This window comes from Tiliqua scincoides, chromosome 2 (genome assembly GCF_035046505.1).
Source record: "Tiliqua scincoides isolate rTilSci1 chromosome 2, rTilSci1.hap2, whole genome shotgun sequence".
Taxonomy (NCBI): Eukaryota; Metazoa; Chordata; class Lepidosauria; order Squamata; family Scincidae; genus Tiliqua; species Tiliqua scincoides.
Genome location: NC_089822.1, coordinates 128,724,042 through 128,796,130, shown reverse-complemented (window position 1 = coordinate 128,796,130; position 72,089 = coordinate 128,724,042).

Sequence of the window (72,089 nt, the reverse complement as noted above, 5' to 3'; positions counted from 1 at the left end):
CAGCTAGAACACAGGGGAGGGTTTTCTCAGTGGCTATGCCCAACCTGCGGAATGTCTTGCCCTTCTTTGATGCTTTTCCAACATGTGAAGAAAAACCCCCAATATTTGGCTTGTTGCAATGCTAAATTTTCTCTAGGTCTCTGGACTTGGAGGTATCTGCTGGTTTGCTGGAGGTGTCTTTGTTTTACAGCTGCTCTCTTTTTGCTGTTTTCTACATTTTTGTACTAGCTGTTTTCATTGTTTCACATTTGATACTATGAGTGATTCTGTATACATTCTGAAGAAAGGTGGCATGCAAATAGTGTAGTCAATAAACATGTTTTGAAAGAAAACAAGCCGCTGGACTAAAGGAATGATGCACTAGAATTCGGAATCATATAAAGATGAACTATCGTGGCACAAATAAATGCGGGAAAATTTATTGCTATGTTTGGGGAAAAATGGGAATGATTCAGAATTTATGGGAATGCTAAATAAGACATGGTAAGGAATAACTTGTTATGACTGTGCCCTATTCTAGGTTAGGGACTTAACTATACAATGTTCACCCCAAGATTCAGGGTCGTCGTCCCCACCCGATAGTTTATTTCTATTTCTGATTGAAATTATTTCTGATAGAAATACAAACTATTTCTGATAGTTCATTTCTCCACTAGATTCTATGCTTTCCCCCTTTCCCTACTGTTGAAAATTCCCTTTCAATAAACCAGCATTGGTTCACTTCATTTAACTCTGACTTTTGTCTCTTCTTTTAACCCCTTAAACAATCTTAAAGTAAGAGTGTCCAGAGAACCAACGATCAGCCAACGAAAAGACAATAGATACTAGTTAGCTTTAATACTCTGGGCCCCTGTCCCTCAAAATAAAAGCAAACCTAGCCAACATCATTCAGATTCTTTAAACTGTTGACCACTTTTTGGATTAAAAACATCTTTTTGGTTTTGCATTATAATATAATCTTACTGCTGGTTTACCAAGGAAGCCACAGTACTGCCTGCTGAGAATTTTGAGCTGGGAATTGCAGATGGGTAGAATGCACAAAGAATTCTGAGACATGAATAGTAGCCACATGCACAACAATCAGAGATCCCTTCATGTGAGAGAGTTGTGTAATGTGTGCATATTCCTGGACACATGACTCTGGAAAACACTCTCAGTAACTGCTTCTATGAACTCCTCAGTGCTCTGAAGAGCCTACAGTGGTGTCACTAGGGTTGTGTCATCCAGTGCAATAGGTCAGAGCATCACCCACAGACCATCTCCTGTACAAGAGCATACAGAATAAATTATAATATCATACATACAGTCCAAATTCAGTAGCATCACTAGGGTTGATGTCACCTTCATTAATTTTATGTATTTATTTTAATATAGAACCATACAGGTCACCCAAAAACTAAGTAACCAACATAAATTCAGGGGTGGGCAGGAGAGAGGAGGAAGGGAAGCTTTCCTGGGTTTCAAGCTGCTCCGCTCTCCTTGGACTTGTGCCACCTCAGGAGGTGGCGCGAGTTCGAAGAGACCCATTGGGGCCAGGGCACCTTAGCCAAGGGTAAGGGGATTAGTTTCCACTTGCCTCTTGTTGAGCTGCTTTGGGTCCCTATCCTGCACTGGATAAAGTGCAAGCCTCTTGGTTTGCCTGTTCTAGTGCAGGGTAGGATTGTGCCCTAAGAGTTCTTGTATCAGCTCTGGTCCATAGAAATGAGAGCTGGCTCATATTAACATCTTCTTGGTTTTCTGCTGTGTCATAACAACACCTTGTTGGCTCACAGAACAATCATTCTCATTGATCTTATTTGAGATAAAGAAATCCACTTTTTCTAACATAAGGCAGTTGTGTTTTCCTTTTCTATTAGCCATGGAACACGGTTTGTTTCATTGCATTCTGTGTGAATTTCCACATCGAAAGATATATAACATGATGGTATTATTCGGAAATACCAAGATTTTCACAATGTCGGCAGCTGTGGTGTCACACCCCCCTCAAGCATGTCACCCAGTGCGGTCTGCGCTCCCCTCACTCCCCCTAGCTACATCACTACCCACAAATGATGATGATGATGATGATGATGAAGAAGAAGAAGATTTATTTACAAGCAGAATTTCAACACAGTTTGCCAGGTGGTTTGCATTGCAAAATTACTTACCGTGTTTTTCGCTCCATAAGACGCACTTTTTCCCCTCAAAAAAGTTGGGGGAAATGTGTGTGCGTCTTATGGAGCGAATACTGAAAAAATAAAATAAAAAACCTCCGCCCCGCCCTTGGCCCCGCCCCCTGCCCGCTCACTCTGCTCTGCTTCCCCAGGCAGTCAGAGGCTGAGCTGGCGGGGGAAGGGGGCTCCTGCCTTCCCTCAGTGCTCGCGCTGACTGCGGCAGCGCTGGACGGAGCGCAAGGGCGATGAGCAGGGCTCCAAGACGCCGCAGCCCGCCAGAGCCTGAGCCTCGCAAGCCCGCGTGTCTACTCAGAAGTAAGTCTCAGAGTCACTGGGGCTCACTCCCAGGAAAGCGTGGGTGGGGTGGCAGTCTCGCTGCCCAATCCTGTGCATGCCTACTCTGAAGTAAGTCCCATTAGAGTCAGGGGGGCTTACTCCCAGGAAAGCCTCTCTCCCTCCCCCCCCAAGCCTGGAGCATCACAGCCTCTCCCCCCCCCCAAAGCCTGGAGCATCACAGCCTCTCTCTCCCCCCCCAAGCCTGGATCATCACAGCTTCTCTCTTCTGCCCCCCAAACCTGGAGCATCACAGCCTCTCCCCCCCCCAAAGCCTGGAGCATCACAGCCTCTCTCTCTCCCCCCCTCCAAGCCTGGAGCATCACAGCTTCTCTCTTCCCCCCCCCCCCCAAGCCTGGAGCATCACAACTTCTCTACAACACAAACACTTTCCCCCCCCTCTCTCACACACAGGCTGCCCCCTTCTGTTACACACACAGATTATTATTAATTATTATTATTATTATTATTATTATTAACAGTATTTATATACCGCTTTTCAACTAAAAGTTCACAAAGCAGTTTACAGAGAAAAATCAAATAACTAAATGGCTAGATGCTCTGCCCCCCCCACACTCACACAGCAGGGGAGGGGCGCTTTCACTCACCTCATCCAGCATCTGAATGTAAGCCCCTGCCCCCCTGCCATCACAAAGAAAAAACTGTCTCCTTGGTCAGAATGCCAGTGTTTGCTTTTTGCACAAGCCCCAGGTAAGGCTCGGTTCTCACCATTAAATCCAGAGGTTTGTTGTGTCTTGAGAATTCAAGTTGTGGTTGGACTTTCCACTTGTTCATTTGTATTGTATGGTATGGGAACTGGTGAGGAGGTAGATGTGGTGTCAGCAGTGGCCCCTTTAAGGGTAAGGCCTGGGCATCCAGCAGAGTGTGCTGCGCAGCTGCAGCCACTGGAAGGCAATAGGGCCCTCAGGGATATAAGGAGTACCAGAGGCAGAAAGGGTTTGTGGGTTTTGAAGGACTGCAGGTTGGAGGTAGGAGAGGAGACTGACTAGGTTTATTGAATTTGGAATCTGACTGTGGATTGTGACTGGACTTGGATAACCTGATGGATTTGACTGACCTACCTGGAACCTGACCTTGGACTGTAATTTGGCTTATTGGCTCTGGACTCTGATTTGGCAACTCTGATTGATGGGACTGATTTACTTGGCATCTGTGGACTGGAACTGGACTCACTTTTGCTTGCTGCACTGGTGAGTTGCACAAGGGGGACTGATCAGCCTTAAGCGGGCACGAGGCCCAGTGGATTGGAATTTGGCAGAACATCATTGTAGCAGAAAGATAATGTGATCCCCTATTTGAGTGCACCTGCTTTTGTGAGCTTTATAAATTCTGAGTTCTTGGGGTTTCCAGAAAACTAGAGTACTCAAACCTTTAAGTCTCTCCATTTGTTAATGACAGTGATAATGGTTCTTAATGCCACTGTTGACTGCTGTTCACTTTACATGGTTCAAATGTTGTTCTGTCATAGTTTATTAAATATTTTATTACACTATTTGGTTCAGAATATTTTTTTTCCTGTTTTCCTCCTCTAAAAACTAGGTGCGTCTTATGGTCAGGTGCGTCTTATGGTGCGAAAAATACGGTAGTCTAGTATCCCCTAATATTTACTTTCATCTTTCTGACACTAGGCAACATTCTTGGCTCCTCAGTCATTCTAGCTCCTCAGTCATTAAAAAAGAAAAAGAGGGAGTGACAGAACAGATAACACAGCCAGCCATAATCTTGCCAGGTGCAATTTTCCAGTGGCTTTTGCACTGCAGAGGACAGAAGAGAGAGCAGGGTGGGAGGTGGGGAAAAAAACTGAAGGCAACAGAGACAGTACAACTGCATCATTGTTCTGTAATTGCTATGTTCTGGTTACACTCATATTTGGGGAAGTGCATGTGTACTTAGGCTATACATTCCTGGAGAGGAAAACTCAGAAGTGAGACAAGGTGAGCGTGTGGGAGGGGGACTGGCTGCTTAGACAGGGAGGGAGAGAAGGATGTTATGAGGCTTGCCTGTGCATTTGAGATCCCTTTGTTTCAATTAAGGTTAGCAATCAGGTTAAATTTTGCTGGCCTGATTTCACTTTAATCTTTTGGGTCAGTTGCCGGCACTGGAGGATGGAGACGCAGGGAAAACAAAAAAGTCACTTGAGCCATCCATGATGTCAGCAGTTCACATGCATGCTGTCCTGACACATTCAGGTCCACTGGCTTCACTTCTGGGAAGGGTTGATGTCTGGTGCGCGCATACAATTGTACTGCTGCATGTTTCTTGGAGCTCCTCGGAAGAAGGGTGGGATACGAATGTAAAGAATACCACAGCAGAATCGGCTGCACATGAAGGCACACTGCGCTGCTGCATTGTACACCATAGCTTCATAAGAGGATTATGTTAGCAGGCATTTGGAGTGGGTAAAAGGTAAACAAAGATCCACTGGTAGATTTCCAGGTGATCTGCAGTAGATCAGCATAGATTTCTGACCCCCAGTTGTTTAAGAATAGCAACCACAAAAAGGCTTCAATCACACAGCTGCCTGATCAGTGGACAAGTTGTATCCATCTGAGCCTCAGTGTTTCTGAGCTGCAAAATGATACTTTGTCCTTAAAGAGTGCTAACATCCCATTCTGTCATTGAAAACTGCAAGGAGAAAAACAAAACAAAGCACCTAGCATTCACTCCCCTTGGCTGTAATTGCTTATATCTCAGTCTCATTTGTAAAACAGAATATTCATTCAACGCCTTTGATCCAGTGTTTGTGCATCTCTTCCTGGCCAGTTTTGGAGCTGTATGTCAGAAGTGTGGAGCCATTATGATGCAGACAGTGGCATATTGAACTTATGGCAGGTAGGGCATGAGCCCTAGGTGCCACTTGAAAGGGGTGCCACCAAAGAGCAGCTTCCTGGCCAACTCTTGGCTTCCACTGAGCTGCTGCAAATCTCCAAACACAGCACTGGACTCGGGGCCTGCAGTGGTTTGGTAGAAGCTGAAAATTGCTGGAGAAGGAACAGAGAGCAGCAGCCACATTGTGGAAACCCTCACTGCCCTCTGCCCTCATGACGCCAAGGCGTCACTGCCCCAGACAGCGTTGCCACTGACTACACCCTTGGATGCACAAGTTGCTTATGCTAGAGCCATACTGGTGTGCAGTGAGGAATTGACACTCCTCTCTGAATTACCTTTTTGCATTTAGCTCCACCCTCCAGCCATCCACTGTTTAGCACCTGGCTCTGGTCTGTGGACCACAGAAGTCTGGTTAAAAAAAAACCAATGGAGATTTTGCAAGTCCAGTTTGCCTATGTGGGTCACTGGAACCATTAAGTCAAATGCATTTTGCATGCTGTTGGCCTGAGCATTGGCCTTGAAGAGCCTGTAAGAGAATTACCCCTCCTTAGTGAAGCCTTAGTGTTGTAAGCCTTAGTGCTGATTACCCTTTGTACCATGAGAATATAAGAGCCCCTGCTGGCAGCAGCGGACCTGGTGCTGGGCGAAAGGGGCAAATGACCCGGGCGCTGAGTCCGCATGCCTCCAGGGCTGTGCGGGAAGCCTTACTTCCCAGAAGTACAGTTTAGGACCAGGGGGAAGCCTCAGAATGCTTCCCCGGACTGTCCTGGAGTAGCACGAGGCTCCATTTCACTGCTAAGGAGTAGCATGGTGTGTGTGTGTGTGGGGGGGGGCAGAATCATGCACATTTGCCCTGGAGCACCTTGAGGGCAGGTCTATTACTGCCTGCTGGATCAGGCCAAAGGGCCATCTTGTCCAGCTTTAACTCACAGTGGCCCACCAGATGCCTCAGGGAACACACAAGACAACAACAGACCTGCATCCAATTTCCACTCCCTTGTGTCTGGCATTCTAAGGTAGCCTAGTTCTACCTTGGCCTGGTAATTTTTTTGCGCCTGAAAGAAAGGGATACATACAATATCTATAGCATCTGGAAAATTACCAACTCTGCAAGTAAGAAACCTCAGAGAGAAATCAAAGCAAGTACAAGTGTAGCACTGAAAATGAACGGCAGCTTTTTCCCAAGTTAAACAGTGCGCAGGGAGGTATCACCAATATCAGCATCATTATGGGGGCAAAGTGCTAATGGCTCCCTATCCCCTGCTGCAGGAAAAGAAGGCCAGCACATGCATTCAGTGTAACAGGTGTGCTTTGTGTCTTTCATAAATCCAAGGTCATATCTGCCTTACATAAATACACTCTGCTAAAGGCATTGCCCATTTTTGCATTGGTTTTTGCAGCCTTGATTTGTGTGGTTCTTCTTCTGAACTGGCTACTGTGAGCACTGCTAGGAGCTGCGGTATTGATGTCTGTGCTTTTTCCTCCATTGATAACTAGATTTTTGCTACAATGACACAGTTCTTCAGATTCATTCCAGCAGGGAATTCTGCAGCCTCCAGCTGCAGTGGTAAAAAAGCATCCTTTGAAACATTCTGAGATTCCCATGCCCCCGTTTAATGAATAGTTTACCTCTCTGACAGCTGATCCCAGGAAGAAAAAGTGATAAAGGGTTTGGGGATGTGTGAGGCCTTTTGGATGGAACATCAAGGCTGAAAATGTTTGCTAACTAGTGGTAATCTCCTTCTGCCATCGCAACTAACCTCAGTGTTTTTAAAGAAGTGTTCATCACTTCTGTGGAATTTCCCCCTGGACTGGGAGTGGCTCCTGAGGTTGTATGTCTTTTGCTCTTGCTTTCTTTAAAGCATGAGCCTGAAGACACTGGGGGAGTTGTGAAAAAAGGGGTGCAGAGAATCTACATGATCTGTCCTTGCCATACTGGTGCTAGTGCTAATAAAATAGGAAAGAGTATTGCTAAGGATTTCCACCTTCAGAGTACAATCAGTGGAGTGCTGGAGGTGGCAAGAGCTCATCCTTCTTCATTCTTGCCTAGTCCCATCTTGCTCTGTACATGCTTTGCCTCCATCTTCTTCTTGGCTCTTAGGGGTTCTGTCATTTTGGCGTGATAGTATAATAGAGAGCAGGGGTTCTCAGGGATGCCTGTGTGTGAGTTGTAATGCCTTTCATGTTCCCAAGAACATGTCCCCAGGTGAGGATACACAACAACACATGCATCAGACAAAATGCCCTTCCTTCCTTCCTTCCTTCCTTCCTTCCTTCCTTCCTCTTCTTTGTAATAAGAAAAGGAATCATGGCATAGGAAAAATGGAACAAAATGGAGAATTACCATGTGTATAATTACTATGTGTATCTTTGGGGTTCACTGGTGCTGCCCAACAGGACAAGTAAAGGTTAGAACAAAGGACTTTGGAACTTTGTTAGAAGATGGCACTGAGGGCTTTCGGGGTTGCCCGTACTCTAGAATAGGATGAGAAACTCCACATGTTCCTACTTAGCAGGCATCGGGACAAATCAACACAAAAGAAATCCTTGGACCATTGATCATTCCTACCTTTTAAAAGTAAAACCTTCTCATAGTTAATCAGGTCACACTTTCAAGCCAGTCCCATAAATCATTAGTTGCATCAGGCATAGGTAACTAAACCCTATTTTTTCCAAGGTTACAATACATCTCAAGTTAGAGGGATGGCGGCACAGGGGCAAACCTTCTCAGTAGTGGCGCCACAATTATGGAACTCCCCACTGGGGGAATTAAGATCTACCCCCCTCCCTCATGGCATTTCGGCGAGGGCTTAAAATATTTTTGTTTCGTTTGGCTTTTGGTGATGGGTCATCTGCCTCCTGTAGCAGTTCTGTGTGTGTAAATAGTTTTGCCCTCCTCCAATTGGTTCTTGTTTCTTTTTGTGATTTTATTTATTGTTTTTACATTGTATATTTTTTTGGACATAAGTTGTAAGACACAACCTCGGATATCCGCTTCAGCAGAGGAAAGGTGGGGTAGAAATCTTTTAAATAAATAAATAAATAATACTAACCCATATGTGACTACCAGTAGCTGTACACTTTACATTGGCAGAGCTTTTTCTTGGTGCTCTGCCCCAGGACACATAAGGCTCTGCTCTCAGGTCTGGCTCCCAAGCTGAACCTGGAGTCCACCATTATTTTATTTCAAGAACTGGCAATTTTTACCCCTGTAAATTGTCTTCAGATTTAAGGAATAACACAGGACTATTCATTAACCCCACCCTTCAGAGATTGACACAGCAAGAATATATTGAGCAAAGTCTGGGACTCCTGCCAGACTCTCAGCCTGACCTAGCTGAACTGGGAGTGAGGACTGTGGGACGGCTGAACATCCTGACAAACCCAGTGATTCTCTGCAGCAGGCCTTGAAGACTGTAGGCATCTCCGTTTCCCCAGCTGACAGCAGGGCTCCAAGAAGGCAGGCGACTGGATTATGGATTTATTATAAACAGCCTTTGTCGGGGCTGTTCTCAAAGGCCATTCACCATCCCAGAGGAACAATTTGTTCATTTCCACTTTGTGCCCCGCTGTGCTCTGGTACGCCAACTCACTGAACAATTGTCTTGCAGAAACCCAGAGTCACCTCTTGTGTCCTGCTTCTTTAAGGGGTCAGTCTAGAAGGCCTCAGGGGGGCAGGGCCACATGAGCAAAGCATGGGGAACAGCTTGAATATGGTTTGAAAAGCTTGTATGGTTGGTGGGGCCTGTGTGATCTTCTCAAGGACCTGAACAGTTCTAGGCTCAAGTAATTAGACTAGTAATTAGAGACAATCTGCAAAAATGTTTGGTTTTTTTTATATTTGCCAATCTAAGTTTTATGCACTGAGCTTTGTCAACTTGCAGAGGGGGTAGCTGCTTTCAGTTGCTGCAGAAAAAACAATGACGAATCTCGTGGCACCTTAAAGACGAACCCATTTATTTCAGCATAATTGCTTTTCCAGTGAGTTCTTATCAATAAATGGTTGAGTTATTAGAAGAGATTTTCTGTCCTCTGCTGTGCTGGTCTATTCAATACCACCACATCCCCCCCCTGGACTCGGACTTGCAGTGGGCTCTGAACTCCGGGACTGAGCGATCGCCTGCCTTACTGAAGAGTTAAAAATTAATGATGTGAAACAAAAGAATCACCCATACAAACATTAAATGCGAAATTAATGAGATTGCAATAATTACGCAGTGATGTAAGCTGATTATTTGAACCTATAATTAGGTGTGTGATGTAATTCAAGCATGGAACATTCCATGAGAAGAATGGCAATGCTTGGCTCCTAGCAAACTCTTTGTTTACTAATTATGATTGATGAAATTAATAAAAACTCAATTAGTGACTTTTATCCCTTTCTTTTGCCTTCCAAACAATTCTGACAAGTTTTGGATGGGCTTTCTTGAAAGCTTGTGTGGCTGTTGTGCTATGCTTGTCTAGAGCTTTCCAGCTGTTGCTTCGATGGGAGTGTCGGCAACATTCACAGGAGAGAATACACAATTTTTTTCATCAGCTAGAAACAGGCTCTGTGGTGCACAACACATCTGCCATTTTGTGCGTCATTATATGGCCACTTTGTGCGGCGAATGGAAAAAGATAAGGTTCAATTGCTGAAGTTGAGGATCAGGGTGGCCATCCACAGTGCTCAGGAGACAAACTGGGAGCCATATATAGGGTGCCTTTGATCCCCCTGGTTGAAATCTGATTGTATAAATATAACAATGACTAAGGGCCCAATCCTATCCAATATTCCAGCGCTGATGCAGCTCTGCCAGAGGGGCATGCACTGCATCCTGTGGTGGAGGTGAAGTCGCGGCGGCCTCCTCAAGGTAAGGGAATGTTTGTTCTCTTAACTTGGGGATGCATTGCAGCTACATCAGTGCTGAAAAGCTGGATAGGACTGGGCCCTTAAATACATGTTGTGCCCTTTTTTTCATGAAGAAATTGGCTGCTTCTGTTGTTCATTATCAGTACCATCTGGAGCTGAAAAAATAAATCCAAGTCTTCTGCTCCCATTTAAATAGTTAGTGAAGTTGTGGCGGGTTCCTAATTAAAGCCACTTGACGTTTCTTCTAAATTCATTTGTGTCTGATTTGGTTGGCCTCCTTTTCTGTCCTACTGGGATGCCACACCACCCAAAGATTGGTTGATACTGTCAGCCAATCAGTATGCTCATGTCTTTGGTTCAGTCGCTTTGATTGTTCAGTTACTCAATATATTGCAAACAGCTTCTTCTCTTTATTTGGTAAATGGCTTGGAGAAATTCACTCTCAAAAAGCTTTCTGTCTGGATGGAGTGAAGCAGCAAAAGGCTAATTGACATTATGGATTAAGTTTAATGTGTGAAGTCAACCCAAGCAGACATCACCTCTTAATGAACCAGCTGTGTCATCATTTTCACCCAACTCCACATCACAACTTCCCACATCCTTGATGAGGTTCCAAACGTGATTTATGAATTACGATCTGCAGATGTGATGGAATCTAAACAGTCACATGAACCATTTATTGTGTCAACTTGAACTGAGTCTAGTGTGTGACTCACACTAGACGAGCTGAAAGTGTGAATGAAAAAGCTGAAAAAAATGAGCTGAAAGTGTGAATCGTTTGGATAAACAATAACTGCCACTCATGGCTACACATTCGTCTGTTGGCTAAACTAAACAGAATAGGGGTGGGGAAGGGTGAAACTAGACAGGAGGGAAAGGGGGTGAAGTGGAGCGGCTGCAGGAGGGGGTGGATCTGGTGGTAATGGCACGCGCCAGATCCTATTCTACCCCTCTGTCTGCAGCCTCCCTGCCGCCTTTCTATCCCTGGACAAAAGGCCATTGCAGAGTGGGAGGCTCAAAGGTTGCACATAATATATCAGACTAATGTACTCAGTGGCTGAAAATGTGCAGGTCAGAGCACAGATGTCTATCATGTCTGGTGATCTTCTTACCCCACTAGCCATTGGGTCCCAAGTAATCCAGTCAATAACTGAAGGAGGATTAAATGAACTTTAATAATACTTTTCCTCTGCCCTCAGACAGTGATGGACACATCTGTTTGCTGATTGCAGCAAAAATTATATCTGGAAATCCCCTTCAGGTCCTCTGATTGTTGTTGTAATATTTCATCACAGCCGGGCTGGTTACAGTCTGCAGTTCGGGATCTAGCCAAGATCCTGGGAATTGCAAATATACCTTTGCACAATTCTTGCTGTTCCAAGCTTACTGAAACTGAGCTGGTGTGATCGGCTCCAGGTCAAGAATGTTGAGCTGTTTCTTCAGAGTTCTAGGCAGTACTCCAAGGGCTCCAGTGACGCTTGCCACGATATTGACCTTCTTCTCCCAGAGATACCCAAGTTCTTCTCTCAGGTCTTGATACCTTGCGATCTTCTCGTGTTCTTTAGCTTCTACTTTCATCTGGGGCTGCAATATCAATGATGCAAACGTGGTTTCTCTTTTTGTCAACCAGAGTTTTATCTGGAGTATTGTGTTTTAGATGTTTGTCTGTATTCCAACCTCCTAAAGGAGCTTTGCTCAGTTGTTCTCAGTGATTTTGTCAAGTTTTATGATCTCAGGAATTTTGGTATGAAGGTAAATTGTATGGTTTGCAAAGATTCCAGTGAACCATAGCTGCCTGTGTATCTTTCCAGTTTCATGTCTGTATCTGATAGATTGAAATTAGCTCTAAATTGTGTTGTGTCAGTTAAGAGATTAAAACAATGGCTGGATTTTTTTAAAATAACCTATATCTATACTTTAGGGACTGTGATTCTCTACATCCCTGGAGAAGAATCTAGGTACATTCTTCGAATAATGCACTCTGTTGTTGGGTAAGACATCTTCTTGCTTGGAGAAGGTACTCCAGAAAATAGGGGAAGGTGGCCTACTTCTTCCTCCTGTACAGATGGCTCATAGGTAGGGGTTTGATTTTTTGTGATAACAAAATAAAAACACGTAACACAGCTTTCTGCGCTTCTCATTTTTGTTTTTAAAAAAATGAAATCTGCAAGAAAATAAACGGGGAAATTAGCAAAAAAAAATTTAAAAAAATAATGGACTGGACTGGGGTGGGAGGTGCTGGAGTAATGACTGTGGGCCCAATCCTATCCAACTTTCCAGCACCGGTGCAGCCATAATGCAGCCCTGAGGTAAGGGAACAAATGTTCCCCTACCTTGAGGAGGCCTCCGTGACTGCCTCCCCACCACAGGATGCAGTGCATGCCCCATTGGCACGAATGCACCGGCACTGGAAAATTGGATAGGATTGGGCCCTATGGCTGCATCTGCTGACACTATACCACCTGTATCACCTCCCCAGTACACTTTTAAAGTGATTAAAATTTATAATTATAATTTCTAAAAATGTGCCCTTGGAATAAAAACACATAACACTGCTTTCTGCACTTTTGTCCTTTGGAAAAAATGAAAACTGTGAAAAAAAAATATTAACGTTTAAGAACACCTCTACTCATAAGTAGTGGAACAGTAGTGTTTGAGCTTTATCCCCTTTTGGGCACAGAGGCATCGCCTGCCCCTCACACTGGGGCATTTATAAAGGCCACAAAACTACACTCCTGGCAGAGATATCGCAAGCCAGCATCTGACCTAAATGATGGATTTCCAGAGAGGCACGCACTTCTATTGCAGTTTTCCACATCACATGTAAACATGGGAGGCATGGAAGAGGCAGGAGGGGGTCACATCATATCCCCTCTTTTTAAAACCTCCCCACCCCTCTCTCCTCCTAATAGGTGGCTTATATCCAAGGAGACTCAAAGATGACCCCTGGGCTTATGTTGAGGTAAGTAATTTTTTTTTTTACTTACCTCCCGCTCACCTTAGGGTCACCCCCACCATAGGATGTAGAGTGAGCCTTTTTGGCACCACTGCATTGGCACTGGCGGAGGGGGATAGGATTGTAGCCAGAGTCACCTTGTCAGGTTTGGGGAAAGTCAGGAAGTGAGAGAAGGCTGTGCGAACACCGCCCCCCCTCCCAAATGCTTACCTTTTTTGCTGCATATTTGTGTACTGTTTGTGTACTGTTTCCTTGACCTGATGCTGCCTCTGCTCCAGCTTGTTTTTTTCTGAGAAATTTTATCCCAGCTAATCAAGGATCACATAATGAACATCGTACAGCTAATTCTGGCAGGCTGTGTACTGACATCACACAGCCTACTGAGAATGAGGGCAGTACTCATTCTGAATGAGCGAACACATTTGCTCCTCTTCACAATGCTCTCCCCATTAAAGAAAAATACATATTTTTCATGGCAGCTAAATGTTTTTGCAGCCACCGGACTCTTCCTTTGGTTCACCTTAGATGACCAAGATGTGCCTCCAGTGAGTCCTTTGCAGTTCACCAAGGATTCAGAATGGGGAGGGGTGGGTCAATCTCTTGCACCAAACACAAAGTGGGAAACTCCCCTCTTAGGAATCCTCTTTAATGCGAGATCTCAAAGGAGGGCAGAGTCTGACACTCTCTGCTGAGTATCTGGGGGGGGGGGATCATATCATCTCTCAGTGGATCTGTGATAGTGGCAAGGTGGATACTATTACTGACCACATGGAAGGAGCTGATACTCCACCCTTACAGATTAGAGGAGTCATGGGGGTTGTTTAGCTTCAGGGCTCCCCCAGTCCTACAGTTTGCAAGCCAAAGCCAGCCTCAGTATGCATTCTATTGTTGCCTCCGCACACCTCTTTTCTTTCCCCATGTTTTCTGTGTGTAGAAAGGCGGTTTGCGCATGGGAGGGCATTCAGACATGCAGCCCCTCTCTTCCCATGTTCAGCCTGAAACGGCCTGGTCCAGACCAGGTCATTTACCATCGAGTGGTGCTACTGATGAGGTGTGTCTGTTTTCCTTTGCAGCCTGCATCTTGGTGTCCTGCTATGCATGTTCTGATCACTAGATGGAGAGGTAACAGCTTCATAAGGATGGTGCCGCAAGTCTCAGACACCGTTCGGTCTTTTGTGTCTCTCTGCTTGCTGGCTAGCATTTCCTGCTTGCTTTCTCTCTATTGCCATTTTTCTCCACTGAAACCGAAATACTGTTCCCATTCACACACCTCTGACAAATGAAAATTCACATTTGAAATCCAAGGCTGTTCTGATTCCTTCCCCTTTTTTTAATAATGTCCATTCTCCCTGCTTTATTGTTATATGTTTGGCCTCATAAAGATCCCTCATCAGCTCTTCCCAATGCAGAAGGTTAGAGTGAGGCTGAAAACCAGGGGCGATGCCTGAGGAAGCATGCCAAATGCTGGCAGCAACTGTTACCCTGCACATGCCTGATCTCGTTTGATCTCGGAAGCTAAGCAGGGTCAGGCCTGGTTAGTACATGGATGGGAGACCGCCAGGGATACCGGGTGCTGTAGGCTTATACCATAGTCTTTCGAGACTGAAGGTTGCCAAACTATATTACCCAATGATATAGTAGCTTCTGTTTCCCCCCCCCCCTCCAGTGCTTAGTGCTTTTGAGCAGGGAGAAGATGTGGAGGGAAGGAGTGATGTCAGAGGTCCACCAAGTCAGGTCCATAGCCAGCACAGAGCCTACCCAGTTGGGTGAATCCCTTGAGCCTCTTGGTATCAGTAGCAGCAGAGGTGCAAATTGATCAGCAGAGGTCTCAGGGGTGCTCCCTGTGGCTGGCGGGCACAGGGGGTGGGTGGGAGCGAGGAGCTGCCATCTGCCACCATTGGTATGCTGATCGGGTAGTGCAGAATGGTGCCCAGGATCTTCAGCAGGCTGGTGTTTTGTTTTGTTTTTTTATCTAGGACATCCCAGAATTGTGATAGCTTTAGTGCTGAATGATTGCACCTCCCTCTCCCAGAGAGGGCTAGCTACCTTCACAACTTCCAGAACAAGTTGATGACAATTGGAAAGTTGACTGTAAAACACCCACATCCAGGTATAATGAATGTTGCTGCTGAATAGGGCCCTGCCCTAATGGGAGTATCCATGTCCCCCCCTTTTATACCTAACCAGGGCTTGAAAGATCTGGGATGCAGGAAGCAAACCCACCTTTGCTGAACAGATATCAACATTTGGGACACTGCCTTCAATGGGCCTTTCTCCCTAGTAAGTGTATTTAGGATTGTAGCCTAAGTCAAGCAAACGTAAAGCTCAAACAAAGGGAACAGTACACTTCAAATGTTCGGGGAGAGCACGTGTCTCTTGGGCAGGAGGGAATTTCAATCCCTAAGGTTCGAAACAGGTAGACGTTGAATACGTGTTTGCTTCTTTGCCTATTTTTTAAAATAAACCCGCAAAACAATTTTTTTCTTTCTTCAGACTCCATGTGTTTCAGCCACAGTGCATTCAGGGAGGGGTCCTCTACAGACTCTTCTGTCATAGCTCAGCTATCTGTTAAATTAATTTTCAAGCACGGATACTACTGAAATGTATTCAGGAATAAGGCACTCAAGAATGCAATGATCTTGGCGTGATTAGTTCTCGGGCAAATGGCAGGGAACACAGGAAGAGTCAGATCATGCAGGCAGAGGCATGTATCACAAGAGAGAACCAATTTTTTTTAAGTTGGAGGGATCTCCAGAAATAGCAACAAATGTCATGTCTCTTTTGACCCTCAGTCTGGGCAGAAGCTGGCCTAAGGGCTGTGCCCCTGCAGAAACCTCTCTAGAGCAAGCCCTTCCTTCCTCCATCTACCATCTATCTGCAGGGAGGGATGACACTAATTCTGAGACAGTAATGCCAATATCTGCCAGTAGAGTATTTGGGGGGGGGGGGAATGAGTCTCCCTTCTAAATCAAAGCAAGGGTGGTTTCAGGTACAGGATAAATAGGAGATTGGTATAAACAAGCCACCGCCCTGTGTTATTTCCAACAACACTTGGAAATAGTTGCCATATGAAACTATGGAAAACTTGGGCATGCAAAAATAATTTCTATCCATGAGAGGTGCCACATTACATAACCTAAGCACTTTAGTCTCACTACACTGCTGTGAAGGTACTGACAGACTATTTTAGAAAGAGGGAGTTTAAGGTAAAGGCCATCGGGCAATTTGATCTACCCCACCCTTCTCCTTCTGCAGAGAAGCTACTGCAGAAACCAGCCTCCTTCCTAGCTAGGGATGTCGCCTGGTCTATTTTAAAAGTGGTGTTTTAAGGGCTGTTATTATTCCTTTTATTATTTCTCATTCCTGTTATTTCTGTTAGGGCGTTGTATGTTGGAAACAAAGATTCCCCCAGCTCAATGGAAGCAGCTTGTTCACATCCCTTACCACCTCTTATAATGAAATGCAAAAGCTACCTCTTTCCATTCTGACAACTGTAGAATGAGAATGACTTAAGTGCCTGTTTGAAACAAGATTTTGGGAACAATCCTAAGTGCTTGTTGGGCCAGTGCAAATCCCTTGTGTTGTCCTGGGAGGGACATGCCATAAAGCACGTTTGTGCCTCCTCTAGAGTCAGCGGGGCTGGTGCAAGAATGTACGCCAGCCTGCAGAGGCTTCATCTAGCCTCCATTGTGCTGAAACCGGGTAAGTCTGTACTGACTTGAGCATGGGGGCCTGAGGGGCGTGAGTAGGGCGAGGAGGAGATGGGAAGGATGCGTTTTGGGGCAGGGGCAGGGTGGGCGGTGGGAGAGCAGGGGGTGGGGCCAGGATCCTGCACTTGTGCTGGCAGCGCGGCACAGGCTGCTCAGATCTGCACCACCTCTTGAGGTGACACAGATCCAAATAGCCCCATTGAGGCAGCTGCAGCTCTCCCCGCATAGGGGGAAGGGTTTCCCCTTCCCCAGGCTGAGCTGTTTGCAGCCCGAATCTTGCACTGGATACAGAGCAGGCCTGCCAGCCTCCCTGTTCCAGCGCAAATTAGGACTGCACTGTTTGTGTCTCTGTGCACTGGAGAAGAAATAATACCTGCTCTTGTACTGTGTTTGAAGCATTGTGAAACTCGAGCTGTCAGTAAATGAAAACTTCCTTCTGTAAATATACACATATTTATTTATTTATTTATTTATTTATTTATTTATTTATTTATTTGCTGGCCTTCCTCCAAAGAGCTCAGGATGGTTGACATAGCTCCATCCTTCCATTTTTGCCCTCACAACAACCCTGTGCGGTAGGTTAGACCAAGAGATAGGAAGACATTAGCAATATTGCTCAGGCTGCGTCTTTTGCCATTGTTGGGACATTCTATTCTTTCCCTTGCCATGACTCTCACTCATCCATTGCCTTGGCTAGCTTTCTCAACTGGGCTCCCAATAGGAGTCTAATGGGGAGTAGGAAATAAACATTGGGCCATCCTTTTCTTCAACTGGAGCTACCTAACAATTCCCAGCTGGCCCATCCTCCAACACAGCAGCAGGGGAAAAACATCTGGGAATTGCAAAATGGCTCTGGGGGAATAGGAAGACTGTCTACTGCTTCTGCCCCCCCCCATGGTCAACCAATCAGTCCATCCATGGCCCTGGTTGAATGTGTGGGGGCAGTAGTGGCAGCATTGGACCCTTGCTGCCTCAGGGGAATACCTGGGAACAGACCCTGATGTGGGCATGGCCCCTGCATGTGCCTTGTAAGGTTCCAGCTGTGGAGCCACTTCTGATCAAGGAGGTGGCTGTGGGCATTTTGCAGTATGCTGTGGGCAACACTGTGTGTGTGTGTGTGATGGCCTCCCAGATATTGCGCCAGCTCAAAATAGAGCTGAGACGCAGTTTCATGCTCTTTGTTTCACCCCAGGCTAACTCTCAGGCAGGATGGTGAGCTGCTTATGGGGCTACTGCCACCTTAAATAAGCAAGCTGAGGGTGATGGGTAGGATGCAGCAGTGGTAAAACCCAGAATGCCACCTGATGCTGTCTTGGGCCCACCATTGCCACCTGTGTACATTTTTTTTTAAAGCAACACAGCCATTTATTCGACTCCTTGTGCAATTTCCTCAAACATGGATGGAGCTCCTTCATTCACATAGTCCCTGTCAATCAAACCCAAAGTCCCACACTTCTGTGTTTCAAGAAACTGGGCAAAGAGCATGGTAAGGCGTCAGAAGATTTGCTTTCTGCTCACTTTTAGCAGGCAGGAAGTGGCTCGATGCAGCTCAAGTCTGCATCGAGCCACTTGGTGGTGTGAAGGGCACCCTGAATCCACCATCCTCTTGTTTGTCCCGCCCCCCCCCAAACTACCACTGATGTGACCCGAATAATCTTGCCTAATGGATGGGCCACCCTAATAGGATATCATATTGTACAGCACACTTGGACAAACAGGCAAGAAAGGATTTCCCTTCACTGGTAGTGTCACTCTGCGCATGCTCAGGGATGCTTCAATCCATCCCCCCCCCTTTTTGGAAAACCGATTTTGTTTTGGGCAAAGGAACTCTCTACCTTTGAGATGCCTGAACGTTGCTAAACAACAGGCAGCAACGATAATGTTGCCTGGAGGAGAAAATATTGTATGTGACATTAAGGAGGAAATAACAAGCCTTTGAAAAGTGTCTCAATCCTTGGTATGTTTACTCTGTCATAGGATACAAGAACAAAGGGCCACAGAGTGGAATCAATGGTGAGCAGTAAACATAGCAAATTGGCTAAAAGGGAGCACTGAGTCATTCAGTGGAACTCAAGGCAGTTATATACTCACTCTCTCTCTCTCTCTCTCTCTCTCTCTCTCTCTCTCTCTCTCTTTTCCAACAAAGGAGTTGAAAAATTTTATGACCAATAATAGAATCTGTAGTTATGCATATTAAGATAACGATATCCAAATTGCAGCTGCCTGGGTGGAAGCCAGCTGCCCGTAGGGCTGAGAAAATGATGTTTCTTTGTGAGGAGCGCTGAACAATTGGCTTGGGCCATATCTCTGTACATTATTGATATGTTGCTCTCTGTCTCTTTTCCTCTGGCATGAGTTACAGTGAGCAATAAAAAAAGAAAATCAGGACACGGCAGAGTTATCAATGCCCGTCAACCTGACTCACACACGAATCCTGCCTATTACGAGAGCAAGAGCAGCTTCCTTTCCTCTCATTAGAACTCGCCTCAAAGTCCAAGCAGTTGCCCAGAAGAAGTAAATCTTGTTTCCGCAGTTGTGGAGAAGTGTGGTCTAGTGGTTAGACTGGCACAGCAGGCCACAGATTGCTACTTCTACTCATTCTACTCATTGCTCTCAATCTACTCATTACTCATTCTACTACCAGATAGAGAAAGCAAACTTTGTGGGGGTGCTCTGAAGGTTGCTTCCCTTGCCATCAGGGCAAAGAGGGGAATCTGATGGGGAGGGAAATGTGCCTGAACTGCCAGAACTCCTGTACAGGGTTCAAATTGCTGAATATATGCATTTTCCTGTATGGGGAGTGCTGTGAAAGACACATGTTTGTACACTATGAGTATGTGTGGACTCTATGCATATGTATCTCACATCCATACTGACATGTGGCTTTCACTCTGTTTCTGACATAAAATATGATGAGCATTTATTGTTCAAGCCATAACAAACAAAACACAAAAATGTACAAGGGATACAAATTAAGAGAGCGAACAGACAGCATGAATACATTCACAAGTAGGGTTTAATGCAATGTCTCAAAGCCATAAAAAGCATGACGGATTCCCAGACAGTGTAGCACGTTATTTTTTCCAAATGTTGAATGGCTTTTATCCCCAGAAGCAAGCTACTGTATAAGCAAACAAATGTGCCCCATTTAACTAAAACTTTCTGCTAAACAGTGCTTTTGAAAAACCTGACAAGGCATCAGAAATACTAACAGCGTCTGATAATGGCAACTGAGAACATAATGAACAAAATCATCTGCTGACCTTACATCTCACCTTATATTTGATCTTAGAATCTTAATTAAATCCCTCCCTGTGTCAATATAGCTGTGTCAATGGAATGCATGCTGTATCCTGAAGCAGTGGTGATCCTGGGCTTTTTCCTCCCCCAGGGCCGCCACTTCGTTTGCTGCCCCCCCTGCCCCTCTGGGTGAGATGCCACTCTGGGCAGCTTCTGTTGTCTCCTCCAAGGAGACGAAAGATGCAGCCCAGAATCCCAGCTGGAGAGGCAGCAAGTTGCTGAGGGCTCCCTCCACTGCTTGCTGTTTCATGTCTGTGATGCAGCAGCGGAAGCGAAGGAAAGGCCAGTCTTGCTTTGTGCAAGGCCTTTTATCAGCCTTGAGCTACTACAAGACCTTCATTCATTCATATAAGTTTCATCTCTAATATAGTCATTTATGTAAATTTATTCAAATTTTAAATGTAAATTAATTGGTTTTTCTCCTGGTCCCCAACACAGTGTCATAGAGATGATGTGGCCCTCCTGCCAAAAAGTTTGGACACCCCTGGTCTAGTGGTTAGGTATGGGGACAGGCTTGATGCGTGGATTCTTAGAGTGCTCTTAGTCACTTTTAGTAAGTCAGGGTTACAAAACATGGACTTACAACATGAAGTGTCATACAAACAAGCTTGCCTAAGCAGCTCACACACTATTGTTCTGATGTAGGCTCTTGATAATGAGCAATTAGAATTGCTAACTTTTGATTTTTAGAAATCAATGATGTCAAAAGGAGGGTCAGTCAAAAAATGGGCAAGCTTCACCAGGACAGGCGGTACAGCCTATCTGATTTTGGCATGACTGATGGAGCCTAGTGCATCAGGTTGTGGGTTCAATGAAAAAAAATTTTTTTTAACCTTCTCCTCCAATGCACAATATCTGGTTTATTCAGGAAAATAATGCTGAACAAAAAATTCAGCTAAATGGGCAGAAAAATACCTGATGGTTGAGAACCCTCAAATTCTGGGAAAGGATTGAAGTTCTGTCCTCCCATTTTTGGCTTTAAAACATGTAACATATTTAGTGGTTAGAAGTTTTCAGCCAATTCACACACTGAATTGTGTGAAAAGTGTTCATCACTTCATAATCTGCAAGCATGGTCAGTTCAAGACCTTCCTGCACCTGACGTGGCGTGCCGTATTCTGTATTACTTGGTGATGTGCCAATCTCAGATCCTTCTACTCTCTGGACAGGAAAAGGAAGAGAGGGGTGGATAGGAGAGGAGAATGCTAGAGTGTCGCCACCCCTTTCCTCCACACACTTCCTCTTCTGCTCCATTCCCCTCTTCCTTTTCCAGTGCAGGGAGTGGGAGGAGGATCAGTGGAGATCAGTGCACAAACAGATGTGGGTGCTCCTTTCCAATCTGCTGCCCAAGATGATAGCCTCAGTTGGCCTCATGGGTAGGCTGGCCCCTATTTGCAAGTGTGACCACTTTAAACAATGCAGATCCAACTTTCATATCTCATCTCTTCTTATCTCGTATCTCATGATGGCCGAGGTCAAACAGTCAGTAGCCATCATGTAATCATCCTTGGTAGTGTGCAGGAGTGGGGGGGGGGGCATGGCATCAACAAGCCTGCAGTGTGGATTGTGAGGAGGTGCCAGCTGTGTTATCCTGGCCTGTATATATATCTGTGAGCAAAGCTGTATAGGAGGCCATGTGTTTAGGCTTCATGTACAGAGATCCTGGGCCACCCAATAATGACTTCATGCCAGGGAAAGTGTCAGATTGGGCTGACTGGCTGAGGGCCCTTGCCCATTAAAGGTGTACTTGCCCAGACCAACTTCTGAATCCTCAGTATTGGTGACAGTAAAAGCACCCAATGAACCACCAACGGGTGGTTGACGTTGGACCCCATGGGGGCAGTGCAGAGCTGTCATCCAGGTCCCCCAGCAACTAGGGGCCAGCACTGCTCCTTGCAATTCGTGTCAGATTGTAGGACCATCAACAGCCCTATGGGCAGTCACAGAGGGTCCTCCAGCAGTCAGAACTGGCCAGCCACCCAATTCATTCTGCATGTGTGAATGGGAAACTGTGGGGTTAGACATGTTTGGAGATTTCTATAGAGCTACCAAACCTCCAGGATTGACTTGGAGTCTGTAGGAATTGGCCTCCATCCCCCAGTGACAACTAAAAGCAATCCTGGAGATTTTTACAGGGCCTCCTTGGCTTAGAAATAATTACGTAATGTTGTGGGGGAGGAATATCCAGGAATAGCTTCAAATCAGAGTTGGCAACCCTAGACATCTTGGGACTGGAACTCCCGGGTTTCTCTACTCAGCTTTGCAAAGGGAGTGGTATCTATTGAGTAGTAAGAATTGCTTATCTGGCTCCAAAGGACACAACTGTTTACCTAAAACTCATCCCTTTCCCACTGAAGCTTTCATAGCTTGTATTTTCTGCTCTATCCATTAATCTCAATAGGATTCTCCCCCTGCCCCCCCCCTTTGACAAGCTGAACTGAAAAGGTCTCCACCTTTTTATAGCGCAATAAAACACATACAATGAATAGGATTACTGTAGATTGGCCAGACATAAAGCCTGAAGAAGGCCTGTTGCTTCCAGAATTGAGGTTGGCCTATCTGGCAGCAGCAGAGATTAAACAGGGAGAAAAATACACTTCACTTCTCCTAAGGTGCAGCATGTGCTAGAACCATAATGCAACTTGGCAACCCAAGATTGCAGACACTGGGTGTGGATTTCCACGTGCATATTCAATATGAACATTTGAGAATAATTACCTCTACATACATGTACGTGTGTGTGCACATGTGAATGTACGTACTCCCATGCACACCTATTTCTGCTGTGACTATCAGAACCTAATTACATTTGCACTGCCAACTGCATCCTCTGGAACAGCAGCCCAGGCAGCCCAGGAGAGGTAAGTAAAGAACATTTTTACTTACTTTCTTGTAAGCCGCCTGGGTTCCAATTGGTCTCCTCAGACCTATGCCAGCTGGTATTATGCTGAAGAGAGTAGGTCTGGGCCAGGGTGGGGTGGGGGATAAGATGCAATATGCATTGCTGCCCCCGAGACCTGCCCCCTCCTGCCCTCTCTTGCCCTGGCCCACTCCCTGCCCTGACCTGTCCTCAGCCCCCCCAATCTGCCTCTCCTGCTGCTAAACTTTGCACTTATTGGTGGTGCAGCACGTGGCCTCCAGGACTGTGCAATGGCAGCACAGGCCCACAGAACAGTGGAGCACTTGCTGCACCAGTAGCCAAGGCCTTATGGTGATTGATTGCAAGATCCGCCACCATAAGGCCCATAGAGACTTGGGCCCTGTCAGTGTTAATATTTTTGTGTTCCCCACTAGGAGAACATGGCACAAAAGTGTCTCTTCTGGGCAAAACCTTATGCTTAGATCATCTAAATAGCCCTTTCAGTGGCATTCCTGGGAGACAAAGGGGGCTAATTCCCCAGGGCGCCATGCCTCCAGGGGCAATGCCAGCTTCCTCCCTTTGCAACCCTTCCAGGACCATTCTGAGGCCTCTAGAAGACCTTTAAACCCCACTTCCAGATTTTGGTCAAAACTGGAAGTAGGGTTTAAAAGCCCTCCAAAGGCTTTCAGAGGCCTCTGGAAGGCCAAAAAGTGCTACTTCCGGTTTTTGACCAAAAACTTGAAGTAGTTATTTTCTGCCTTCTGGAGGTCTCTGAAGGTTCCCAAATGGCAGGGGGTTGGATGACACTTGGTGTGGGGACAGCACCTTGTGGTCCTGGCTGTGGGGAGCACAGGGGACAGGATCTCCAGTGTTTGGCTTCCAACATTACACTGCTTTCTTGATACCTCATCCAAAACCTGGGACAGAAATTGAGTGCTAGAGAAACAAGATACTGTATAGAGGCCATATGATGAATCAGTGATGGAGGACAATTTTGCACATTATGAAGACTCTATATGGAAATGCCCATTACATGGAGGTCAAATAGATAAGGTCAAAAATACACTTAAACTGTGTGTCATCTGAGATTTTTATTCATAATTTAGTCCCTGTAACTAAGACTTTCAAGTTTTGGCTTCAACTTGCGCCTGTTTTTTGCACAGAAACTCAAACTTCAAATTCAATGGACAGAAGCACAAACAGAAATGAACCAACTCTTACATTCTGACATCTGAACTTTGAATTCAATATTTGAATTTTGCAATGTAGATACCCACAATATAGATCAGCGATTTTCAACCAGTGTGCCACGAATGGTCTGCAGGTGAGCCGCAGGAATTTAGGGAATTTATTATTAGGGATTTTAGCCCCCCCACCAGCAGCATGGTGTGCCTTGTCAATTATCAAAAAGCTGATGGTGTGCCTTGACAATTTGAGCGCCTTGTCAGTGTGCCCTGAGATGAAAAAGATTGAAAATTGCTGATGTAGATACCCACAGTTCCCCAAAATATGGGAATTGTAGGGTCTACTCACACATCCATGCATGACATTTGGATTTTGCATCACATGGCTAACTCTTGATTAGCATTTTAAAATCTGTTTCTTCTGTGGTATTCTCAAAAAAAATCTCAGCAGTGCCATCAAAGGATCAACTGGTCATTTACATCCAGCTATTAAAATCAATATATTCATGATAGTCCTCCAAATTCTGTCCTATTATTGGACCAAAGTTATTGTCCTCAAATGGAAAACATAATTCAGCTCCTGAAAAAAATTGACGCTTGATATCATAATTGATATTTCATGATAATTTGTGAATGAAAACATAATGGCCACAATTCAGCATCACTGGTCAGGATACTGGACTTCTGTACACAGATCTGCTGTAGCATGGTTGCAACAGAATGCTGTGCGGGGTCATCAGCTTCATCATTTGCCCCCTTCTAAGTTCACTTTTCAGTTGGTCATACAAAATGACACATTGGAGGGTGATTGACTGAGGTAGGCAGGGAATAAACATCAGTGTGGTGAGAATTGTGAGATAAATCCTGTGGTAGCTTGGCAGAGATAATACAGAAGACTGAGAACTATCAGTGCCCATGGCATAAGCCATGTTATATGCCATGTGGGGGGGTACCCCTCTGAAATGGGAAGATAAGAATGGGAAGCAACTTATTGAACATTACCTCTGGTGCTTTTCTAATGGAGAGCTAATGACTGAATGACTTTAATGATAAAATAATGTGCATAATTGGTAACTGGGCAAGCAACACTTTTTCAACTGGTGTTCCTCTTATATTTAGCAGGGAGAGAGTAACCATCCCTCTTCAGCACAGTGTCTTTTCTAGTGGCTGTTTGCTGGTGCTCTTCTGCATCTTTATAGAGGTCCCTTTTGGGACAGGGAGCCATTTAGTAATTTGACTTTGGCTGCAATCCTAACCACATTTTCCTGAGAGTAGATCCCACTGAACAAAATAGGACTTACTTCTGAGTAGACGTGATTAGGATTGTGCCCTAAGTCTGTAAACTGTGATTTTTTTTTTGTTGAAAAGCAGTATATAAATAGTAATAATAATTAATAATAATTGGACTGCCACAGATTAAAGAGCATTGAGGGTAAAGGAAAAGGGAAATGATGCCAGGAAGAACATCATTAAACTAAGCATCATTTATATTTTTAGAACAGGTATTGAAAACACAGGCCAACACACATTTTGCTTCCTTAAACATTACACCAATTCCTGGGTATATTTGGCGTGCCATTTTGCCCTATCACGTCTAGTTTTGGAGACACGGCATAGCCTCTATAGCGAATGGTTCAAGCAGCTTCCTCATGAAGAAGCCTACACCATTCACTAATGAGGCTATACTATATCTCCACAACTAGACGTGATAGGGCAAAACGGATGCCATTTTTGGAATCAGCACCCCAAATTCATATCAAACCACTATAAAGTTTCGGAAAAACTTTTCTGACCCTCAGTTTTGTAGGCCTGTGTAATCAACAAAAACATGAGGCACTTTTTGACACTCATGAGAACACACATGAAAGAAAGCAAGTTGTTTCAAAGGATGAGTTGAGTTGTGAGAAGAATTTCTGAACTGCTGTGAAGCCACATTGTAAATCCTTGAGGAGCAGCTACACTTCCTCACATCCTACCAGCTGCTCTTGGCCAGTTCAGCACTTTGAAGAAAACCTGCCTCCCTCCACTGGAAAGAAAAGAAAGCAGCTACTGCTAAATCCCTTCCCCACCCTGCATAATGGAACTGCAATTTCGGAATTTCACCCTTGAAACTTTGGTTTCTGTTGATGTCTACTTTTCTTCTGTACCTTTACAGATTTTGGGATGTTTTCAGACAATCTCTAGCAAGGATCTCTTCAAAAAGTCACTTAGGGCCCAATCCTAACTAAATCCCTCCTTGCTGATGCAGCCATGCCAATCATATGCATGCTGTATACTGGGAGGGGGGAGTATTTGCAGAGGTCTCCTTGAGATAGGAAAACTCATTCCCTTACCACAGGGTAAGGCTCCGCTGCCCCAATGGGTCTCCAGAAGCAGTAGCAGACCCAAAAGTGTTTCTGGCTGTACGCACAGCGCACGACCATTTAGCCATATACAACAGTGTCCTGCTCTTGTATAAGGCAGTCTAAACTCATTAGGATTGGGCTGCTCGTGTTGTTATCTTCTTTAGGGAAAAGGTTTGCTACACCTGGAGACACTGACCATTTAAAAATTCAGGTGAGGTCAAAGAGATCAGCCAAAGGCCAAGCGTTTGATACATTTATTATGGTCAACTAAGGGTCAAAGGACATGAAACTTGAAATGTGTTCTTTTAAAAAAAAAAGAAGAAGAAGAAGAGGGGAAGAACTTGAAATAGATGGGGGGACTTGAAATAGAGTGGAAACATGGCAGGAAAGGTTAGCAGGGGAACCTTAAAGATTATGTCCCTATTGGGGTTCCAATAGTATGGAAGAAATCACTTTAAGCCAGTGGTTCCCAAACTCTCAGGGAGAGTTTGGTCATGGAGAGTTTGGGAACTTGTATTTGTGGGGGAGGGGGGGGCGGCAGCTAGGTAATCACCATGTTCATGCTGCTGCTGGGGAGGAAGAAGTTAAAAAAAAACTTATCTGGGGATTTGACACCCCCTCTGCAGACCTCCCCGCACCTCCAAAGTGCTGTAAAATTTCACTTCCCTGGACACTGGAATCCCTTGCTATGGTCCCGTTTGGGAATCTCTACCTTAAGCCATAGCCCCTTCTCTCATGTACATGTCCACGAGGACCCTGATGGAGACTCCATTTCAGGAGTTCCTTGGGCCCTCAAAATGTGTTAACCCCTCATTTGTCCACTCCAGGCAACTAGCTAAGCAGTGCCTCAAGGTGTGGCCCTAGGGCTGTGCTCATTCACAACATCCAATCGGAATCACACAACACACTCTTCACTTGTAGCTAGATCATGGCCATGAAATGATTTGCTGAAATGTTGCAGTTAGGAAAACGACACCTTTTGAGCTGGAAATGGTAAACAATGAAGAATCTATTTATATTTCTATAAGCTGCCTCTCCAGCCAGATGGAACACGTACTTTATCTGACACTTGTACATCCTATGGGCCCTCATGTCACTGTGGCAGGACTTATTTTCAAGGGCCATTTTAACAGCATACGCTAGTGCTCTGCCTTTTATGTATATATTAATAAGGATGGATGGATAGATAGCGAAAATAAAGAATGCAGCTTTAAATCTTTGCAAGACACAGAGCTGGGGCACCTCATTCAAATGTTGTAACAACTGCATTCGTTGTTCATAATTTGTAATTACTTTTTTTACAGTGCCAGCCGTAACAATGTCAATCATGTTCATAATAACACACACAGTGGTCCTTTGCTCTGGGTGGGAATGAAAGGGAATAATATGAGAAAACAAATAGTTTATCTTCTGGGATATTAAAGTGTAGTTAAAACATCTATTTTAATATCCATTCCATTCACCTGGCTAATTCATCTTTCCTTATCTATATAATACATTTATTTACGTATACATGGTTCAAAGTTTGAGCCACACTAACAGGTCTGTGAAAATTGTTATGCTATTTCCTCATGACTTAGAGACTAGACAAAAATCTGACATTTGGGTCACGTGTAGCCCAGGACACCCTGACTATTAGGCAAATCTAAAAAGGAGGCATTCAAACCAGGGGATATAACATTTTCCTCACAATAGAGGCTGGCCAGCACCCCAGCACAAAGCAAGTCAAACCACACTTGGAGCAGAAAGTTGAGTTTTCAGTGGCAGCTAGGAAAGTAGGTCAGAAAATTGCACAGGGCTATAGGGATTTCCCCCTTCACATACTTGGGCAAACCTTGGATTTGGGGGGGGGGGGTGTGATTCTAGGAGCAGCCAATGATCTATGCTGAAAGATTGCAAAGTCTAGCTATCATTGTACATATACTGGCAGCCTGATGTTATCATGAGCTTACAGTGGAAGATGTCATGATGTGCCACCATAAGCCCTTGACTGACGGTATGAAAGCTGTATTGATGTCATGCACTTTTGGGGTGCTGGTGCAAACAGCTGGAGGCGCTGGACACACAACAGTGGCTCCCAGATGCCCCACTGGAGCAGATAGGCTGGCAGCGGGGGCAGTTGGCAGAGGATCATGGCAGTTTGAGGTGGGGAGCGGGCTGGGCAAGGGCCATGTCCAGGTTGGGAGAGGAAAGCTCTTGGCAGCAGTGGTGCATGCTGAGATCCTATCCTCCTTTTCCTGGCCTGACCCGCCCCTGTGTCTCCTTGGATTTACACCAGCAAAATAGCTACTGTAGGTCCAAGGAGACCCATTAGAGGCCACGTGGCCTGTGAGGAGAGAAGTAAGAAAAAGTTTTGCTTACCCCTGTTTTGTAAACCCCCCCCCCCAAATAGCATGCATTGTGCACTCCGTCAGTGGAACTGCATGCTATGGGCTGGTTATGGATAGGATTGAATCCTTAGTTTTGCAAGCAAAGTCCAGGTACTAGGAGAGTTAATTATGAACATGTCATCACTAACTGTCATATCTAGTGACGTAATTCTAGAGATATGTGACTGCCCCATTACATATTGTGTAAGTAGTAACTTGGGAGAAGTCTAAAGAGAGTGGAAGACTAAAGCTTTTCTGGAGTCTTAATCTCAAGTAAGAAACTGGTGGGTGTAAGGCTTCTCTTTTAGATTGCAAGGCTCTTGTGCTGGTTCTTTATATATGGTTGAAAGGGGAACTGGTACTGGAGAACCCACAGTGACTTGTAAAAACAAACTTTTTAAAAGGATTTTATAAAGTTGTATTCTCTTGGCCTAGGCTAATGGAAGACAATTTTGTCTCTCTTGGCTGCGAAGTGGAAGATCCAAGATGAAATATTGTGTTTTTCAGTTTTCACTCTTTGGAAGACATGTCAAAAGGGCGGAGAAGAAAAGGGAGAGGAAGCCAAAGAACAGAACTCCTTGTAAAATGAATATTCCTGGAATGCTTTCTCGGCCAATGGTGTTGGAATGCACCTTTGTTTTTCCCAGACAAGAAGGAATTAAACCAAATAAAGATTTTCTAATATCCCCTAGAACTGCAAATCAAGATTCACCAGGTGACACAAATAATGCTCTGGGTTTGAGGAGAGGTTTTCTGCTATTGCTTCTGGAGCCATTAGATTCCATTTTGTTGAATACTCTTCTACCAAACTTGGCATGCAGTCCAAACAATTGTAGCATTTGTTGTGCCATTCAATAGGACTTGGTTTACATAGTTCCATGGAACCGCGCACTGTTTCTCCTTGCTCCTGTGTGGAACTATAGAGCAATTTACAGCCCAATCCCAACTAAATCCCCCCCCCCCAATGCAGCCACGTCAACAGTGCATACACTGTATCTTGTGGGATGGGCAGTCCTGGACACCTCCTCCAGGGATGAGAACATTAAGGTTCCACTCCCCCCAATAGGCTTACCTGGACCATCTGTTTGGCTAGTACAACTCCAAGTGGATCTGGATGGAGGCCAGGAAGGAAGATAGCATACCTGTTGAGCCACTGCCACTGACAACAACCCCCTTTCTGCCCTTGACACCTCCCTCTCTGCCCTGTTCCTGCTCTATGCTTTCCCCTTCCTGATCCTCTCACCACCTGCCCTCTTCCCAACAGGAAAAATAAGAAGATGCATCTTTTTATGGGAGGACATGACTACCAATGTCCTTCCTTCATGGTTTTCAAAGAAACATGAACAGGGACTTGCCAAAGTTGTAACTTATTTGGAAAGAAGGCTAAAAGAACAGCTCGTTTGGTTTCTTTTGTCTGATATCCTGCTTCTGTCTGTGGCCAGCCAGATGTCTCTGGGAATACCAACAAGCAGGATTTGAAGGCAGTAGTGTTTTCTGGTTGTTGCTGCCCAGTTCTGTGATAATGCCATGCATTGTGCAGAATTTGAGACTGGATGCAAAATTCAGCATCCTGAAAATATGTCTTTGTTCAATTAATTTATTAAAGGTACGTCACATTCTCTGCCTCTCCCAAAGCATGATACCTGAGGCAACATCAAAACAATAACATCCATAAAATGTTGGAAACAAAACACAATAATAATAATAATACAAAACAGTCTGCACATTAAGCAGAAGTCATAAACTCAACACCCACATGATTCAACAACATCGTAAATTAAAAGCATTAACAAAACCGCAGAGGAGTTCAAGGAAACAAACAGCTCAGGTAGTAGCTAGGGAAGGCTTTCCACTGAGCAAAACAAAAAAGGCTTCGCCTGATGATGAAATCAGTGATGTGGCTTCCTTTCAGCGGAAGGGTTTTTGTTAATTGTTTTCTGCTATCAGGGCTTGATTAAGACAAAAGATCCTAGGGAAAATTGTGAGAAATTTTGAGTCTCTGACTCCATGAACCATGGCATTCCTCTCTTTGTCAGAATTCATTTCTAGAAGAAACACAAGAAATTATGCAGAACAAGGACATGCAGGCAAGTTAGTGGGCAGCCCAATCCAAACATTGACTTCAGCCGGCGCAGGTCCCCTGCCATATTTGTGCCGACTTGAGAGCCAGCTGTGATGCTCTCAAGTAGGCCTTGATGCTCTACATGGGCTGCTCAGATTTGTGCCAGCTGGACAAAATAGGGCAGACTGGGGTACTACACAGGGGAAGGGGAAAAATATTTCCTTACCCTGAGGTGACCTCCAGCCTGTTCCAAACCTGCCTAGGATAAAGTGCCGAACATGTTGCCTGGCTGAACCTGCACAGATTAGGACTGTGCCTTCACTCTGCATAATTTGTACAGGTCACTGAATTTCACTTTTCTCCGTGTCTAGAATTTGCTTAGCCTTGATGACAAGTTTCAATTTGTTTTTCTCTTTAGGGCAGAGTGTCTGTTTCATTTATTGATTTAAATTTTAGCTCATTTTTAGCCCACTTTTTCGACTGAAAGGCAGTGCAGAACAGCTTGCAACAAAAGAAAAAAAACTTCAGCTGATCAAATTCAACAAACTAAAAAGAAGAAGAAAGGAAAACAAAATAAAAAAGCATTATAAGCAGCCAAAATCCATCTATAGCACTTGAAAACCAGCAGAATAAAAATTCAGAAAAATGGATTGGGGGTAATATTATAAAGTGGGCACACCCATGTTGGTTTAAAAGGGTGACTCAAAGAGAAAGTACTGTACTGTAATACATATTGGTGAGCACTGACTCAAGTTCTAGTCAATATTCCTGTGGAAGGATGAAGAACTTAGAGCAGCCTCATCAAATTTGTCTTCTAAATATATACCTGTATATTTACATTGCCCTTGCTTCCTCTCTTGCTCTCAGCTTAATTTGCCCTCAATGATATCACTATGTGGCCAGATCAGATTGGCTGTCTAGTACAGTGGCATCATCCCATTCACTGTACAATCACTATTGGGCCAAGATCTCCTATATGTCTCATGCAGGAGGGCCCGATAACATTTTGAATGAGACTTTGACTAATAATCCCAAATGGTGGGCTGAACCACTTGCATCTTTTTTTTTACTTTCGTTAATTCCACTGGTCGTTTTCCCGATGCCTGGTTGTCATCCATCCTTATTCCAGTTTATAAAAAAGGTGATCCTTCATTACCTTCAAATTTTCGCCCAATAAGTTTATTATCTAATATTGGGAAATTGTATTCAAAGTACATTTTAACAAAACTCTCTTCCTGGGCAACCTCTAAAAATCTCCCTGGAAAGGAACAGATTGGTTTTCGGGCAGGAGCTTCTACCCTTGACCATATTTTTACATTGACTCATTTAGCTGAGAAGTATTTCATTTATAATAAAGCTAACCTTTTTGTTGCCTTTGTTGATCTCCAAGGTGCTTTTGATTCTGTGAACCGAGACCTTTTATGGTCCAAACTACTCAAATGGGGAATAGATCTGCGCTTATTATTTTTGTTACGCCAATTACATTCCCAGAATTTTTGTCAGGTTCGAATTCCAATTCTAATACTCTCTCTGACAGATTCCCTATTCACAATGGTGTTCGCCAGGGTTTTATTCTTGCTCCTTTATTATTTAATTTATTTTTATCCGATTTACCTTCTTTTCTTTCTTCTTCTATTCATTCTACTCCGGTTTTAAATGGGGTCCCTGTCTTTACTCTTTTATATGCAGATGATGCAGTACTATTATCCTTAACTAAATCGGGACTTCGCTGCATCTTGGCTACATTTCAGGAGTACTGCAAACTAAATGACCTAACAATTAATTCGAACAAAATTCAAATTATGGTGTTTTCCCGTTCTTGGTCCCCTATAACATGGACGATAGGTCCAAACATATATAAACAAGTCCAGTCGTATAAATATTTAGGTCTTATTTTTCATTACAAACTTTCTTGGTCTCTTCATAAGAAAGCTATCATTTCGTCTCTTTCCCCTCAACTTAAAGCAATATTAAAATTTTTTTACAATGAAGGTAATCAATATGTTCCAGCTGCTATCCAGATCTTTCAGTCCAAAATTCTCTCCCATTTGTTTTATGGTGTTCCAATTTGGATTAAAGCAATTAACAAGGATATTGACCAGATTGCAACATCTTTTTTTCGCAGAATTCTAGGGATCCCAAATTTAATTCGGGTATCCACAATTATCCTAGAATTAGGTATTCATTTACCATCAACTACAGCCTGGTTACTCACCTTTAAATATTGGCTTAAATTGTTTTTAAATTCTCATTCAGGTTCTTTTTTATATGATTTGTTAAGCGATTCTTATTCTTCTCCTTGGTTTCGGTTGATAGAAAATAAACTTGTTTCTCTTGATCTCTCTTTAGAATCCTTGGCAGATTTGAGTCTTACAAGAGCATACTCATTGATCAAAGACAAGCTTTTAGCATTTGAATTTAATTATTTAAGTATTAATCTTAACCCTATTTGTTCCCCTCTTTCTTTTGGCTTGGCCCCATCCTTTAATCATGTATCAAATTATTTTTATACATTAATCAACCCATTACATAGGCGAGCCTTTATGTTAGCTCGTTTTAACATCTTCCCCTCGGCAGTTCATTCTGGCCGTTTTTTTAACATTCCAGAGAAAAGGCTCTGTCTCTTTTGTCATGAGTCACCTGATTTTTTGTTTCATATACTCTTTTTTTGTCCAGTTCATCTTGACATTCGTAAACATTATTTAAATTCTTGGATTTCTCCTGACCTAACCCCTTCTGATATTACCCTCTCTAGGTTCATGAGTGATGTTTGTGACTCTTTAACCGCAGCTGTTGCTGGTTATTTATCTGAGATTCTTAAAATAACGTTGTCAGAATTTAAATAATTCTGGTATCTTGTTTTTAAGTTGTTGGGTTGGTATGCAAGTTGTTGCGACAATTGTAAAGTATGTCTTAATTGTGTTGTGTTGATATGCCAATAAAGGTTTCAGACAGAAGAATCTCATGCAGGAAGTAGTGCCCTCATTCGCGTTGCCAAGTCTGATTGGTCACATAACATACAGTCATCATCCCATTCATTTTGTGATCCCCCATTACCTGGTAATCAAGGCAAATGAATGAAGCAGTAAGCAGAAGCAAAAATGGCACTCCGCAGCTAAAAGGGAAAAAAATGACATCAAACTGGATTGAAAGAAGCTGAATATTTTGATAGTTAAAGAAAATTTCAGATAATATTTCACATATACACATGGAAATCACAATTTTAAGTCTGAAAATCCAAATAGAGAATTATTAATGCAGTGTTCAAACATGCTTTTTAAAAAAAATTTTTTATTGATGTTTGATTTTTTAAAGTATACATTCCACTTATATTTACATAATCATCAACAATCTATTTTCCCCTTTTTTCCCTCCCTCATGAACAACGACCACTAACATTAAATATTTATATCTGCAGCCATAAGCACACCTTTTGGATTTTATCCATTATAACAGTATTGGCTCCCCCTTCCCTTACCCATCTTATATATCTCAACCATTTCTTTTTTATCTCAATTTTCTTATCTTCCCATGTCTTATCCTGTTTCAGTATTGATACTATGTCTGATTGTATCCATTCATATAAATACCAATTCCATTTTTCCACAATCCATTTTGATGCATCTTTCCACCCATATGCTATAACTGCATGGATAGCTAGAATCATAGCTTTGAATAAATCCTGATTATGTTTTTTTTACTTTATTATTTCCCAAAACTCCCATAAATAACATTTTCCCAGAGAGCTCCAGCTTAAGGTTACATAATTCCTCCACCTTTTCAAATATCAATTGCCAAAAATTCATTACCTTAGAACATTCCCACCAAAGATGGGCATAATAACCCTTTACCCTCCTACAGTGCCAACAATTTGAATTCTTTCCCTTAATCATATAAGCCAGCTGGGCAGGTGTCCTATACCATTTCAATATTAATTTCATCTCCAATTCTCTAAATTTTTCCATTCTAATCTCCAATATTCCGTGTTCAAACATGCTAAAGAAAGATACCAATGACTTTAGAAGTGGATTGGAGATGAAACAATGGCATGATGTTTCAAAATTCATCAAAGACTCCATAAAGAAACCAGAGGGACACTTTTATTTTGTCCCTAAGGAGCAACAAGAAACAGTGTGTGGGTCGGTTATAGCAGTGTAGGGTGGGGTTGAATGCATTATGACAATCGGCTTGAATTCTCAAGAGAGCAGCTAGGCAGTGGAAGCAGTTGCCTACAAAAGTTATGGAAAATCCTTCAAGGGGAGGAACTTTAAAGAAAAGAGTGGGTTCTGTTTTTCTAGAACAGTTTAGGTTTGGTGTAGAAAGTTAAACCTGATGACCCTCATCACCCCACCCAGCCTTCTGCTGCTATATTTGTGGCTAGTCTGAGACATAAGCTCTTTTCACACCCATCCCACAGTAGCCACCAAGTCTGGTGACGTGAGAATGGAACATTCCATCTGATTAGATCACCTCAGTGCATTCTGCCCTCAGCGCTTAACATGACCCTCATAATTACTAGGCAAAATGAACACCTCATGAGCCAGGCTGGATAGAAAAACTGAGGGGAATGATGCAAAACCCTATTGCAGGACCCCAGATATCTCTGGTTCTACAAGCCATGGTTTTCTTTGTAACCAGCATTCAGATATTGGCAAGTCCATTACAGACAAATGAACCCCATATAATGAAATCATCCCATTCATTGAGCTTTCCTCCCTTTTTTGTCTGTTTCACCCCATCTTGTGCCTAAAAATCGCCTGTGTAATGAACAAGATAATGTTGTCTATGCCCAATAAGCTACTGGTAGTCTCAGTGGCTTGTAACAAGAGGCCTGTTTGAAAACCAGGAGCTATGCAGTGTCTGACAAAAGAAGGGACGTTTCAAGACACTGCTGGGACACTGCTGTTGCAGAAATCTAGATGGCCCCTAGACGCATCGGGGGAAATCAGATAACTGCTAGGAACATTGGGGATAAAGGAAAGGGAGGGGATACAGGGAGTGGGGAGATAATGGTTGCGTTCATTTTCTAATAGGAAATAGGAGGAAGTGACATTTCTAGCATGCCTCTAGTGTGCTTCTAGAGTGGTTTATTTTAAAAATGACAAAATTGCATCCTGTCATAGAGGAGTTGTTGAAATCAAATGCATGGAGGCTGCCATGTTGTTTCCATAATGTATGGAGGCCTCCATGTTTCTGACAGTAGAAATCAAATGTATGGAGGTGGCCATCTTTCATAGCTTCAGGCTCACAGTTCAAATTGCCAGTGTGGCAAGCCTGCTCGATTATGAAAAAAAAAGCAACCTGAGCATGCTGGAAGGAGGAAAAAAAAAACAGCCGTCCAGCACTCCCAGCACTGGAATCTGAAAAGCAAATGCAGCCCATGTAAGGGCTTGACTGGCTCACCTAATCCACTCATATTTTCTTATCTTTCCTTGTAAGTACTCAATTAGACTTTAGGATTGTTTGTGTACTCCCAAGGAAAGCTTACAAAAAGTGAACAGAAATCAAGGAGAAACAAAGGCAGTTCAGCCATTGCTGCCCCAGAATGGAGAGATATGTTTGTTTAGTTGCAAAGCACGTAATTACTTCTGAAGCCAAAGTGTCTGGCTAGACCCCATGCTATTCCTAGATGCTCTGTCAAGCCAACTGTTGCACAGGTTTCCATAGCTTCAGTCAGTGAAGCACGGAGATTACATCTTGCTGGAGACTGTGCAGGCTTGGGCAGAGGATGAGACAAGTGAACTATAAAAGCTGGATATTGCTCTGGTGTAAAATCTTGAAAGATTTTGTTGCATTTGAAAAAAAAATGTTTCAAGGACGTGAGGGAGGGAGAGAGAGAGAAAAATGACATTAAGATGACTATGAAAAAAGATAGCAACGGGGGAACCTCTGGGAAACATCTGCATTGTGTTAGGGACATGTGGAGACCTTCAAACGAGTCATGTGCTTTTGAAGGCTGCTAAATTCACCCTTTTCCAGAGGGTATAAGTACCCCTCCGCATCCAGGCGACAGCTTGGCTCTATTAAAAGCAGCAGCCATTCTAAGTAGCAGTTGAAAGGGTTTGGATGGGAATTCACCTTACTTAACATTGCTTGATTTAGACTGGGGTTTGGCCATTCATTTGTATGAGAAGCAAGCCAGCCCCCAAACAGTTTAAGAATTACTGTAAGATGATACTGTAATTAAGCTATCCTGTTTTTGCATAGACACTACCTTAAAAAAAGAAATACAATTGATTCTGATGTATTTAATTTAATTTAATTCAATTTAAAGAAATGTTTCAGTACAGATAAATGTAGAGGCATATACAGATGTATGAAATTTTATTCTGGCACAATGCAAAGTGATCTACACAATTCTTACTGATGCAAAGGCTTTTAGCGCCAGGTTGTTCTTAATCCTTGAAGAAGCAGTAACAATTACTTCAGGGCTCGTCAAAAAAGAATAGGCTTTAAAATTACTTTTTGAGGACAAAGGGACATGGAAAGGATGATGTTGCCTAGTGGGCTCTTTAGACAAAACAGCTCTTTGTATGACAAAAATCAGGGTCTGTAGCTTGACGGTGCTTTAAATATGAATAGTTCCAAGTTTAGTCCCTGGTGTTTCCAGGTAGGGTTGTTATGGAAGATGCTGGGGAGCCACTGCCAAACTGTGAAGACAATACTGAACTAGATGGACCAATGTTCTGACTCAGGATAAGGCAACTCCTCACTTTCTGTTCCTGGATGGTACAATTTCAGGCTGAGGCTACAAAATAACATGACGACTAAATATTCCCTGTGCAATGAAAACAACCACAAACATGTACAGAGAAAACTAGATATTAGGAAGAAAGGATCTAGTCTAGCCCTTCCTGAACTTTCTAATCTTCCATGTATGTGCCGAAATGTTTTGTCATTGGGGAACATTCCAGCACGCAAGTTCCCACTGTCATAAATGGAAGCCAGGAATGGTTTAGTTTTTTACAACGCGTTGGGTTGTTTGTCTAGAAATCCATCGAAATTCTTTTGAAAGCATTCTTCGCACAGTAAGGCTAAAAACAGTTCGGCAGGATGATAAACTCAACAACGCCCCCAGTTTGATGATAAGCATGTGATGCGCAACCTCGTGGATCACATTCAGCCCATCTGATCCCTCAGTGCATCTGGGTGTGCAACCTTAGATCTCTGTGAGTGGCAACAAACTACTGGAACACATTTCCAGACAAATGTAGGGGCACATCCACATGATCTCCCTGCCACAGATATGCCACATGGTGGCTCCATGTCAGCCAGTCAATAAATGTGATCTTAGCCCTAAAACGCAAGCCAAGGTGCTCTCCAAAGTTCCAAAATTAGCAGCAAAGCCTGTTGATCAGCAACTGGCTGCAGAGATTGGAGCAGACTCAATCAATATGGATGTGTGGATGTGCGGTAAGATTATTTATTTTACATGTTTGCACATTTGCAAAGATTGATGTGATTGCGTAATGTAATTTGCTGGTTACAAGCAAAGTCTGTTTCTGTGGAGGCTCTAGTACTGCTGGATCTTTAATACTTAATAATCTTATTTATTACTTTTTTATTTAAACCATTTATATATTGCACCATCAGTGTTTCCATTCCCAGGATGGCTTACATCAAGATAACAATAACAGTTTTTAAAAATACAATTAAAACAATACAGTTAAATAATAAAAAACAGCAGGACAGTCGACAACTTACATTTTAGTAAAGATTATAACTGGAATAGAGCAGTTAAAAAGTAAAAATGCATTTATACAGCACATTACAAGCATTCAAAGTGCGTCACGCATACTATCTCAGTAATATTTACAACAGCCCTGTAAAGCAGGCCAGACCTCCTCTCTCCATTCTGGACTTGCAATATTGGCTTGCCCCATAGGTCAGAGGTGACCTAGGGACCCCCAAGAGTTAGCCACCAGCTCACAGACACTGTGTTAAATTCTTCCGTTATCACCCTTGCGTACTGCTCTTTTTCTGAGTACTTCAGGATGGTGCACACAGCATTTTCTCCTATTTGATCCTCACAACTGTTGGAAAATAGCTATAATGTTTCCTACAGGACAATGTTTTGGGGACTGGACAATGGGGGCAGGACAATAGGGGGCAAAAGGAGAAGACACATGGGCTCATAAGCTACCCATCTTACAGCTCAGTCCTATGCTGGGTTTACATTTTGTGGGTCAGAGCTGCCTGCACAAATGGCCAGAGGCCCTGCGCAGCTAACAACAGCCCACTGAACGTCTACCATCCTCCACTGCCTCTGGTAAGTTTGGGAGACAATCGTAAGTTTGGGGTTTGGCAGTGGGTGGAACACAGGCAGTGGGCTGAGCCATGCCGGGCCAGAGGTGGTTCAGGGATGGGAGGATCTCAGCAGCAGCAACACACGCTGAGATCCTCTCTCCCCTTCCTGGCCTGGACCCACACCCAGGGGTCTTGCTCAGCAAAAGAGCAAGACCCTTTGGAGGCCAGATGACCTATGCAGAAAGAAGTATAAAAGACATTATTTTCCTGGGCCCAACTGGTTGCCCCCCCCCCATAGCATGCAGTGGGCACTCTGTCAGTGGTGCTGCATGCTATGGGCAGGAGTGGGCTGTTAGACCTTTACCTTGTCCTCTTTAATTCTCAGCAGCAATCTAGCAGTGGTTGGTGCACTGCTTCAGGAAAAAGTGTCTTCCACTTTATAACTCTGCTTAGATGTCCAGACCCCTCCCCCCTTTCCCATCATCTTTAATCTTGTGAGGTCAGTGAGTGACCCGAAGTCACCCAGTGAGTTCCATAGCTGAGTCCAAGCTGAGTTTCAAACATGTTTTTAAAATCATAAGAACATAACAACAGCCCCACTGGATCAGGCCATAGGCCCATCTAGTCCAGCTTCCTGTATCTCACAGTGGCCCACCAAATGCCCCAGGGAGCACACCAGATAACAAGAGACCTCATCCTGGTGCCCTCCCTTGCATCTGGCATTCTGACATAACCCATTTCTAAAATCAGGAGGTTGCGCATACACATCATGGCTTGTACCCCGTAATGGATTTTTCCTCCAGAAACTTGTCCAATCCCCTTTTAAAGGCGTCTAGGCTAGACGCCAGCACCACATCCTGTGGCAAGGAGTTCCACAGACTGACCACACGCTGAGTAAATAAATATTTTCTTTTGTCTGTCCTAACCCGCCCAACACTCAATTTTAGTGGATGTCCCCTGGTTCTGGTATTATGTGAGAGTGTAAAGAGCATCTCCCTATCCACTCTGTCCATCCCCTGCATAATTTTGTGTGTCTCAATCATGTCTCCCCTCAGGCGTCTCTTTTCTAGGCTGAAGAGGCCCAAATGCCATAGCCTTTCCTCATAAGGAAAGTGCCCCAGCCCCATAATCATCTTAGTCGCTCTCTTTTGCACCTTTTCCATTTCCACTATGTCTTTTTTGAGATCCGGGGACCAGAACTGGACACAATACTCCAGGTGTGGCCTTACCATCGATTTGTACAACGGCATTATAATATTAGCCGTTTTGTTCTCAATACCCTTCTTAATGATCCCAAGCATAGAATTGGCCTTCTTCACTGCTGCCGCACATTGGGTTGACACTTTCATCGACCTGACCACCACCACCCCAAGATCTCTCTCCTGATCTGTCACAGACAGCTCAGAACCCATCAGCCTATATCTAAAGTTTTGATTTTTTGCCCCAATGTGCATGACTTTACACTTACTGACATTGAAGCGCATCTGCCATTTTACTGCCCATTCTGCCAGTTTGGAGAGATCCTTCTGGAGCTCCTCACAATCACTTCTGGTCTTCACCACTCGGAAACGTTTGGTGTCGTCTGCAAACTTAGCCACTTCACTGCTCAATCCTGTCTCCAGGTCATTTATGAAAAGGTTGAAAAGCACCGGTCCCAGGACAGATCCTTGGGGCACACCGCTTTTCACCTCTCTCCATTGTGAAAATTGCCCATTGACACCCACTCTCTGCTTCCTGGCCTCCAACTAGTTCTCAATCCATGAGAGGACCTGTCCTCTAATTCCCTGACTGTGGAGTTTTTTCAAAAGCCTTTGGTGAGGGACCGTGTCAAACGCCTTCTGAAAGTCCAGATAGATAATGTCCACGGGTTCTCCCATAGAACCCATAAAATCCCATAAAATCATAGGCCTAAAGGAGAACAGAATCTTGCCCCAATTTTAATGGCTTTATTTATCTCTAATTATTATCTCTTTAATTATTTATCTATTTATTTATTTATCTCTTTAATTATTTATCTCTAATTATTATCTCTAATTATTGAAACATTTACCACAATATTTGCTGGATATTTTATTATCATTGTTGTGGATGATGATGATGATGATGATGATGATAGGGTGGTGGTGGTGGTGCATTTTACTCATCTTTCTCAACTGCTGCTAAGAGGGGAGGCCACTGCATCATTTCTGTGTAGCACTGAAGACTGCTGTTGTTTAGCACTTCCAGTCAATCCTGGGTATTTTATTTATCCTGAGTATGCTGAAACAAAGAGTGATTCATCACAGGTTCTTGAAAAACAATGAGCATGACTCAGGGAAATCGGTGTCTGGGCACAGCTACCAGTTTCCAAACCAGTTTAACCATAATGGAGTCTCTCATAAGAAACTTCAGGGCTTCTAGATCTGTGTGGGTGCAGAGATTTTCCTAAGTGCCACTTAATGTGCTTTTGAGTCTCTCCCACTGTTACTGAGCATGAATTAAACAGCATCAGTTTTAAAAGTGCTTGCATCAATTTTTTAAAATCAATTGGTGGCCACACAGGAATGTAGATTTCTAGTCTCATGTTTGCCTTCCTGACATGATTTTACATATCACCTATGAACAGATATGTTCTATCTGACATGCAATTTTAGACAGCCACTCACTATTTTTTACAAGGTTGTACATATCTGGGAATTCCTTTTTCACATTTTAACGTCTACTCCCTGTCCCAAAGTGCCCGTTTGGTCACAGTTAGCTGGCATGACATAGCTCTCTTGATCAATTCTGCTATTATTTCCTCATGGTCATGGGCCATCTCCTCAAGGCCATTTTTTCATTGTCTCCTCTCTCTGGACCAGTGGATACCTAGGGTATGTGACACCCAGGGTACGCCATTCAAAGCCACAGGTAGACCTGGCCTCTGCCTCGAGATCCCTGGAGAAGGCCAGAGCTACCAGCTGCTCAGTGGCACATTTGACACACACACCCCCCCCCCCAGATTTGTCATGCAGTGTTCACACTCTGGACTCCAGTGAAACTAACAAAGTCAAGAAAAAAGTCTTGCCAATTTCATGGATGCCTTCCTAGGATTTGCCTTCCCAGTTTTTTTTTTTTTTTTAAGTACTGAATTATGATGTGCACCAGTGCTGATGGGCTGAAGGGGGGGGGGGCATGCTCATGTAGTTGGCTTGGTTTTGCCCTTACCATGTTGGTTTCATCAGATCTCAGAGAAGGTGAGGTGAAATTGACAACACTTTGCTAACCAATTGAACCAACCCCCTCCCCGCAATTTAAATAAATACAAATTCAGAAGCCCCAATGCATGCTGTTTAAAAAATGAATGGGTCAAAATATGTATTAAAAGAAAGGCGTGTTTTTGTCCTTAGAGGTCCCCTTGTCCTGTCGCAAAGATACATTTCAAAGACTTCCTTCTAATCATTGTTGCAGTCATCCCAAAGACATGACATAGCACCTACACATGCTGCATAAGAGACTGTCAAGTGAACTGCCATTAAACAGAACTGTGCATATCACATACCACAAACATTATAAATTTTCACCAAGAAAAGATGAATTCAGTGATTTTGAGAAATCCTGTAAATTGGGCAGATTTCCATAACTTTTATTTTGCACAATTTATTTTGCATTTTTTTCTATATGCATAAATGTTTCTGGTTTTTATTAGGTTTGGGAGGGATATGGAAACATGCAGGGTACTACGAATCTTGTCCTCTTCCCTTCTTGAGCTCTTAGATTTCAGCAGACATTAATGCTCATACGTTCTCAGGCATATTTTCATAACACGTAGATCAGAAACTGCTTTTAAAAAAGAAAAGAAAGAGGTGATTCGTTGAATTCAGTGACTGAATTAGGTATTTCTGCCCTCCTTTAGAATCCTTGACAACTGCTGTGGAAAAAAAGAGAGAGATTTGTATTAGGAATCTAGTGCAGTGGTGTAGCTAGCGGGGGTGCAGAGGCTCCCTGAAAAACATAGTGCTTTGCACCTCCTTTAGCTACGCCACTGATTTAGTGTTTGGGGGTGAGTGGGTCAGTCACAACCTTTCATCCCTCAAGTCCTCCAAAGTTTGTAAACTTTATTCCCATCAATTTGCACGTTTTTCTTTGGTTTCTGAATATCCCATCCCTCATTAAATTATTATTATTATTATTATTATTATTATTATTATTAACAGTATTTATATACTGCTTTTCAACTAAAGTTCACAAAGCGGTTAACAGAGAAAAATCAAATAACTAATGGCTCCCTGTCCCAAAAGGGCTCACAATCTAAAAAGATGCAAATGAATACCAGCAGACAGCCACTAGAACAGACACTGCTGGGGTGAGGTGGGCCAGTTACTCTCCCCTTGATAAAAAAAAGGAGCACCCATGTGAAAAAGTGCCTCTTACCCAATTAGCAGGGGTTTAAATTTAATCCTAAATTTTGTAGGGAAGCATTTTCAATTTCAAAAGCCAAGACACTTGTATATTCAAACTGTATACAACTATGTAGCTAAGCATATAGGCACTTATGCCATTTGCATTTTCCCCTCCAGTGGCAGAACCTGTGGAAGGGGCAGGTTGCATGCAGAATTATACAGGTTGAGGCTCGTTATTTGTGAGGGTTCCATTCCCAGAACTCACGAGAAGGGCAAAAATCGCATTAAAGCAAATCCATTTAAAAATAAATTTGCTAGGTGATTTTAAAACAGCCTTGCTAACCTTTGTGATGTTAGACAGAGGCATTAGACAGACAATCCATCAATCACTCTCTCTCCAGGCACTTAGAAAGTCTTCACTGGGAAAGAATGCAAAGTGCTTATCTTTCTTTCATGTGCTCAGGGGGGAGGAGGGGTGGCTTGCCTTGGAGTAAAGCTGTTCTAAGTACCTGGAGAGAGAATGTTGGATGGATTGTCAGCCGGCTGCCCTCTCGCTCAATAATGAGGCTATTGTTAAACGAGGCTATTGTTAAATGACTCCTTTGATTCAAAGGGCCCTTCTCATTTCGTTGAGGTAAAGCCACAGGTGAAAAATCCATGGGTAATTAGGTTATATCTATAGAATTAAAGTGCCCCCAAGAAAAGGAGAATCCCCATTACTTGCTAGCTGTATTGGGTTTATGACACAAAACTGAAATGGTCTGATTCTCTCCAGCAGATGTCAGAACGGCACAGGCTCAAAACAGCTGTCATCTCTCAGCATTATTAGCAAGGAGACCTGGGATGTTATTTTTCCCCCCTCTGGCAAGTACCTTTGCAAGACGTTTGAGCATGGCTGGCAGTCTTCTTTCCACCCTGGTGATCTCTGAGACTAGCTTCACATTTATAGTGCATAGCCTTGCCCTCAAGGAGGCCGTATATAACTTTTTATTTATGGCCGATTATTTGCAAAGACTGGCTCTGTGTATTGAAGAAAAATGATATTGCGGTACTTTCACATGCTGGTTAAAAGTGCATCTGGTTGCTTGTTATGAGTTTGCATGTTTATAATGCTACTTGGTGTTATTTTAAGGAGCCCCTTCCTGCTCATAAATGTGTGGTTGGATGAGTCTTGAGCAAAGAAAACCCTTGGCGGTGTATATTTTTGTGATTCCCCTACAGGTCTGGTGTCAAGAGAGCAGATTCTTGCTTTCCCATGCATGGAGGCGACTGATGGTAGGAGTCTTCCCTATTGTGCTTGCTCCGGCTGTTCTGCGCCAAACCTCTCTCTGCTATGCATATGGGAGGGAAAAAAATGATCTGGAAATGCTGAGATGATAAAGTAAGCTGTCAAAATATATCTCTTTTAAACTAGAGGCAAAAGACTTTGCTGCTCCTCTAGAGTGAGCACATGTCACATGTATAAGCATAGTGCCGTGGAAAAAAAGAGAAGAGGGACTGAGCAAGAAGAGAACTCAAAAAGACTCAGAGAAAATGGGTCCCATTTCCATTTCCTGCCAAGTATTGTTGGGGGGGGGGGTTTGAAGATGAGGCAAAAGTGAACAATTACAGAGGATACATAAACGGAGTCACTCGGTTTGTCAAATCAGTGTGCGCTGCTGAAACAGAGACGCCTGCATTGGCTCAGTCATGTTGTGAGAATGGATGATGGCCGGATCCCAAAGGATCTCCTCTATGGAGAACTCGTGCAAGGAAAGTGCCCTACAGGTAGACCACAACTGCAATACAAGGACATCTGCAAGAGGGATCTGAAGGCCTTAGGAGTGGACCTCAACAAGTGGGAAACCCTGGCCTCTGAGCGGCCCGCTTGGAGGCAGGCTGTGCAGCATGGCCTCTTCCAGTTTGAAGAGACACTTGGCCAACAGTCTGAGGCAAAGAGGCAAAGAAGGAAGGCCCATAGCCAGGGAGACAGACCAGGGACAGACTGCACTTGCTCCCAGTGTGGAAAGGATTGTCACTCCCGAATTGGCCTTTTCAGCCACACTAGATGCTGTTCCAGAACCACCTTTCAGAGCACGATACCATAGTCTTTCGAGACTGAAGGTTGCCAACATATAAATAAATCTGACCAAGGCAGCAGAATCGACTGAAGGAGCAGAACAAGATTTTAAAAATGCAGAGATGGTAAAATGAAATGTACCACTCTAGGTAAGGTACCATCTGGCCAGCTCGTCCATGAGGTCAACTGAAGCGTAGGAGGGGGGCACCCATCTCTGTACGCCCACTTGCCTCCACTGCCCCTCCTTCTCCTCCTATTTCCTGGATTAGAAAAGGAAGAGGAGGACAGAAAGGAAGCAGAAATGGGGAGAGGAGGACTGCTGAGCCACAACATTGGCTAGTGGGAGGAGCAGAGGTTGGCACATCCCATGCACAGCAAGTTCAGGTGAGATAGGAAAATAAAGGATCCCAGGAATTTCTGGGGCCCCTCCTGTGGCTCCTGGGCCCCCTTTTTGACCCTGGGCCCAGGTACAAATTACCCCCTTTAACCCCCTCTGTTAGGTCCTGTGCTAATCCTTTGCCTTGGATGTGATGATTAGGATTTTACCATCTTGTCTGAGTGGTATGGGATGAGTAGGCTGATGTGAAGGGAATCCATTTTCTGACCAAAAAGATTGTTTGGTAATTGACATAGAATATGGGGCAAGTGCCACAGAGGACCCTGTGGATCTCCAAGTAACGTTGACATGTTTTGCACAGTGCGTTAACGTACTCAGTGGTACTTCACCGGATGGTGGCCGCAGGGACCATGCAGCATTGCTCTGCCTGGTCCAACCTTAGCAGAAGGAGAGAAGCAAGGCAGCAAGAAGATGCAATTGTACTTCGTCCCAGAGCTTGCCAAGAGAGGGACAGGTTGAGGAAGGAGGGTGAAGAGCTGAGTAGAGACCAGGAGGCAGCAGCAACTGAAGAAGTCTGTTGCTGCTGCAGTGACTGTGTGGTGGGCAGCCAATCCTGGAAGCCAATCCTGATATCTGTAAAAAATGGTACTTGCAAAAAAAAAAAAATGTTGGGGAAAACAGTGGTGCTTTAAAGCCAAGGGTAGTTCTCCTTCATTTGCCCCCAAATGCCAAGTGAAAATAAGTCCCATCTGCAGCAGCACTTGCCTCAGACATTTCAAAACCATAAGCTAAGCCTGCCTCCAAAAATATGTGGATGTTTTCAAAAATTATATTTGGGAGATTGATCTTTTTTTAATGTGCCTTCTGGTTGAAATCTCACTGCAGGCATGTTTTCAAACCATTCTCAGACACCATGAAATGCGTTTTGAAAAAATGGAAAATAACCAACTTCCTCTGAATTTCAGTGAACGAGGCTTTATGGAACAACCAACAATACGACTTTGCTACCCTAGTCGCTTCTGCTAGCGGCGGCCAAACCATGGCAAGCTTTCCTGGGCCAGCTTCCTTCAGAAGAAAGAGTTCTGCTTTTCTTTCCATTATAACGAATCGAGAGGGAATTGGTAGGACACTCGCGCTAACTCCAAGGCTGAATTGGCTCACCAGAGGTCCAACAGATGTGAAGCAACAGGCTTTCGCTGGACAAAGGTAACAGTCTTTGGAAAGAGAGATAACAGTAGCTAGTTTGGTGGTGGGATTGCTACTCCTGGGATGTATTTTCATCCCATTTTTGCTTCTGGAAACCTAACAGACCTGTTTTAACAAAGGCCAAAGTGGAACAAAAGCAGTGGGACTCTGCACATGTGTGAATGAGTTCCACAAGTGAAGAAACTTTCAGCTTCCTTACAGTGCAAGATCATGTGCCACTGTGAGAGGGGTGGATGCACTTCCATGGCTTTGAAAATGGGTGCATTTTCTCTCTTCTAAGATGAACTTTTCCACAGTTGTTCAGGTTTCAATGTGTTGGAACCTGAATGAGAAAAATCCATCAGCAGAAGGTGCCTATCACTGTCACCTGTGATGTCATGAACTTGCCTCTCACGATCCCCAGAGCAATTTCACAATTCTTTGTAAAATATATCCAGGACTTTCATTATCCAGGACAGTCTTCATTAAGATGAAGACTGAACAGATATTCCAGATAAATATACTGTATATCTTATAATGATGATGATATGTAGCCTGTATGTGTCATGGGGGCGGGGCAAGATAGATGGTTGAACCAGCATTGAGTTTTTCTCTGGATACTCAAGGCCCAATCCTACCTCCCTTCCCCACTGATATAACTAGCATTGCTCCAGCAGAGGCTGCCTTACAGCCTTCTGGTGTAAGTGTAGCAAGCCAACTGGTGGAGAGGCTGTGGCGGCCTCCCACGTGCTGGTGGGCTCTTGGAACACACCAAAGCAGGAAGGCCCATGGGTGGGTGGAATGGGGGTGATGATGATGGGCAAAACGGGGCAATGATGAAGTGGGAAGGAGGGTGGATCAGGCCCAATTGGGAGGGTGGATTCAGCAGCGATAGTGCATGCCAAATCCAGAGCCCTTTCCCAGACCTGATCCATCTGTATGGAGCAACACAGACTTGCATCAGCGATTGAGCTTGTGCAGGTCCAAGTTGCCTGATAGCAGTTCCTGGGGCTTATCCATGGGGACAAACATCCCCAAGGAGACCTTCAGCAGCTGACAATCTCTTCGGGATGCAGTGCAGGTTGCACCAGTGCTGCTGCATTGCCACATGGGAGTTAAGATTGGATTGGACTGTCGGGCTATGAAGTCAGGAGGAACTTGGGCTAACACACAAATGACTCTTATGGTGACTTCTTCTTTATAGTATTCTTTCTTTACCTTGACAAACAAATGTCTGTCTCCAGTTTTACAACCCTTCAGGACAGGGGTGCTCACACTTTTTTGGCTCGAGAGCTACTTTGAAACCCAGCAAGGCCCGGAGATCTACCAGAGTTTTTTTTACAATGTTCGCGCCATCATAACATATAACATTTATGTGTACAATGTATGTTGGTGCACCTTGAGCCCCACTGAGTATAGCAGGACTTACTCCTGAGTAGACATGCCTAGGATTAGGCTGTGAGGCTGCAATCCTAGCCACACTTACCTGGGAGTAAGCCCCATTGAGTACAATGGGCCTTACTCCCGGCGTTTCCTCCCAGAGGCACCTGAACGCGGGGTCAGCACTCCACGATCTACTCATTTTGCCTCGCGATCTACTGGTAGATTGCGATCCACCTATTGAGCACCCCTGCTTCAGGACATGTTGTACTCCCAAGTACTTTCCAACAACCTAAAAGGGATAGGGTTGGGAGAGAGAGTATAATACCCTAATTAACCCAAAAAGTTTAACCAATGTAATGATTAAATTACAATTCAAGAAAACAAAAAGAATAAAAACTTGGGAATATATAACAATGAGTATGTAATTATGACAAATATTTGCAACGTGCACAAAATTAAGCAAAGAGTAAAAACAGTAAAACACTCATGAATTAGAGATGTAATCCAATAATGGTGGAGGAGAAAGAACTCAGGTAAGATCAACTAAATAGGAGTCTCAAATATAGGACATAATCTATCAATCCTTGATTGTTTCCAAGTTCATCGGGAGGCCAGTCCAAGGTCCTATTCAAAGGAAGCGTTTGTTCTAGACCTCAGTGGTTCCCAAACTTTTTAGCACCAAGACTCACTTTTTAAAATGACACTCTATTGGGACACACCCAGGTTTACCACACTTAAAAAAAGATCTAAAAAGAAATATTTAATTTAATTATTTATAATAACCTGAAAAAGACCTTCAGACATTTATTTCTCTATATTTACACATGCTTGCAAACTGCAGGAGCTCAGCTCTTTGCAGCGAAATTAGCAGTATCTGTTTTTTAATAGCCCCAGGGCTTGAGGCCCAAATCCTAACCAACTTTCCTGTGCCAATGGGGCATGTGCTGAATCCTGTAGTGGGGGAGCAGTCACAGAGGCCTCCTCAAGGTAAGGGAATGTTTGTTCCCTCACCTCAGAGCTGCATTGCCCTGACCTCAGTGCTGGAAAGTTGGTTAGGATTGCGCACTGAGGCAATTTGTTACCTGACCTTTCCATCACACATTGGCGACCCACCAAAAATCAGGTTGTGACCCACCAGTGGGTCACAACCAGTTTGGGAACCACTGCTATACCTGATGCTAAGTGGGCCAGGCCCTACGCACTATCTGAATGGGAAGTAGCTTCAAAAATATATATAAGCTGCTTTGTTGGAGAACAATCAGTCTACAAGTGTAAGAAAGAGACACGGAAAATGGATCCAGCCAGGTTTGCCAGCCTAGCTTGTCATAATGGGTAGCAAAGTATATTTCCAGCTTGTAGACCTCTGTCAGGAGGATAAAGTAGCCTCAGACTGCAAACCTATACACAACTACCTAGGGAGAGAGTCCCACTGAACTCAGTGGAGCTTACTTTTAAGTAGAGAGTTGCATAGAATTGCACTGTTAGATAATAAGGTCACTCTGATTACGTATATTTCTAGAAATTAGTCTACACTATGCCTTTATCAAATTTGTTATTGTTAGTTGAGACAGTGAAGTAAATGAGACTCAAGAAGGACAGAAAATGCCAAATGTGCTGAGCTGTTGTTTTTTTTTTTTTAAAGAAGCATCATGAAATAAGCTGGTTTTGAAAGTATCATTGGAACAAAGGAATGTGTTATTAAAATAATTGTCTGATGCTAATTATAAGGATTAGCATGATAACCATCTTGTTGTCATACCAGGCAAGGGTATTACATCATTTGCAAGTGCCAGTGGCAAGCAAGGACTTCAACATCCTGAATGGCTGAATGGCTGAATGGAAGGATGTGGGTTTTCTTGTTTTCATAAGAGGTCTAAGTGTGGGAGAAGGCCCTGCTTTCACTGGCAAGGTTCAGGGATCATTATTATAGGTGAACACCCAAAAGTTGTTTGCCTATGTATATAACAGCCTGTTTCTAATATGCCACCACATTCTAATGTGACCAAGAAATAAAACACGGGATAGGAATATGTATACAGGAGGAAGCTTGTCTCACAGTGGTTGGGGTCACTAGCTGGCTTAGCCTCACCTTAATACTGCCTCTGAGTTACCCTTTGACTTTCTTCCATATATGTGAAAGGATACCATTCACTCCTATGGGGAAACAGCAATGTAATACTAGGAGACACTCTTGCAGTGAAGGCAAAACCCCATCTCACGCTCTTGGTACAGAGATCCTCACTGACTAGGATCCTGAAGGACAGTGCAGTGTACTGTATCTCTGCATGCACTTCATTAGTCTGCAATATACAAGCCCTCCCTACACACACATACATATATGACACATGAATCCCAGCAGCACCCACAGCAGCATATCGGCTGAGATGACAACCTGCTCTCCAAACACCAGCTAAAGCCTGAAGAAGCAGCCCCAGCTCCCAGCTGCATGATGTGCAGTTTGCTCATGCTAAGAGAATACTGCAGCGGTTTTCAAACTCTTGGGGAGAGTTTGAGCTGCTCTAAGTTCTTGTGGGGGGGAGGCAGCGGGGGTGGGGGGGAGGCATCCTGGGGATTGCACCGCTCAGGGGGGCACTTTAGCGGAGGCAGAGCGCACAATTGCTCCACTTTAGCTTTCCAAGCTGCGGGGAGCCCTCCAGTAGGTTGTGCAGAGCTCCCCACGCGCCCAGGAGGCTGCAGGAGACTTGGGTAGGTGTACTCAAGCTCCTGCAGCCTCCCTGAGCGGCGTGATCCAGGGGATCGCGCCACTGCCTCCTCCCTGCCTCCAGGCTGCTCCTGCCCCTTAAGGTGAAAGTGGTCAGGACCCACAGGCTGGGGCGTTGTGACACCCCTGTTTGAAAAGCCCTGGAATACTGTAACTCCTGTTTAGGCAAACTGTGGGCAATGTCAGCTATGCATCCGTGCCTTTTCTGATTGTCAGATGAAGGCATCCGGGTACCTTGAAGATACCAAAGATGCATTTCTATACACACTCACTTATGAAGCTGGTTTATGGTCAGACCAGTAACCAATAACCAGTCTGACTGGTTTACAGTCAGACCAGTAACCAATTAGTCATTGACTCTGGCTGCAGCTCTTTAAGGTCTGGGATGATGCCTTTCTTGCTTTTTGAGACCCTTTCAAACTGGAGGTGCCAGGGCTTGAATGTAGGACTTTCTGCATGGAGAGCATATGCTCTGCCACTGAGCTACTGAACTCAGCAGGACTCTCTGATGAGTAAGCATGCACTGGATTTCGTGGTGATTAATGGACTAATTAAGCGGTGGTCAGCTTGCAGAAGTGAGGCGCAATGCTCTTGCAATGAGCGTGACTCCAGCTCAGCTCTTGCTACGTTTATCTTGCTTCTTCTGACTGCCGTAGGACATTGATGAGGAAATCCTGTTGCTGCAGTAAATCCTTGTGTAAAAGCTTCCATGAAAAATGAGCAGAGTGGAGCCAAAGCACAAGGCAGTGGATCAGAAAGGCAGGGAGGTGGATCGAGCGTTCACAGTGGTAGCCTGTGGCAAGTATGCTTAACTGAGGCACATTTCAGCAGCAGTTTCAAAACCTCAAGTGGGAGAAGTTAGATTTGGTTTATTCACCATTGGTAGGAATGGGGAAATCTGGAATGTACATTGTATAATAATAGAGAGACAGAGCCACTTTCTTGTTTCTGTTAATCCCCCCTCAGCACACTCAGGCAGCAAATGGAGAAGATTTTACATTAGCATAATGAAATATCATATGCTGGTTGACAGAGTTTTCCCTCTGGTCTCATAAATGTAATGGAAGAGAGCAGATTTTTTGCTCAGAAACTCAGTCTGCGCAACCAACTGCAGTCACCACCTTTCCATGCACCAACAACGGAGTATGCCTTTGCTGTGAGGCTGCTATAACTGGGCCCATTTTCAGTCCCCTTGATTCTGCTGCATTAAGGGTCAAGGAGTATAGCTCAAAACCACTTTGGTTCATTTTCTGAACACTCCTCTCTAAATGTGCATTATGGATCAATTTGACAGTTTCCATCCCTGGTAAGTCAAATTGTGTTCAGTGGGGCTTACTCCCAGGAAAGTGTGTATAAGACTGCTGCCTGAGAGCCCAATCCTGCACTCCTATGGCGCTCGACTGTGGCGGCACCGAAAATGGCTGTCGCCACATCCTGCGCGCCCATGGCAACCGCAGGCGGCACTTCAGGAGAAGGGGACTTTCGTCCCCTTCCCCTGGGTAAAGGGAGTAGCCTCGCAATGGGACTACTCAATTCACCACCAACCAAAAAGTTGGTGGTGAGGTAATAGCCTTCATGTCAGGTGCTGAGCCTGACAAGAAGGCTCAGGATCTGGTGGAGCAACCACCAGTCCTGCCTCCCTCACTCACTCACTCCCCACTCCCTCTCCCCAGCACGCCTCCCCATTATGCTTCCTCCCTGCCCTCCGTCCACCTCCCCCCTCCCCAGAACACCTTCTCCCTGCTTCCCCCCACCCTCGCTTTCCTCTCCGCTGCTCGGTGGTCCGTGCTCAGTGGTCCATGGGCTAGCTTGGGTGCTTGCCTTATGGCATGTTTGCAACAGTGCACGCGGGTGGTAAGCCATACACTGAGCTCAGGATTGGGCTCTGAGTCTTTTATTTAGAAATATACAAACCGAGCATGGGAGGGGGACAAGTACCCAGTAGAAAGCTTATATTTTCTCAAGTTTATGAACAACCTATAAGCAATTGCCTTGCTGACATTTCTGCAGAACTGCAAGTCCTTTTGCATACTGATGGGGTCACTCACGATTATTGAGTACACAGAAGGCCCACAGCTTTCCAAGATAAATACAGTTTTAATGTTAGAAACATGCTTGGAATTAAGACTCTGTTAACTTTGCCAACGTATGCAAATACCTTCACCAACAGTCAGCCTGGGGATCAGTGGAAATGTTCAAGAATAGCAAATGTTTTTCTAGAATCATTCTCCACCCCATCCCCAAAAAACTGAAAAAACAACCCACACACAATCCCACCCTATCTGTAAAATATTTTCTCCAACATCTTAACCAGTTTGTTTTTTAATGACTTTCAAAAAGACATTCCCAGGCCAGGAAAAATGAGGCTCTAAACTGGGGGTATCATTTAAAAAGGGCATATGTGAAAAATATATGTAATTATTCCTGAGAAGTGCCTATAATTCTGTTGGTTGTGAAGCATATAAAGTAATTCCAACAAATGCTCTGAAAATGTGCTTCTTGCAATTTCATCTTGATTACATCCAAGCAGAAGCTTTTGAATCTTGCTGTGGGTCTTGCTGTGAATTTAGCATTCTCCCTGCTGTGGGTGCTAAGGAACAATCAGATAGGAGGAACAGTGATTTCTAGAGAAATTGTGTTAATTTCCATGGGGACAGTCAGCCAAACAGGGTTGGAAAGTGAAGAATTCTGAAATATGCTTGGATGTTATGAAGGACATGCTTGATAGTGGGGATATTTGCAGGGGGAAAAACAGGCAAACTGAAGGAGAAGCTGAACCTTCCTGTTATTAACTGCAAGTGCCCTCCCCAAACCATGCTGCTCTACATCATTCCCTTTCATTGATCTTAGTGAAGGTGGCAAGACCAACTTCACCACAAACATAACCGATTACTGATGAAGTTCACAATTCGCTGGCTTCTAATCTGAACTTTCACTGCTTGTCATTCTTGGTGTTCTTACAAGCGGGGCATTCTTACCCTGAAACCCTGTAGCTGTAATGAATAATAAGATGCATTTTGAGCCAATGTCTTGGTTTTGCACCTGCTTGGTTGACATTTGTCTACCCATATTGACAACACACTGCTGCCTACCTGTCCTTTGACCTTGCACTACAGTCCCTAAAGGAGAAAGGAAGAATATACCCAAATGTTAGAAATCAACTTAAAATATTCTTGTGTGTGTGTGTGTGTGTGTGTGTGTGTGTGTGTGTGTGTGTGTGTGTGTAATCTTTATTTTATCATTTATAGAAGAAAAAGCTGCCTTCCTGCATGCACTGGTGACTCTACAGAGATCCACCACAGCAGGGAAACCCACGCAGGGATTGGAAGGAGGCAGAGAGGAGGTTGAATGGGGCAGGGGAGGGCAGAACATGCTAGGGCATGGTTAGAACAGGGCAATGACTGGGTGGGATGGGTGGATCAGACCCAAGAGGGGGTGGGATCAGCAGTGGTGATGCACGCCGAATCCCAAGCCCCTTCTTGTGCCTGTTCTGCTTTCCTGGGTCAACGTGGAGTTGTGCCAGCGATTGAGCTGGTGCAGGTCTGAGTTTGACGCATAGCAGCTGCTGGGGCTTACTCCTATAACAAGGGGACAAATGTTTCCTTACTCCAAAGAGACTACCAGCAGCCACCACCACCTCACAGGATTCAGTAGAAGATGCACCAGCACTGCTGCATCACTGTGTGGGGAGTTGTAGAATTGAGTCATTAGTGTCCCAAATAGAGGGCAGTTCGGATTTATTCACATAATTGATATTAGACTGGTATCTGATAAAATTGAGGGAAACCTTGTCAATATCAGCAGTCTGGATTTGATTTTTATTTGGTCAAAAAGGCATAAATTGTAATACGAACTCCTACTTTAATTTACAAAACCTGAAGACACATGGATGAAACTGACAACATTTTGTCCAACTTTTGTCAGTTTCACTGGAAGGGGAGAAGGTAAAGGAAATGGTCCTCTGAAATTGACACCTCTTGCCCCAAGTTTGTCAGGTTCCCTGCATCCCAGACAGAGAGGGATGGTGAATGAAATGGCCGTGATGGCGAATGAAAAGCCCACAGTTATGGAAAAGAAAGAGGAACTGCAGTGGATAAAGCAACTGCGCTGCGCCTGCCTGACATCAGCTCGAAATGACCAAAGATGCACTTCTTTTCAGGGAACAGAGGTTAGAGTGTGAAACCAAGTGGGGAAAAATGGTGGGTGGAGGATGAAAAATGTGCTTCAGATAGAAAACATCTGTTCAAAGATGACACAAAAAATGCAGAAGAGTTGAAGTGCAATTGTAAATCCACCTTCCTGTATGGGCCCCCAATCAATTTAAAAAAATCTGATGCAAGTTCATTTAAAACTGCATTTTTTTTTTGCTTTTGCCTTTTGCCCATGCATGCCACTAACAGTGGGAGAGAGGCACAAAAGCATCTTAAATGGCACCTATGATATCAGCCCAAGTCTCTGTCACCTCCCCATGGACAAATGGGAGGCAGCTGAAAACTGTTCCCAGTTTTTCCCCCCACTGTATGTCTTGCCCCTCCCTTGTCCTCCCAGCATATTCATTTCCCTCAAGAAGATACTGGAGAATATCATGGATGTATGAAAATGCAGTTACACCGCCATTTCTTGCTATTTTTATTCTTGCCTCTCCCCTTCTTCCACTGCCTCTTTCTCTTGGCTCTCTGTGTTGTCAAATGTACTTCCAAAATTTAGACTGTACACTCTGTAGGGCAGAGACATTTCTTTGTGTACATTGCAAAGTATCAAGCGCACTGTCAGTGCTGTAACATCACCACCATTATTAAACACTAAGTATTGCTTCCCGGAAGATATTGAATACATTCAAGACATTTCCTAGGAATTATCCAAAGCCTGGTCACTTCTTGACTGGACTACTTTAATGTGCTGTATGCGGGGCTGTCATTGCAGAGCCTTTGAAAACTTCAATTGGAGCTGAATTAGTCCATCTACTAGCTGGAACTGTTCATTGAGAGCATACAAGTCTTATTTGGTTGACATTGGCTCCCTTTTTTTTCCCCCTGACCAGATTAAAGACACTGGCTTTTATCTTTAAAACTCTTTGGCACCTGAGTTCCTGAAGAAACATCTGTGTGTGCCCTTCTTGTCCACTTTGTTCATCATTTAAGTTAGTGGTTCCCAAACTATGAGCTATGGCTCCCTGGGAAGCCATGGAAATCAGCCAGGGGAGCAGTAGAATCCTTGTGAAAAACAATGTATAAGATTGTAGCCCAAATGTGGAACCATGGCCAATGGTCCAGTAGGTCAAGGGAACCACCAGTTGAAAATGTTTGGGAACCACTGATCTAAGGCCTTGCTCTGAATACCTTTGCCATTTGAAGTCTGGCAGTCATGCACAAGGAGCAGAGCCTATTCAGTGGTGGCACCGACCCTGTGGAATGCTCTACTGTTAGAGGCCTGCTTGGCCTCTCTGCTGTACTCCAGACTACAAAGTAAAACCACAGCATTTTCAGCAAGTATTTGGTATTTCTATGGTGATAACTGCCTGTGGAAATTCTTCCCCCTCACTCTCCCATTGTGGATAGCTAGTTGAGGCTTTAAAGAGGTATTGCAATTAAGATGATGTAATCTCTGCTGGGCCATACTTTTGTCTTTGCTACTTGTGTCTGATGCTTTGTTTTTTTTTCTTTTTTTTGGCTCTAAATTTGTTTTGAACTATTTTAATGATTTATTTATTTATTTATTCAATTTTTATACCACCTTTCCTCCAAAGAGCTCAGGACGGTGTACACAGCTGCTTCCCTCCTTTTGTCCTCACAACACAACCCTGTGAGGTAGGTGAGGCTGAGAGAAAGTGACTGGCCCAAGGTCACCCAGGCAGGGCCTCTGAGAGGAATTTTATCAGGGAGTACACAGTTTCTTTTGGGCCCCTTTGCAAAGGGTGGGATGAAACAGCGGGGGAGGGTGGTGACGGGCAAGCAGAATAGGGGCAGGGAAGGGCAAAACAGGGTAGGGAGAGGGTAGAGACTCCTGGAAAAGTCTTTGGAGCCCAGGTCTACCAACCCATGTGGCATCAGTAGTGTCCCCAGCATCCCATGCAGGCAACAAGCCTGAGTAGATAGGAAAACATAAGATCCCAGGAAATTTCTGGGCCCCCTCCTTTGGCTCCAGGGCCCCCATCTGGACACTGGGCCTGCGTGCAAATTACCCCCTTTACCCCCATCTCCTAGGCCCTGCACCCAGGAAGCTTCATGGCTGCATTGTATTGTTTTGAGTTTTGCTGCAAAGTTTCATTTGTAAGAAGAATTGTTGAATAAAACAAAATCTGAAAATAAACATTCAAATGTGGAAGGTGGTACTGTGCTTAAACGTTTCTGCAGGGCTTCCGAGAGGAATTTTATTGGGGATACCAAATTTCTTTTGAGTCCCTTCCTGAAGAGGGAGGGATGAAACAGAGCAGGGGAACGTTGGCTACAGGGGCAGGGAGGGGGCAAAACAGGGGGGGTGACAGGGGATGCAGAATGGGGAGGGGGAGGGGTAAAACAGAGACAAGGGGGTGACAGCTGGAAAAGTATTTAGAGACCAAGTCTTTCAGGTTTCCCGATGCAGAGCCCAGGTCTACTTGATCACATGGCATCCAGAGCTAGATACAGTAATATGGAAAGTCAAACACACTCCTAAGTCTCTCTAAAAAAATTTAAATATAGAAAATCATTGCAGAAAATTTGCATCAATGTATTTTAGCTCACACTAGAATGGAAAGTGTCCTGTGTGTACTAAAACCTACTTCTGCAGCAGCTATAGTCCCTCAGCTGTGTCCCTGAGCCCTGGTGCACTCTTTCATGGTAAAAGAGCTACTGTAGCAGGCCAGTTTCCTCCCAGATTTGACACTGTGTTAAGGTATATCATGTATGCATTCCTTGGCCCAGCAGATACGGCTTGCATAGTAGCGCCCCCAGTATCCAGCATAGGTAGCAAGTCTGGGTAAGACTAGAAAATGTAAGATCCCAGGAAATTTCTGGGCCCCCTCCTTTGGCTCCTGGGCCCCCTTTTGGACCCTGGGTCCAGGTACAAACTGCCCACTGTATCCCCTTCTTATTGGCCCTTAGTGTGAGGAACTGCCTGAGTTCCTGCTCCCCCTGCCTATTGTGTTGGATCCTGACCTCTGCCTGCTTTTCTTCCATGCTTTCCAATATACTGGCCTTTCCAATCCTTGCTGGCTGCTGTGGAACTTGACACTGGCCTGTTTTGGGCCCTGCAGCTGCTTCTGGCCATCTCTGATAGACAGCCAACTGCCCCAGGTCCTGGAGTCCAACCAACTGGAGGCCTGACACGACTTGGCCATGTTGTCTCATGAATCCGTTCCCACTTTCAGCTCTTTTGTGTGCACAAAAAGCCAAAGATAGAACGCTGAAACCACCTCCCAGGTGTGATGCCTTATATAAATGTTTTCCGTTTGCAATTCACCATGTAGTGTTGGTGTCCAATCCATCAATCTTGATTTTATTGGGTTGACGGAATAAAAATATTTGCATCAAGCAATTTGCATAATTTATTATGCTTGCAGCAAATTTGCAATGTAATCAGTTAATTAAGATGAGCTGTTCTGCCCTACCTCTAAGTTTCAGGGAGGGTCATACCACAGAGAGGGTAGACTGCCGGGGGAGGATGGTTTGAAAGTCGGTATGCAATAGCAAACATCTAAATGTGGATGCTAGATGTATAGCCTCAAATGTATACATTTGCATTGTTTACTATATTAAACAGTGTTAATAACATTCAGTTTAGTATCAAGTGCTTTTCAAATACCCCAAGCCCTTGGAATGGAATGGCCAGAACCCTGGTGGCTGGAAGCAAGTACATGTGTTTCTGAACAGTTGGGTAGAACATTTGGGTAGAACAGTTGGGTAGAACAGTTGGGTAGACAGCATCCCTGCTGAAGTCCTAAAATGCTGCAAAGAGATCATCGTCACTGAGCTGCATGAAATCCTCTGTCTCTGCTGGAGAGAAGGTGGAGTACCTCAAGACATGAGGGATGCAAACATCATCACGCTGTACAAGAACAAAGGTGACAGGGGTGACTGCAACAACTACCGCGGCATCTCTCTCCTTAGCGTTGTAGGAAAGCTGTTTGCCCGAGTTGTACTAAAGAGGCTCCAGGTACTTGCAGAGAGCGTCTATCCAGAATCGCAGTGTGGATTCCGAGCCAACAGGTCCACCACTGATATGGTATTCTCCCTTAGACAACTGCAGGAGAAATGCAGGGAACAACGACAGCCACTCTTTATAGCCTTCATAGATGTCACAAAGGCTTTCGACCTGGTCAGCAGAGACAGCCTCTTCAAGATTCTCCCCAAGATTGGATGTCCACCCAGGCTCCTCAGCATCATCAGATCTTTCCACAAGGACATGAAGGGCACTGTTGTCTTCGATGGCTCCACATCAGACCCTTTTGACATCTGAAGCGGAGTGAAGCAGGGCTGTGTTCTTGCACCAACCTTGTTTGGGATTTTCTTCGCTGTCCTGCTGAAGCAGGCCTTTGGAACTGCAACAGAAGGCATCTATCTCCGGACCAGATCAGACGGAAAGCTCTTCAACCTCTCCAGACTAAGAGCAAAATCCAAAGTCCAGCTGAAATGTCTGCGTGACTTCCTCTTTGCCGACGATGCAGCTGTCACTACCCACTCTGCCAAAGATCTCCAGCAGCTCATGGATCGTTTTAGCAAGGCCTGCCAAGATTTTGGACTGACAATCAGCCTGAAGAAAACACAGGTCATGGTTCAGGATGTGGACTCACCTCCCTGCATTACAATCTCTGAGCATGAACTGGAGGTTGTCCATGACTTCGTGTACCTTGGCTCAACGATCTCCGACACTCATTCTCTCGATACCGAGCTAAACAAGCGCATCGGTAAAGCAGCTACCACGTTTTCCAGACTCACAAAGAGAGTCTGGTCCAACAAGAAGCTGACGGAACATACCAAGATCCAGGTCTACAGAGCTTGCGTCCTGAGTACACTTCTGTACTGCAGCGAGTCATGGACTCTTCGCTCACAACAGGAGAGGAAACTGAGCGCTTTCCACATGCGCTGCCTCCGACGCATCCTCGGCATCACCTGGCAGGACAAAGTTCCAAACAACACAGTCCTGGAACGTGCTGGAATCCCTAGCATGTATTCACTGCTGAAACAGAGACGCCTGCGTTGGCTTGGTCATGTCGTGAGAATGGATGATGGCCGGATCCCAAAGGATCTCCTCTATGGAGAACTCGTGCAAGGAAAGCGCCCTACAGGTAGACCACAGCTGCGATACAAGGACATCTGCAAGAGGGATCTGAAGGCCTTAGGGATGGACCTCAACAAGTGGGAGACCCTGGCCTCTGAGCGGCCCGCTTGGAGGCAGGCTGTGCAGCATGGCCTTTCCCAGTTTGAAGAGACACTTTGCCAACAGTCTGAGGCTAAGAGGCAAAGAAGGAAGGCCCATAGCCAGGGAGACAGACCAGGGACAGACTGCACTTGCTCCCGGTGTGGAAGGGATTGTCACTCCCGGATTGGCCTTTTCAGCCACACTAGACGCTGTGCCAGAACCACCTTTCAGAGCGCGATACCATAGTCTTTCGAGACTGAAGGTTGCCAATATACAAGGGTAGAACACCATTGACAGCCCGATGCTCTCTTAAACGAAAGCAGGAAAGTGGTCTGGAAGAGTGTCACCCAGACAAGCAGGCATCACAGCCTTCTGTTTATAGGGGGCTTCTAGCTCTGCCTGCATATCAGAAGGCTTGATTAATGACTGTCTACACAGTCGACCAGCGTTACCTAGATGGACCTCGTGCCTCTGGATGCACTTAACAAATGCCACCATTCCGTCATTCTTTCTCCTCTCATTCTGGCAACTGGTGAAATAACTCAATCCACATGACATGACATCATGGCCCTGTGCTTTTTCTGCCACTGCTGCCGACAGTTTTAAAGCTAACCTTTCTTGCCCTGTCTTTTGGTCTCACAGCCCCAGCCACGAGCTCTGCTTCTCCATCTCTTCCACCCCAAGTAGACCAAAGGTCTTCTATGCCTTTAAAGCACTCTATCCATTCCCCTTGTTTTCTGCTATGCATGGCTCTCCTTGGACACATACATGGTGCTTCCCCTGTCCCTTCCTTTAAATCCTTCCTCAAAATGCATCTTTTCCATGTGGCCTTTGGCTTGTCCCCAAATATGGCTTTTTCCCAAATATAACTAATCATTAAGTAAGCAAGCTGCCTCTGATTGACAGATGCAGGAGGGCACCAGGATGCAGGTTGTGTCTGTTGTCTTGTGTGCTCCCTGGGGCATTTGGTGGGCCACTGTGAGATACAGGAAGCTGGACTAGATGGGCCTTTGGCCTGATCCAGTAGGGCTCTTCTTATGTTCTTATGTTCTTAAGTCCCTCTTCAAATGATCTCCTGCATGAATTCAGTAACCACTGGCTGTGCTCCACACATTGTCTGCCCACATAATGGCTGTGCTGCATGTAGTTGAACTTGTGAAAGGGGCCCTTTTTCATCTGCTTAGCTGAGCACTGGGGCATACTTGTAGGATCCACATATGGTATGATCAATACCATAATACCATCAATGCCTGCTCCCCACTGAACGTGTGGAGAGGATTGTTTGAAAAGTGCTAAAGTGTAACTACCTTTATCCACATTTCTCCCACTCCAGGTATGTCTCCCCTTTCTTCTATTTCTTCACCCATTACCTGGTTTAGGGCGCAATCCTAACCCCTTACATCAGTGCTTTCCAGCACTGGCATAGCAGTGCCAATGGGACATGTGCTGCATCCTGCAGTTGAGTGTCACTCATGGAGGCCTCCTCAAAGTAAGGGAATGCTTGTTCCCTTACCTCAGAGCTGCATTGCCCTTAGGTCAGTGCTGGAAACCACTGACATAAGGGGTTAGGATTGCGCCCTTAGATAGTATGCTCCTGGGTGACAGGGACCTTAGTTTTGGGTTTTTTTTTTCCTATGTAGTTCTGTATGGTTGCAATGCTATATACTTACCTTAGAGTAAATCCCATTAAACTCAATGGGGCTTACTTCTGAGTAGACATGCTAGTTTTGCATACATCAATAATTATGGTTGTTAATAATAATAATTAATAATAGTGGGGGTGTAGAAACATCACGTGACATCACATCTAGCCTTGTGCCATATTGCATAGTACCAGACAAGCCAAAACTTGGAACGATGGCACCCATGTTTCTTGGTAATGACTGGTTCAGCCCTCAGAAAACAGGGTTACATTCTCAGTATCCCACATTTATGGTATGTTTCACAAAAACAAATCCTCGTTACCTGGACCTGTGTTTTCCCAGCACATATGCAAATATACTTAGTTTGTTCCATGTGCTGTGTTTGGTCTTTCACCAGATATCTCAGCGTGGAGAGATGCAATCTTTTGCAAAAGAGTAGTCACAGGTCACCATTCCAACCTGTTGTGCTAGATGGGGGTATGCAAGTCGTGCTTTGGTTTTGTTTTATTGTTTGTTCCAATTTTGGAAAACCCTTATCAAATCATAAATAAGTAGCCTCCCTCACAAATTCCCAGCTGGGATCACCATAGTCTAAATACCTGCAGGTTATTGACTATTGCCAGTCCAGTACTGAATAAATGAATCTAGCATTTTGAATACATTGACCTATTGTCTCCTCTCTTTTACTTTTATATGTTTGGTTAGTTTAGCCATGGTAGCATATTCAAATAAAGTACATTCCAGCTCACTGTTGTGATCTTTTTTGTCCTCCAATAGTTTGCATATATGTTGTTGGCAACCTTCAGTCTCGAAAGACTATGGCATTGTGCTCTGAAAGGTGGTTCTGGAACAGCATCTAGTGTAGCTGAAAAGGCCAATTCGGGAGTGACAATCCCTTCCACACTGGAAGCAAGTGCAGTCTGTCCCTGGTCTGTCTCCCTGGCTATGGGCCTTCCTTCTTTGCCTCTTAGCCTCAGACTGTTGGCCAAGTGTCTCTTCAAACTGGGAAAGGCCATGCTGCACAGCCTGCCTCCAAGTGGGCCGCTCAGAGGCCAGGGTTTCCCACTTGTTGAGGTCCACTCCTAAGGCCTTCAGATCCCTCTTGCAGATGTCCTTGTATCGCAGCTGTGGTCTACCTGTAGGGCGCTTTCCTTGCACGAGTTCTCCATAGAGGAGATCCTTTGGGATCCAGCCATCATCCATTCTCACGACATGACCGAGCCAACGCAGGCGTCTCTGTTTCAGCAGTGCATACATGCTAGGGATTCCAGCACGTTCCAGGACTGTGTTGTTTGGAACTTTGTCCTGCCAAGTGATGCCGAGAATGCGTCGGAGGCAGTGCATGCTTGCATATAATATCCTTACTAAGGTGACTGTATAGCTCACATAGGTTCTATATACTGTATGTATAGGATATAATGTTGACCTGCACTGAACAACAGGAAGCCCAATATAAGATCATTATTATGACATCAAGGCTACATGGGTGTCCTTATCTTATGGTGTCCTTATGCTGGAGGAACTTGCGTTCTGGTGGTAAAAGGTGCTATACAGCGGTTGCAAATGAAAGCCGTCATCAGGAGGAACCAGGCTGCTGCCACAACCCTGCAGCCCACTAGCAGAGCTGCCATATCCCCCAGCACTGGTAAATTGCGTGAGGGTGGGAGGGAGGGTGCAGAAAGCTGCAGAGAGTGGGTGGAATGGGGAGGAGACTGGTGCTGTCATTCTCCTATCCCCTTCTAGGCCTTGATCCACCTTCCTGGGTCCATACGAACTTGCACCAGTGAATTTGTTGGCATAGGTCTGGGGTTTACACCTGGGTAAGGGAATAGAATAATGTTCCTTTATTCAAAGGAGACCTTCAGAACTGACTCCCCCATAGGATACATACAGCACACGCTCCGGCAGCACAGCTGCATCAGCAGAGGTGAGAAAGGATAGGATTGTGGTTTAAATATTTCATACTAATAGATTGCACGTTGGAAATATGCCACAATATATGATCATTTTTTTCCCCATTTATGGCAGTTTTTCAGAAAAGGTCACAGATTTCGGAAAGAGTCTGTCAGATGATTGGGATGAACCTTAATTTGGATCCCTGCCTAATTTTGTTCAATTGCTTGAACAGGATGTACAGTATAAATCTTCTGTTAGATCACTCATCTGGAACTTACTAGGAGTAGCTAGGATTGCTCTAGCAGGGCACTAAGATCTGGCAACTATTCTACATAGGAAGGAATGCCAATTTAAAGTTCTGGAAGTCAGTGAATTGAATAAATTAACAGATGTTGCCCAAAGAAAGAATAGGCTTCATTTGGCATTTAACAGTAGAAAAATGGCCACCATTTGTAACATATTGAGAGGATTTTTAAAATTACCAGGATATTAATATCCCTGTTAATGTAATGTAAAAAAAAATATTATTAATGAGTGGGATCTTATTATAGTATTCCATTTTATAAATGAGTTGTGCCTTTCATGAGTGAACAGCCCTGGACACAACCATCGCAAATGGAAAAATGCCTTACATTTGATCCCATTTCCTAACATTCCACATTGTAGTTTCTGGTCATTTTATGAAGTCTATTAGGAGTAATTTACCATCTGGTAATTATATGTTGGCAACCTTCAGTCTCGAGAGACTCTGGTAACCATCTCTGAAAGGTGGTTTTGGAACATCGTCTAGTGTGGCTGAAAAGGCCAATTCGGGAGTGACAATCCCTTCCACAATGGGAGCAAGTGCAGTCTGTCCCTGGTCTGAATGCAATTTCCCCTTAAATTAGTGCACATTGAGACACGATTGCTTTATCATTGCATATATTTCTAGTTGTCAAAGGGAAGTGGCTCTCCCAAAGCGTTTCTTGACTCCATTTGATCACCTAGCCTTTGGCTTGTTCTTCTTTACATTCACAACTTAACAACACTGTATAGGTTTTACATGCCACACTTTTCGTTTCCAGTTTTCTCAAAAGATGTCAGCTCACACAGTGAAAATGTTGACTTTTCGGTTTATCCCTGGAGGGCCTCAAATGTTTTGTAATCAGGCCACCCATTTGGGGAAACACCTCCACATATGCAGTGGGATGTGAATGATTCTGTTTCTTTAGTGAGAGCAGTTGAGATGCATTTGCTCCCCAATATTCTTCTCTGAATTTTTAATGTCAAATATTCCAAAATTCAAATGGAACTTACGGGTTCCAAATGCAGTTGGATCAGGAGGTTTCATTCCTCGTGGTTGTAGCCAGTGGCATAGCTAAGGGAGTACAGGGGGTAGCAGTTGCACCAGGCATCAAGCTTTAGGGGGGGTTACAAGCTGAGCTTGACACTAGTGACCAAAATTGTGAAAATCTTGGCATGTATGAATAATACCATCATGTTATATATCATTGGGAAGGTAATTTAATGCTGAATGCAATGAAACAAACTGCATTGGAATATCTGTATTCTATCAAAAGTTATGGCCAATTAACCAGAAAATGAAAACACAACTGCCTTATGGAACGAAAAGTGGATTTTTTAAAATAAACTGACCTATGAGATTAATTGTTCTGAGAGCCAATGACATGTTATTATGTTATTGACATGTTGCAATCAAATGTTATCATGATACAGCATGAAACCAATAAGGTGTTATTATGAGTCAGCTCTCATTTCCATGTATCATAATCCCTGCTAACTAGGTAAAAAGGCACTTTTTAGTAGTGTGCCTCTTATATTTAGCAGGGGGAGAATAAATGTCCCTCTTCACCCCAGCACAGTGTCTCAAACCAACCAGGGGCATATTTTTTATTTATTTACTTAATTAAATTTGATTTTATCTGCGGGGGGGGGGGGGCGGACTATAAATCTTCTTTGACTTCAAGTAGCCGATAGATGCTTTAGCTATGCCACTGACTAGGGGGAGGCAGCAGAGCAAGTGGGTGGTGACCTGCTGGAAGGAGGAGGTGAGTTCCTCCCAATTTTCACTTTTTTTAAAGCCCAGGCGTGACGTCACTTCCAGTTGTAACATCAATTCCGGGGCAACATTTTGAACTCGGCAGCAGGCTACATGATCATTAGCTACACCACTGGCTGTAGCCACTGCCTAAGTCAGAGCTTCTAACTTTGGAAAAAACAAGTTTAACAAAACAAAAGGATCCTTGACTCCAGTGGGCCTCACCAACCTTATGATTGGAGTTTAATCCAGTAGGCTTGTTTATGAGCAAATGGCCCTCCAACCTATCCACCAAACCCTCAACTGGGTGTGAAAACAAAGGCTGAACCCAGTAGGGGTCCTCAATTGATAAAGGAGGATCCCCTGATTAGTTCAGCCTGCCAAGGATCCCATAGGTTTTTATGGGGTAAAAATCCATACACTGGAATCTTGTGCTCGTTTTGTGCTCTTTGTTCCTTGTGCACTACCATGCCTTGCTGTTGGGTTGTAGAACATCAAGCCTCTGGGCTGCATTAAGTTACCTGCAGTCCAACTGCCATCCAAAAACCACCATGCCAGCTGGCACCCAGGATCAGTAACATCCTGCTCCCTCTTTCCTTTCCAACCATTCTCTCTCCTGGAGCACAAATGAAGCTGTTGAGCCAGTGGGGAATGGTCAGCTGTTATGGGCCACCTCTTAATATGTCCCTTCCTGTCAGAGGATAAGTCTTGCCTCACAAACCTTTTAGAATTCTTTGAAAAGGTCAACAGGCATGTGGATGCGGGAGAACCCGTGGACATTATATATCTGGATTTTCAGAAGGCGTTAAGAACATAAGAACATAAGAACAGCCCCACTGGATCAGGCCATAGGCCCATCTAGTCCAGCTTCCTGTATCTCACAGCGGTCCACCAAATGCCCCAGGGAGCACACCAGATAACAAGAGACCTCATCCTGGTGTCCTCCCCTGCATCTGGCATTCTGACATAACCCATTTCTAAAATCAGGAGGTTGCGCATACACATCATGGCTTGTACCCCATAATGGATTTTTCCTCCAGAAACTTGTCCAATCCCCTTTTAAAGGCGTCTAGGGTAGACGCCAGCACCACATCCTGTGGCAAGGAGTTCCACAGACTGACCACACGCTGAGTAAAGAAATATTTTCTTTTGTCTGTCCTAACCCGCCCAACACTCAATTTTAGTGGATGTCCCCTGGTTCTGGTATTATGTGAGAGTGTAAAGAACATCTCCCTATCCACTCTGTCCATTCCCTGCATAATTTTGTATGTCTCAATCATGTCCCCCCTCAAGCGTCTCTTTTCTAGGCTGAAGAGGCCCAAACGCCATAGCCTTTCCTCATAAGGAAGATGCCCCAGCCCCGTAATCATCTTAGTCACTCTCTTTTGCACCTTTTCCATTTCCACTATGTCTTTTTTGAGATGCGGTGACCAGAACTGGACACAATACTCCAGGTGTGGTCTTACCATCGCTTTGTACAACGGCATTATAATACTAGCCGTTTTGTTCTCAATACCCTTCCTAATGATCCCAAGCATAGAATTGGCCTTCTTCACTGCCGCCGCACATTGGGTCGACACTTTCATCGACCTGTCCACCACCACCCCAAGATCTCTCTCCTGATCTGTCACAGACAGCTCAGAACCCATCAGCCTATATCTAAAGTTTTGATTTTTTGCCCCAATGTGCATGACTTTACACTTACTGACATTGAAGCGCATCTGCCATTTTGCTGCCCATTCTGCCAGTCTGGAGAGATCCTTCTGGCGCTCCTCACAATCACTTCTGGTCTTCACCACTTGGAAACGTTTGGTGTCGTCTGCAAACTTAGCCACCTCACTGCTCAACCCTGTCTCCAGGTCATTTATGAAGAGGTTGAAAAGCACCGGTCCCAGGACAGATCCTTGGGGCACACCGCTTTTCACCTCTCTCCATTGTGACACCCACTCTCTGCTTCCTGGCTTCCAACCAGTTCTCAATCCACGAGAGGACCTGTCCTCTAATTCCCTGACTGTGGAGTTTTTTCAGTAGCCTTTGGTGAGGGACCGTGTCAAACGCCTTCTGAAAGTCCAGATATATAATGTCCACGGGTTCTCCCGCATCCACTTTTGACCTTTTCAAAGAATTCTATAAGGTTGGTGAGGCGAGACTTACCCTTACAGAAGCCATGCTGACTCTCCCTCAGCAAGGCCTGTTCGTCTATGTGTTTTGAGATCCTATCTTTGATGAGGCATTCCACCATCTTACCCGGTATGGATGTTAGGCTGACCGGCCTATAGTTTCCCGGGTCCCCCCTCTTTCCCTTTTTAAAAATAGGCGTGACATTTGCTATCCTCAAATCTTCTGGCACCATGGCCGTTTTGAGGGACAAGTTGCATACCTTAGTCAAGAGATCTGCAATTTCATTCTTCAATTCCTTAATAACCCTTGGGTGGATGCCATCAGGGCCCGGTGACTTATTGATCTTTAATTTATCAATGAGGTCTGAAACATCTTCTCTTTTAACCTCTATCTGACTTAACTCCTCGGTCAGGAGGGGCCGTTCGGGCAGCGGTATCTGCCCGAGGTCTTCTGCCGTGAAGACAGATGCAAAGAACTCATTTAATTTCTCTGCCATCTCTAAGTCTCCTTTTATCTCCCCTTTCCCTCCCTCACCATTCAGAGGGCCAACCGCTTCTCTGGCGGGTTTCCTGCTTCTAACATATTTGAAGAAGCTTTTATTATTCCCCTTAATGTTGCTGGCCATGCGACAAAAAGGACATAGTGGAAATGGAAAAGGTGCAAAAGAGAGCGACTAAGATGATTACTGGGCTGGGGCACCTTCCTTATGAGGAAAGGCTACGGCGTTTGGGCCTCTTCAGCCTAGAAAAGAGATGCCTGAGGGGAGACATGATTGAGACGTACAAAATTATGCATGGGAAGGATAAAGTGGATAGAGAGATACTCTTTACACTCTCTCATAACACCAGAACCAGGGGACATCCACTAAATTTGAGTGTTGGGAGAGTTAGGACAGACAAAAGAAAATATTTCTTTAGTCAGCGTGTGGTTGGTCTGTGGATCTCCTTGCCGCAGGATGTGGTGACAGCATCTGGCCTGGATGCCTTTAAAAGGGGATTGGACAAGTTTCTGGAGGAAAAAATCCATTATGGGGTACAAGCCATGATGTGTATGCGCAACCTCCTGATTTTAGAAAAGGGCTATGTCAGAATGCCAGATGTAAGGGAGGGCACCAGGATGAGGTCTCTTGTTATCTGGTGTGCTCCCTGGGGCATTTGGTGGGCTGCTGTGAGATACAGGAAGCTGGACTAGATGGGCCTATGGCCTGACCCAGTGGGGCTGTTCTTATGCACTGCCCCAATGGGTGGGACAGTGGCTCACAACATCATGTGACATTGTGTCACTTGACGTCACTTCCAGGTTCTCCCTGGAGGAGGGGCGCAAAGCCGGAAGTGCCTCCTCTCTAACTAGGATAGTCCCTGAGGAGCAGTCATGTGTGTCCCCCTTGGTGTAGCACCTTGGACAGGTGCCCCTCACATTCTGTCTTAGTGATGCCTCTGCTTCCCCTCACATTATCTACTACAGTGAGGAACCAAACAATGAGCCCTTTGGCTGGCATGTCTCTTTAATACCCCTCTCCATACCATGCATTCCTCCAGTCTGTTTCACTCAATAATCCAAGGAGTTTTACCAAGTTCTGAATGTGTACGTCTTTGTGATAGCCCCCTGGAGCTTTTTTCTTAACACGAAGGCAACACAGGTTGATGTATTTTTAAATGGCTTGATTTTATCACCCTGCTTAATGATTTGTCACATTATTTATTAGATGGTAGGATATCCAGAGGGATCCATCGCATTAACGTATAAATAATGTGGCAAATAGTTCAATAGGGCCATAAAAAAGTGATTTCAAAATAAATTGACCTATGTTCGCTACATGTAAACTAAGGCGGTGAATGATAATGCATGCCATGTCCTTAAGTTTGAAAGACGGGGTCCAGAAAGGAACACAGCTGAAAAGTTCACTAGACTAGAAAGACCTTGAGCAACTGGCTCTTCCCTACGCTTCAGTTCTCCCCCTTTCAGTCTGGGGAATGCTAATAGTGGCTATGCTTACAGGGCTGTGGTAAGGATAAAAACACAAGAAGAGCCTTGCTGGACTAGACCAAGAGCCCATTTAGTCCAGCATCGTATTTCTAGCAGATGCCTCGGGGAAGTCCAAAATAGCCCTCCCCCTGCAATTGCTTCCCAGCATCTTATATGGAAAACAGTTGGGAATCATAGAGAAAATGCTGTATAAACAGTAGACATTGTCATTACTCATCTCTCATTTTCAGTGGACCAAGTGCTCTCAAACTCTTAGCACGTCCCTTCTCACGACACTCCTATGACTGCGGTCTTCAATACTCCCATTTTACAGATTGAGAAATGAACGAATGAGTCTCACTGTCAAATTTCTCTGCGAGACTGTGTGTGCAACTCTACGGAGAAAGGTCTGGGTGATGTTAACTAGGCTGGGAAGAGTCCCGTCGCATGGAGAATCAGCAGCCATTTTCATGACCGTGGCTGTACTTTCCCCAGCAGGCAAAATCTTGGAAAAGGCGGAAAAGGTGGGCAACTGGAGAAATTCAGGTTCCTGTATTTTAATTCTTGCCATTGTGGAATTTCTTTAAGTATGCATTTTCTCAATGTTGTTCACCTAACCACAAGAAGTGATTACAAATGCAACTGGTTTGACGTTATCTACATTCATAGTCATAAAAGTGGTTTGCTAATAAACATGCCTGGAATCTGCATAACATAAATACAATTGAACAATGCTTAATGATATCTGGAAAGTTCAGGCCATAAAGAGAGACAAACACCTCTGACGAAAGGCTGTAATAAAAGCAAAACACGGAGCGTTTATATTATCCAGGATGAATTTTCCCCTGATCACGAGCAAATAAACAGCAATGGTTGCTAAATGTTTGCAAAGCATTTGTTCTCCCTGCACATCCATGTGTAATAGCTGACATGGATTTGTGATGATTTTGCAACCGCTCTCTCAGGAAAGGGGCTTTTGTGAACTGCCAGCTTTTTGGCAACTAGCATTCCTGCAGCTAAAATCATATCGGTCACTGAGACAGGCGTTCTTCATCAACAATGTGCGAGTGTCATTTACTAAGGGCCCAATCCTACAGTCCAATTCTGCACCAGCTGGAGCGTGCATTCCTGCAGCATGGGACGCTTTCCCGTGAAGTGGAAGCCAGGCCACTGCGCATGCTGCCAGACCACCACTGCAAATTGCAAGAGGCGAAGGGTACTTGGTAGTGGCTCCAGGAGGCTCCGCAGGCACCAGTAAGTTGGTGGCAGGGGTGGGGCAAGGGTGGGGCAAAGGAAGTTTGGGACATTCTGAGGAGGGGAGGAGGGGGTGAGGGGCAGGCTGGCAGGGGAGGATCTTGGTGGCCAATGCACACACCAGATCCTATCTCCCATTTTCTTTTGACCCACCCGACCCCCTTTCTCTTTCAGTCTCAGTCCCCCTTTCTCCACACTATATAGCTGGTGTGGGTTTGGGTTGGGGAGGCCTATGCAAACATACGAGTAGGTAAAAAAATACTGACCTCTGGCAGGCCATCTAACCACTGGGCGCAGCTCATGCTTCACTGGCGCATCTGCACCAGTGCCAATTGTGGGGGGATAGGATTGGTCAGTAATTCTAGTTTAGGTGTAGCACTAGCTTTCTCCCCAAAACTTCTCAAAAGGCTTCCCCCTACTGTTTCTCCTTTTTGTAATCCTTCTTAAAACTCTCTCTCTCTCTCTCTCTCTCTCTCTCTCTCTCTCTCTCTCGTTCACATCCAAAGTACTTTCACAAGATAAAAACCTAGAGGGCTCAAAACACTGACCGTTTATGGGGAGAACA